Source organism: Cynocephalus volans, chromosome 5 (genome assembly GCF_027409185.1).
Source record: "Cynocephalus volans isolate mCynVol1 chromosome 5, mCynVol1.pri, whole genome shotgun sequence".
Lineage (NCBI taxonomy): Eukaryota > Metazoa > Chordata > Mammalia > Dermoptera > Cynocephalidae > Cynocephalus > Cynocephalus volans.
In genome coordinates, this window is record NC_084464.1 from 53012039 (window position 1) to 53082237 (window position 70199).

The 70199-nt window shown below is 52.9% G+C and overlaps 2 protein-coding genes across 5 annotated transcripts; both read right to left on the minus strand.

The window, feature by feature from the left end:
* Positions 1-6691: 6691 nt before the first annotated feature.
* Positions 6692-51851, minus strand: TFEB (transcription factor EB). Of its 4 annotated transcripts, none has more exons than XM_063096863.1 (9): positions 51608-51851; positions 13127-13385; positions 12797-13051; positions 12210-12290; positions 10397-10517; positions 10249-10305; positions 9558-9633; positions 8819-8966; positions 6692-7825 (listed from the first exon to the last, which is right to left on the minus strand). In XM_063096863.1, the coding sequence occupies exons 2-9, from the start codon at positions 13361-13363 to the stop codon at positions 7346-7348; spliced, it is 1455 nt and encodes a 484-aa protein (XP_062952933.1). In that variant the 5' UTR covers positions 13364-13385; positions 51608-51851; the 3' UTR covers positions 6692-7345. The 4 variants fall into 4 exon arrangements, with proteins under 4 accessions (XP_062952933.1, XP_062952930.1, XP_062952929.1 ...); XM_063096860.1 differs by lacking the exon at positions 51608-51851 and adding an exon at positions 51517-51565; XM_063096859.1 differs by lacking the exon at positions 51608-51851 and adding an exon at positions 48422-48467.
* A 1654-nt stretch (positions 51852-53505) lies between these two features.
* PGC (progastricsin) lies at positions 53506-61324 on the minus strand. The gene is made up of 9 exons (XM_063097813.1): positions 61266-61324; positions 59617-59767; positions 59092-59209; positions 58181-58299; positions 57580-57779; positions 56157-56279; positions 55436-55583; positions 54548-54646; positions 53506-53658 (listed from the first exon to the last, which is right to left on the minus strand). Exons 1-9 carry the CDS (start codon positions 61322-61324, stop codon positions 53506-53508), a joined length of 1170 nt encoding a protein of 389 aa, XP_062953883.1.
* Positions 61325-70199: the final 8875 nt, after the last annotated feature.

The following is a 70199-nucleotide window of genomic DNA, read 5'->3' on the forward strand; positions in this document are numbered from 1 at the left end:
AGCAGCTACAGTTCTTCTAGGCCCAGCCCAAATCCCTCTCCCTCCAGAAGGCCCTCCCTGACCACCCCAGCCTTAGGTGAGCACTCCGTCTTCTGCCTTTCTCTGCTCATCATACCCTGAGGTGCATCCCTTGTCAGAGATGTACACCTTGCCCCCACATTTATTGGGGCTTACTGTGTGCCAGTTACTAAGTGTTAACTCACTTAACTCTCACAACATCCCTGTGGAGCGGGCACACTGTTATTATCTGCATTTTACATAGGAGAAAAATGAGGCACAGAGAGGTTAAGTGACTTGCCAAAGATTATACAGCAAATAAAATATTATACCCAGGCAGTCGAACTGCAAAGTCCATGCTTTTAGCCTCTGCAGAAATCATAGCATTGATAAAATTTGAGGCAGGGGGCAGGACAAGTACCCCTGAGCTTTGTGGAGTTTCCAGTTTCACTTGGGGTTCTACACCAGTGCTGTGACATAGTATGTTCATGGCATGTGTACAGTGTGTGTGCAGAGATGTGTCTAAAGTCTGCACGTTGCATGTATGGAGAACTTAGGCACCACGTGGACAGTGCGGGCACGTGTGTACAGTATGTGTATGTGCACCCAGTGTGTGATTCTGCAGGGGGTTTGTAGGGTGGCACATCACGTTCCTTTTTGTGGCTGTCATTCTGCCTTAACAACAGTGAAATGCTGGGGAGGGAAACAGAGCAGGATTTATTTCCCCTTCTTACAAATTGAGAGACCACAGCCTAGAGAGGCTACACAAGTAGTTCCCTGTGCCGCCCAGGGCTTCTTTCTCCATGACAGGCACTGTGTGTGCATGGAGTGTGAACACCGTGTGACCTGAGCACGGGTGCACAATGCACATGTGCGTGCATTTGAAGTACACTTCGCCTATGTGTGTCAACAGCGTGTGGGTATTTACACAGTGCAATCATATGTGTCTTTGTGTGCACAAAGGATATATGTGACCTGTGTGTAATAAATATGTGTGTATGTGCATGCATGCATCCGTGCTTGTACATTGAGAGGTATATGTGCATGCATACATAAGAGGAAGTGGGGGTGGAGAGACTGCAAAGTCAAACAGACCTCAATTCCAGTCTTGCCTCTGCCTCTTCCCAGCTATGTGATCTTGGATAAGTTGCTGAGTCTCCCTAGGCTCAGTTTCTGCATCACAAAATGAGAATAATAATACCTATCTCAGAAGAGAGTCAGGAGGAGTAGAGCTCGTGGACGTGAAGCACAGTAAGCGCCCAATGCGTGCATACTATTTGAGAATGTATTTGTGTGCACATGTAAGCCATGCAGGGTGTGCACGTGGAGCTGTGTGTATTTGCAAGGTGTGGAGGTGTATGGGGGGAGCATAATGGGGGCATGTGTGTGAGTGTGTCTGTGCATGTGCTGCATGCACACTTGGGGTGTGCCCAGGCTGTGGAGGTGAATATGTGTGGGGTGGGGTGTGCACGATAGTGTGACTGTGGCATGTGTGACTATGTGTGTTGCACACTGTGTGTGCGTAGCATGGGGGGCTGTGCCCCAGACCCCTTATTCTAGGTGGGGCTGGAGTTCAGGGGCCTGGTTGGGCCAAGGGGGTTATCTCTGGCTGTCATTCCCGTGGTGGGTGGGGGGCACCCCCTCCAGCGGTGATTGAGCCCCTGCTCTCCCACCAGGCCTGCCAAAATATAGTGAGACAGGGTGTAATTACCAGCACTTACCGCGACCATTACCCCCTTCGCTGCCGCGTGTGTGACACACGACCCGTCAGCTCGGCATTCGCGCCATTAAGGGGCCTCATTAGCATTCCGGCTCAGAAGCAAAATTACCCTCACTGCTCATTTCAAGATGTCATCAATTTTAATTTAGGGCCCAAAGATAGTACAATGGGAAGGCCCTCCCCAGCCCGCCGCACATGGGGAGAGAGGAGAGAGTGGAGGAGGGGGCTGTTGGAGGGAGAATGAGGGGGGCATTGAGGGAGAAGACGGACAGAGGCAGGGATGGGGGAAAGATGGGGCTGAATGAGGAGGCAAGGGAAATGGTGATCTCCCCACCCCCAGACAGGTCCCCAGGCTAGGGCCTCCGCTGGCACCCCCTTGGGAGGGAAAAGGAATTGAAGGCTTGACTGGGGCAGGGCCCTGACCCCCTGCCCCTGCAGGCCCTCTGAAAGCTAAGGTGTCTGGAGCCACATCATGAGCGAAATGCAGAGCCCAGCTCTTCCCTTCAGATGTTCCTTCAATTCCCACAACATCTTCGGGAGGTATATAATGCAATCCCCCATTACAGATGGGGAAACTGAGGCACAGAGTGTCTCCATCACACAGCGAGCCATGGCAGAGCCCACATTTAAATGCAGGCCTGTTTGGCTCTGCTGCTCCCTGCTTTCCTGGACCCAGAACCCATGGCCTTGTAGAATAGTCTTCCAGTTAACATGCCTGCGCCCGTGGGCGGGGACGGAGGTGACCACCCACCCAATCTTATCTCCCACCAATCCCTCTCATCGGCAAGTGCTCCCATCCATCAGGCCTTTGCACACTCTGTGTCCTGTGCCTGGAATGCCATCCCCCTCCCTCCACGTGACTTCCCTTTCTCCTTGTCAGCCTGGTCCCTCATGACCCAGCTTAATGTCACCTCTGCCCTTTCTCTAAGCCCACACTGAATCATCACTGCAGTTTCACGTGTCCATCTCCCCTGCACCCACCCTGCCCCCCTGGGACTAGCTCACAGAGAGATGGACTGGCCCTTGTCCATTTGAGTATCCCAGTACCCAGCACGGTGCCAGCTCAAAGGGGATGCTCGGGGATTGCTGAGAGAATGACCCCTACATCCCAGCCAGCTTTCCTGCCCAGGCGGAGCTAAGGACCATTGTCTGGGTGGAAAGGGACCAGGGCACCCCCCCCCCCCATTGTTCAGATGAGCAGCTGGGGCTCAAGATGAGGTGGGCAAGGGCTCAAGAAGGGCTGTTTCAGTCCATCTCTGGGTGTACTGCAAACGTTGAATGAACGCTTGACTTAGTGCATGATTGAATGAACAAATGGGTGAAAAGCACTTCTCTCTGGCCACTTTCAGGTCCCTCTAGGGACAGAAATCTCAACTATTCCCTCACCAGGCATTGCAACAATTTGACATATCAACACTCCTGGGCATTTTCATCTCACAAGCAGATCCTGTGCACATTCCATGCCTCTTTCTGAGAAGGAGAAACTTCACAGGCAGCTCGATGGACCTCTGGCTGGTGGAGATCTTCCGGAAGGCCTGGTTTGGGAGGTGGAAGGTGGGGGTTCTTCTCAGTATATCTAGCCAGCTCTGCCATCCCACTCTGTCCTAACTCACAGTGGGGCTCAGGCAACTCCCTTAAGCCCGTAGGCCTCAGTTTCTCCAAGTGTAAAGGAGGAGGTCATAACCCACATCTCAGCTGTTCAGGCCACCATGGCATGAGGCTCAGTGACATGGCAGCAGGAGGAGGGCTGGGCCTGAGGGGGCACAGGCTGAGGGGAAAGGGCACTGCAAATCAGCACACCTGTCCTTAGCCCCGACCAGGTCCTGCCACCTTCTCTCCTGCTCGACAGCCCCTCCAGCTCCCTGGCCACCGCAGGGGTGAGAGAAGCAGGGAAGGCCTCCATCCTGAGCCCTGCGACAGTGCCCTCACTGGCGGCAGGCGCTGCTCCCCGGCCTCACAGAAGACAGATTGCTCCTTTAATCACTCTGGAAAAGAACCCCAAGCCGATATAATATTATAATTAATTAATTCACTAAAAAGGTATTAAATTTCTCTCCCCCCTGTGGATATTATCTGAATTCATTGACCTTTAGAAAAATCACCCTCTAATTGTAACCAGGTCCAAAAGCATTTGCAGACCGTCCTTTTTACATTAATAATATCTTCCCGGACTTGGCTCTGGCTGCTTAAATATTGTATAAATTCCACTGCCCCCCTCGGAAAAGAGTGAGCAAAGAGAAAAGATGAGGCTGGAGGAGCCTGAGAGGGGGATGGGGGCTGGATCCTGAGAGGTGGAGGTTCTAGGAGGTGAGGGGCAGGTGCTACATTGAAGGGACTCTCTCTAGCAGCTTGGAGGGGCAGGGGAGGGGAACAGGCTTTGAGATGGGGCATGGGGGGATAGGTTGGGAGCAGGAATGTTAAACTTAGGGTTAGTTTTTAGGAGACTGTGTGTGTGTGTCTGGGGAGAAGATCCAGAGTGCATAGAAGACTCTTATTCAAGTGCATGGCCCCAAATAGTAAAGGAAGAATCTCTGATTTAAAAGAACCATGAGTGATGGAAACTCTGGAATTCCAAGCAGGACAGTGGGGTCCTCCTCCCCTCCTGGGCTGCCACTCCAGTCCTGGCCTCCTGGACAGCCCTGCCCCACAAATGGTGGAGGAGGCCTCCAAGCAGATGCGGTTGGACATGCAGAACTTCCTAACGCTGCTGCTGAGGAGGTAGGTACTTAGGCAGGGAGAGCAGCTGTGAGGACACACAGACACAGGAACTGGAGCTGAGAAGAGTAGGCTCGTGGCTGGGCACTCTCTGCATCCTCCACCCTCACCACTCCCCCTGCCCCAGCACCCTGGCTCCTGCTTTGGGGACCCGTGTGGGACCCGAGAGAGCCACAGCTGCTCGTCCTCTGCTTTCCCAGACCCCACTCCCATTTGCACATTTGTTCTCACTAAAATGAAGGAGCTGGATGGGCTCATCTCTGCTTTCACACCAGCCCACTTCCCCACTCTGCCTTTTTAAAAAGAGTTTTCCCTGTGGACCAAATAAAGAGCATGAATGAAGAACGCATTCCCTTTTTAAAATTGAATCAGAGGCGTTCATAACCACCAATGGGAAGCTGACAGCCCCACTCCATTCCAGCCTCAGACACACGAATACTTTCTGGTGGTTTGTTGAAATGCTGGGGGTAGCATCTGGGCCACCTTAATCAAACCGGTAGGACTGCAGGACTCCCAGTCAGGGTGGAAGCCACCCAGGTGGGCACTTTGGAATGTACATTTAGTTAAGCTGAGACTCCCTCACCCCCACCAGCCAGGACAGGCAGCTCATCCTGGCCCAGTGGCGCTCTCTTGTGGACAGAACCCCACTCACATCCTCAGTCCTGCCCAATGTGCGCCCAGACCCCACCCCTCAAGCTTCTGTTGTAGCCAGGCTGAAGGAGCCCTGGGGCAGGAAGCCAGCAGGCAGGTGGAGGGGGAATACCGGTGGTCTTGAAGAAGCAGGAGGGCAGCTCTCCACTCCACTGAGAAAATCCCCAGGGTGAAAGGGAAGATTAAGTGGGACAGAGATTTCTCAACTGCCTGAAGGACTGGCCGTGGGAGCTCCCAGACCCCTACCCCCTCCAGTGCCAAGGCAGCCCAAACCTGGATCACCAAGTTTCTCCCAGCCAGAGTCCAGGGCTTGCCCCAGGAGGGGCTTGGAGGGAGGTTCCCAGGCCATGGGCAAGTCCCAGGCAGTGGGGTGATACCTGGAACTGGAAAGAGCCGCCAGCGCCCAAACTGGCTCAGGCTCTACAAGGTCATCCACGGCTTCATCTAACCTTGAGATTAATCCTGCAGCCTCTGCCAGCCCAGCCGCCATCAGTGCCCAGGCCGCCCTGGCCCCCTTTCCTGCTCTCCCTTTACATGTTAATTGCTCCTACGTTGATTTGATCTTCCACTCTACACAGAGGAAATTGCCCTCTTAGCCATTTTCATCTTGGGATTTTTTTTTTTTTTTTTTTTTAATTAGGCCCTTTCTTCCTATCAGGGTCCAGTGAGGAGGAAGCCATTTTGGTCTCTGCCTGAAGAGACCATGGAAAGTCCAGACAGGACTGGAGGAAGTCTAAGAACTCTTTCCTCCCTCCCCCAGACTTCTGGGGCTCAAGCAGCTGCCACTCAACCCCTCACTGCCCCAAGCCCATGTCCCCGTCCCAGGGAAGCAGAGGCCCTCGGGAACTGTTGTGTGGCAGGCAACTGCAGCCCAGAGAGAGGAAAGGATTTGCCAGGCCTCACTGCCAGACAGGGCCAGAGCACAGCAGGAAGTAGAACCCGCATCCCTGACTCCCACCCAGCGTCCTGTGCTCCTGTCTCCTTCCAAACTAGTTCACGTGCATCCCTTTCCCCAAACCCACAGAAGTCGCAGCCCCTCAGTTACTAGGAAGACTGTCCTGCTACAGACACTAAGACAGAGAGAGGAGGGGCCAGTCTGGCCTCCAGAGCACCCAGCCAGGCCTTCTCTAGCTGGGGCTCAGCCCACCTACACAGCAGGGAGAATCTGGAGAGGTCACCACCGGAACTGGGGGTGGAGAACAGGAAAACCATGCCCCCAACCTGGGCCAGGGGTAGCCTGGTCCAAAGCTGACCCAAAGAAGCAGCTAAGGACGATGGACTTGGTATATGGGCAACCTGGACTCTGCGGCTCAGGCCACACTGGAGGCATGGGACCAGCATGGCTGCATCGCCATCTTGTGGCCATAAGAGGTACTACGCCCACAACAGTGCCCAAACTCCTTAAACAAGGCTGCATCTCCAGCTTCCCTGGGACAGGGCTGAGACTGGGGGGATCCATGTGACCGACTGGTTCCCTCCTCTCCGTAACCCCCATCCTGACCCTCACCAGGGGCATCTGAACTCGGAATCCAGAAAGGGGCCAGCTGGGTTGAATCCTCCCGTTTTCTGTCAGCCCCAGGCCCGCTCCAAAGACACAGGACAAGCATGTACAAAGCACAGTGTTTACTAAAGGCACAAAGTGGGAAGTCTGGAGGGGAGCTGCTCTTCCAGCAGTGATCCCACAGCTAACCAGAACCCAGCCCCGCCCTCTCTTCTGCCCACCCCGCCCTCACACCACCTGGTGGAGAGCTGTTAGCACCATAGGGGGGTGGGTGCCCCACCTGCAGGAGGGCAGGGGGAGTGCCAGGCTGAGGGACCTGCTTGTCACCATCTGAGTCCCAGAAAGGCAGGCCTGGGCACCCCCTGGGCCAGTTGCTGCCTCAGAGAAGGAGCTTGCTGAACCACCTGCTCCAACCTGTCCTTCATTGGCAATGGGGGGATCAGGCTCAGAAGATAGGACCCCTATCTCTCTACCCCCCGACTAAGACCTCTTCTTACCTCTAGTCCACCCTGTCCCCTCCCTGCCCCCTCATGATTGCAGCTCCGGGAGCCGGATGAAGGCTTATTCCCACCCAGCCCCATCAGAAGGGCTGCCCCCGGGGGGGCACTGAGCCAGGTGGGGGGCTTCTGCTGACCCCACAGGCTGCCGGACAGGCACTAAGTCCAAACAGGGCCAACAGGGAGGAGTGAGGCAGGGCAGGTGGCTACTTCACACACAAGTGCAGCCTGATGTGGGGGAGGGAGGCACAGGGGCAGCCAGGGTCACAGCACGTCGCCCTCCTCCATGCTGAAGCTGCTCCGACGGCTGCTGGCCTTGGAGGCCTCGGGGGACATGGTGGATAAGAGGGGGTCTGAGGCCAGTGGTAGCAGTGAGTCGTCCAGGAGCATAAGGTCCAGATCCTTCTTGGACAGGTTGGGGAATGGGGAACCATGCTCTGGCCCCAGGGGGTCATGGTAGCCTGGGGGCCCCTCTTCATCCCCTCCCCCAAAGCTCAGGCTGTGGCTGAAGTCCAGGTGATGGAATGGGGAGGGGGGATGGGTGGGCGGGGGCAGCGGGGCCTGGGGGGGCAGAGCCGGCAGTGGCTCAGGGTCCGGGACCTCGGCCCCCAGCATCAGGGCCTCCCCTGGGCCCTCTTCGCTGGGCAGCTCCTGCTTCACCACCTGCTGGGCCAGCTCAGCCATGTTCATGCCAGACGGGGAGGTGGTGGGGAGACCATGCACTCGCGCCTGCATCTCCAGCTCCTGCAGAGGCAGACAGGAGGCTGGGGGCACACACCCATGGCCCCAGCTGCCAAGCAACCCCTTCCCAGACCCCCACCACAGAGCTTGCCTCTCCCCTTATAGCACCCAAGACCACAACATGTCTCCACTGGAAGAAAATATAGGGCGGCTCTAGAGTCTAGACCAGTGTCTTTTCAAACCACAAGTTGTAACTCATTCGTGGGTTGTGAAACCACACTAGTGAGTCTTGACCAGCTCTCTCTCCATGTTTTTTAAATTGAAATAGACTTGTCTAGGCTAGCCTGGCATAGAAATAAGCAGAATGCACTGCACCTATTAAGGATGAGTATTCTTTCATGAAACTTAGATTTTTTACTTTAAATGTGTCTGTGTGCACTGGATTTTAATGTAAATTGTATTACTTACCATGAGAAATAGAAAAGTTTAAAAGCTGCAGTCCAGTCAGCCTTTGTATAGAGCACCACCTCAGATACAAAGAGGATCAGAGGCCCTCAGTACAGAGCCAGGACTAGAACTTGCAGCTCCAGCTGGTAGGGCTGATTCTCCCAGCCCTTGTTCTTTAGTTTGCCCTGTGGTGATTCCTAGCACCATCCACCAGGTGGTCCCAGCTTTCTCCCTCCCAGGCACACTTCCCTGCCCCCTTTAAGTTAGGTGTACAGTTTACTTGCATTGGCCAAACACATGCGAGCAGAAGTGACATGTGGCACCTTAAGGGTGACACATGGCTTTAAAAGCCAGCTCTAGATGTTCCTATCCATCAGCCTGGGTCTCAGAATGAGGGTCTCACAGAACAGAACCCCCAGCTGATATTTGTTGTTAAAGGTGCTGGGGATTGTTGGTTACCAAAGTATACCATCTTGACTGATACTCCTCCCTCATTGGCATCATTCCTGTGTCTCCAATTTCAGAAGTATAAGCACTGGCCCTGGAGTCAGAAGCCAAAGCAGGGTCAGGGGTCAGAGGTACCCAAGAAGTCTAAGTTCAGGGCCAGACCTGGATGCGGAGCCAGAGCTGCTTGTTGGTCATCTCCAGGCGTCGAGAGTGGTTCTCAAGCTCCCTGGACTTCTGCAGGTCTTTCTGCATCCTCCGGATGTAATCAACAGAGGCCTTGAGGATGGTGCCCTTGTTCCAGCGCACGTCCCTGCGGTGGCAGGCCAGGTGAAGTCAGGGTGCATGCTCAGAGAGGGGCCAAGTCCTGTTACTGCTTTGGTTTCAGAGCCTATGTCGCCTGTCTCAGCCTTGCCCACCAACCCCAGACCTGGCCACCGCCTATTTGTGGAAGAGGCTGATCTCAGTCTGCATAGAACAGGCCCTCCCAGGTGACCTCTGTTGCCACCACCCACCTCACTTATCCCATGGAACTAAGCAATTGGAACCAGGGAGCAGCCTCCTTCCTTTCCTGTCACCAAAACCCAAGCCTATCCTAGGTTCTTAACTACTACCCCTCTCTCCACCAGTCCAACGCCCTTGAGAAAACTTTCCCAGCAGGACTCCTCCTCCAGGAAGCCTCCCTTAACCCCAGCCTCACTTCTAGGACAGGAGCTCATCTGCCTTGAGTTTTCCTGATTTGGGAGAAGGAGAGCTCTTCTTTTCTCAAACAGAAGATGAGCTCCTAGAAGGGATTCTCTTCCCATCGCTTCCCCTTCGTAACCGGCATGGGGCTGGGGCAGACAGTACTCATCAGCTGCCGTCCACTCCCAGGCCTCTCCCTCCCCACCAGAAACCTGCTCACAGGTCATTGGCCTTGGGGATCAACATTCCCAACTCCTTGATGCGGTCATTGATGTTGAACCTCCGTCTCCTTTCAACTGAAATACAGATTCCAGAGGGAGCAATCAGAGGGACAGGGACCGCACATGTGGAGAGGCACCCAGCCAGGGAGGGGCACCGCAGGGGCAACCTACAGCTTAGACTTAGCCTTTATGGTAAGTAAGGGGTGACCAACAGACTGGGATTTCTGCAGGGGTCGGGGGGTGCCAGGGCGCAGGCCAGACACAATTAAGGGGCACCTCAAGGCCAAATTGGCCCTGGTCAGATTATTAGCACAGCAAAACCATCTGGGGTAGGACTCCTCCCCACTGCTTGGAAGCCCTTCAGTGGCCCCAGGTGCCACACCCTAAAGAGAACAATCTGATAAGAAAGCAATCTGATAAAGTGGGGACTTCATGAATGTCCCTTACCAGGAGCCCCTCTCCCACCTCCATAAAGAGGACTAGTGTGAGGAGGGTGATAACGGCCTCACCCACCACCGAATGGCGATACCATTGAGTCACACCAGTGGGAGGGTTTAAGGCAGATGCAAGGGAGTTGACCTTGGACAGGGAAGCCTTTCTAGAATGTGTGCAGCTCGGGGAGTGGCTTTTCAGCCAGCCGAGGTGAGATCAGGGAAGGAGGAGGCAGGGAGGGGGCTGGGCAGGACTCACTGAGGTTGTGATTGTCTTTCTTCTGCCGCTCCTTGGCCAGGGCCCGGCTCTCAGCATCTGGAAGCCAGGGGAGGAGAGAGGAGCTGAGGGGAGGGAGCACAGCAGTGGGGGCAGGGGGTCCAGGGGCGCAGGGAGAGGGAGGCAGTACCTGTGAGCTCTCGCTTCTGGGTCAGGTCCGCAGGGCAGGAGCTGCTGGTGACGCCCACCAGGGAGGCTGTGACCTGGGGGTCACTGCTGTACACGTTCAGGTGGCTGCTGGACAGGGGTAGCTGTGGGGTAAGGCAGGGAGGGGGACCTAGTGAGCAGCCCCCTCTCCTTGGGGAGCGCCCTTCAGAGACCATTGTCCCAGGAACAGCCATTCCTAGGGACACCAGGGGCATCAGAGTTCACCCCGGGCCCTTCACTCAGCAATTCAACCTGAAAGTCTGCAGAGTCCAGAGCCAAACAAGATGCAGCCCCTGTCCTCAAGGAGCAGCCAGCCTAGAGTGACTGAGAGTGACGAAACCAGCTAAGGGATAGGATTAGGCCCTAGGCATTATTTAGCGCTAGGGAGGGGCACCTAATCAATTCTAGAGTTTCTGGGAGGTTTCCTGGAGGGCGTGCAACTCAAGGAGTCCTGAGCAGACATGTGAGGAAAGGATCTACTGGCAGGGGGTACACAATCAAAGGCGAGGCTGGCCAGAGTGCAGCCATTTCAAGATGCTCGAGCAGCAGGAGTGTGATGGGGACAGGGACAGGAGACACAGCTGGATCATGGAGTGCTATGTTTGACCCACAGAGACACTGGGAGTTTGGAATGGGCAGCCAGTGGAGGTTTAAGCAGGGGTCTGACAGGGACAGGTTTGAGCTTTGGAAAGCTCCTGCCACAGAAACACACAGAGCAAATCACAGGCCCAGACACCTCACAGTGTACACAGGAACTACCAAAGGTACCAGACGCTGGCACCCACCCTCCCCCCCCCTGCCCTCACTGCCCCTGCTAGCTGCAGGTTTGGACCCAACTGGTCCCAGCCAGCTCCTGTGAAGCCACTCAGCAATGTCACCAGGGCAATGACATTCACTCCTTGACTCCCCACCGCAGGAATTGGGGACTTTCCCTTGGTGGTATGGACTAGGGTCAGCATCAGGGTAACACGCTCAGGTCCAAGGAGCAGGAATAAGCAGTTGAGGATCAGGACCTCCAAAAAAGGAGGGGGGCACCAGCAATTCCCCCTTCTCAGTGTGAACACTTGTCACCTTTCCACAGAGCTTGCTCTCCATTTCTTGCTTCATCTAATCTTCCCACAATCCTGTGGGTAGACGGCATCATCCCAATTTTGCAGCTGAGAAAACTGGGGGTCAGAATGGTTGAGAGACTTCCCAAGGTCACAACACAAGCCAGAAGCCAGGCCTCTGGATCCCAAGCCCAGCTCCTTCCCACCTGCCACTTCACCTCTGCCCAGGAGACCCAGAGAGTGGTTGTGCTGCCAGAAGCTGCCAGAGGGAGGGGTCCTGTGGTGGCGACCCCTTGTCAGGCCAGCTCCATATCATTTGCCCCATGGAGTGAGGGACACAGGCCTGTGCCCACTGGGCTTGGTAGAGGATCGGAACCCCAGATCCCCAAAGGAACACAGCAGCTCCAGGCCTTCCTGTGGACTCACTGCTCCCCTCCCATGCTGTCCCAGCCCACTCTGCACCCCTCCCCTCCTCCCAGGAAGCCTTCCCGACTGCCCCAGCCATCCCTCTCCCCTCTGAGGCCATATCATGCACACAGGCTGAGGCACATCCTTCTTGATTCATAATTCTGCTTGTTCCTGGGCCCTCATCACATTTTCTGATGGAGGCAACTCTTGTTTCTACAGAAAGATGCCAGCTCTGCCTGGTGAGGCCCTGGCTCTGGCTCTCTCCAGGCTCAGAGCTAGTGTGGGTCTTCTGCCACCTCAAACACACTTACACACCCATCCCGCCCTGACCAGGAGTACCGTGTTGGGCATCTGCATTTCAGGATTGATGTAGCCCAGGACATCATCCAGACGCATAATGTTGTCAATGACGTCATCCAACTGGAAGAGAGAAAAGTCCATCTGGGGACGGCCCATGGGGGCAAAGGGGCACTGGGGCAGCCACTGATATGAAGGGACCTTGGGACCCACCTCACCCAAACTGCTCATTTAGGGGAGGAGGAAACAAGCCCAGAGAAGGGATGAGCTATCTGAGTCCCACAAACCCCAAGGCTGGGCCTGGGCTCTTCCCAAGGAGCCTGCCTGCCCTGTTATGGCTTTGCGGGTATGTTGGGCTTTCCCGTATGAGTCCTCTGTTTCTCCCTAGCAGAGCTTTCAAAAGTAGGGATGGTATTTCACCTGTGACACTGGGGCTCCCTGAGGAAGGGGCTGTGTCTCCCCTCAGACTGGGGTCCCCTGAGGATGGGGCTGTGTCTCCCATTAGACTGGGGCTCCCTGAGGACAGAGCTGTGTCTCCCCTCACCCTGGGGCTCCCTGAAAGCAGCACTCCTGCCTCAGTCACAGCACCAGGCAGAGGAGGCAGCAGCGTGGGCCAGCCTCTCACTCACCTCCCTCTCGGGGTTAGAGCCGATGTGCAGCATGGCCATGGGGCTGTTGGGGGCACTGTTACCAGTGGAGGAGGACAGCATATGTCCGGCCCGGACCCCTGGGGAGGCGGCTGGTGGGGGTTTCGGGGAGCCCTGGGCAGGGCTGATGTGGGCGGCAAACTTGTTCCCGTAGGTCTCGGACAGGTACTCCCGCACCTTCTGGTGCTGGGACTGCTGCAAGTGGTAAGAGGTGGGATTCTCCAGGTAGGACTGCACCTGGCAGGGGAGAAGGCAAGGGCTCCAGGGGGTGCTGAGACCAGTGGGGTGGGGGGCAGGCTGGAGCAGGCCTACCTTCAGCACCTCCCCAGGCACAGGTGGTGGTGACTGGAAGTGGACAGGGGTGTTGATGGCCGGGGTGGGCGGCCCCCCCAGCTGCTGTTGCTGCTGTTGCTGCTGCTGCTGCTGCTGCTGCTGCTGCTGCTGCTGCATGTAATGCATGACAGCCTGCTGCTGCATGCGTTCCCGCTGCTCCTCCTGCTGTGCCTGTTCCCGCATGAGCTGCATGCGCAGCCCGATGCGTGATGCCATGGCGGCTGCTGGCGCTGCCTCCCTGTGGACAACGGGGGCAGGTCTGTGAGGCCCTTTCCTCCACAAAGCACTGGGGCTTGGGGAGGGGCCAGGACAAGTGGGATGGCACCCACAGTGCAGGAGAAGACACTGAGCCCCAAGAAGGGAAAGGATTTGCCCAAAGTTACTGAGCAAGCTGGTGACAGAGCTGAGACGTGCATCCCAGCTTCCCCATTCCTGGACCAGAACTGCAGATTCTCTCTTCTCTTTCTGCAGTTGGTCAGCCCCCAAAACTCAGAGTCAAGCCCACCTCCCCTGTGTCTCAGGCCCACATCCTGATCCTATTAGATCCAACCTCAGATACACACCCCTTTACTACCACCTCCGCTGCCACTAATGTAGGCCCAGCCTGCACCATGTCTTATCTGGATTCCTGAAGGCACCCCCTAGTGTTCAGACTCCCTCCTTCTGTCTTGCCCCACAATTCTTGTGACTCAGTAATTAGATGGACCCACTGAGACCTAAGTCAGATCCTGTCCGTCCCCCTGCTCAGAACTCTCCGAAGCTCCCACTTCATTCAGAATAAAATCCAAAATCCTCACCATGGCCTAAGAGGCCCTCTATGATCTGCTCCTACCTCATGTTCCCCTCTGACCCCATCTCTTCCTTTTGTCCCCCTTGTTCCATCTGCTCCAGCCACACTCACCAGTCCCTGCAGTCCCTCAAACACCGCAGGCCTGCTCCTGCCTCAGGGCCTTTGCTCTTGCTGCTCCCTCTACCTAGAATGTTCTTTTCCCTGACACTGTTATGGCTCCTTCACCTCCTCCAAGGCTCAAATATCACCTTCTAGAGACCTTCCAAAACCAACCTATTAAAATTGCAAAACCCCTGCCCACCACGCACACTCCCTACGCCCCTTCCCTCTTATTTTTCTCCATATCACTTACTGCCACCTTAAATACTATGCATTTTTGCTTATTTATTTTATTTACTGTCTGTCTTTTTCTTGCTAGGAATGCAAACTCCCCAAAGGCAGGATTTCTTTCTGTCTTGTTCACTGCTGTACTTTTAGCCTCTAGCCCAGAGCCAGGGACATGGTGGAAGCTGCATGAACGTGTGAAGGGAATGAGTACTACTTATGACCAGGCACTGGGGATACAACTGTAGTCCCTGAATTCATGGAGTCTGCATTCTAATCAATGAGAAAGGCAAGTCCACAGACAATTATAACCTTGTGCAGGGTGGGCCACTTCAGGGTGCTGAGAGGACTTTCCACTACACAGCACATCAGCCCTGATCTTCTATGGGTCTCAGTGGGACAGGTGTTGACTTAGGCCCCCAGGCCTAGTCTGGAAGGTTGAAGACTGGACAGAATGAGTCCTGCAGCTGGGCCCACTCTGTCCTTGGCTCACTGAATGACCCTGGGCAAGTCCCTTCTCCATCTCCCCATGAACAAAATGAAAAGATTGGACCCCGTTATTTCTAAGGTCCCTCCCAGCTGGATGGGCTGAGATTCTCAGAGGTGCAAGGCCCCTGGGGTGCTCCAGACTCCCCGAGGGTCCTGGCAGGGGCTGGAGGGTCCTCATCTTTGGGATATTGCAAGAGGCAGTATGACTTTGTGGTTGAATAAGGGTTTTCAACTAGGGCAGATGTGGGCTTGAATCCCAGTTCTGCCACTTCTTTGCTGTGTGACCTTGGGCAAGTCACTTAACTTCTCTGAGCCTGTTCCCTGATCTCTAAGCAGTTTCTACTTCAGAAGACTGGTGAGAGCGTTAAATGAAAACAATGTGTCTGGCACAGTGCATAGCACCCGGTGGGGCTGAGAAGTGAGACATGGATAAGCACAAGACTTCCAGGGTGAGCTGACCAATGTGAGCCAGAGGTCAGAGCTGTGCCCCAAGGTCCTAAGAATCATCCCCAGACCTCTGGGGGTAGCAAAGAAAAGTAGCACAGGCTGATATGTTCTGGCTAATGCCAGGTAACACGCTAAGTCAGCATTAGTGGAAAGTACTGGCAAATATTCAGTGAAAATCACCAGATCATAGAAATGATAATAACTAGCATTTATTTGAGCATTTACAGTGTCAGGCACTATTCTAAGCACTTTCACCTCAAAGAGCCCTGTGAGGTGGTTTTAGTTATTATTATCCTTTTATAGATCAGGAGAGACAGATGCACAGGGAGGTTAAGTGTCTTGCCGCGGGGACAGAGCTGGGATCCGATCCCAGGCAGTCTGGCCCCTGAGCCCATGCTGGGGAGGGGAGAGTCTCCATACAGAGCCCAGAAGGAGCTTGTCTGAGGTTGCAGAGCTGGTTGATCCAGGGCCAGGAATGGAGTCCAAGCCATCTGACCCCCAACCAGGGCTCCTTCCACCACTCTGAGTGGCTTCCCTATAAAGTGGGAAGGGGCTGCCTCAGCCTCAGGGGTCTCTCTGCCCAGCTCCCAAGAGGGCAGTCCTCAGGAAGAAAGGAGCAGAGGCGCCACTCACCACCTCATCTGTCCTGCAGCAGAGGCACAGCCACAGCCTCCACCCATGCCTCCGCCTACCCCTTCTCTGTACTCCCACAGAGGGGTGTCCCTGTCTTTGCACCCCACTGACTACCACACGCACTATCCCAGCCTACCTCCTCACAGCTGCACACCCATCCATACAGCACCGGACAGCCCCCCCACCCACACACACACCCAGAGACAATCTGACTTCAGTTGGCCCTGGTGCAGGGGGTGGGGGCCAGCGGACCTGGCAGTACCAGCCAGCACGGCGAGGGCTGGGGGAGAACAAGCCCCTTGTTTCTCTGACAGAGGGCTGGGCGTCTGGCCTGGCCTAGACTGGAGCAGGCTTTGCCATCAGGAGAACTTGTGCTAAGCCCTGCTCAGCCTCCCACTGGCTGGGCCAGCCTCAGTTCCCTCATCTGTAAAATGGACACAGGAATCCCTGCCCCACTGGAATCTGTTTGAGCCTCCTGGAAGAGGGTGTCGAGAACTATGAACTGCGAGGAGTCTGCATCAGACAGTGTTGGCAGCCTTAGCTTGTCCCTGGTCCCCTGACAGAGTGAGGCTTGTCCCCTCCGTGCCCCCTCTTTGTCAGAGCACACACCCTCACAGCACTGCTTCTTCTAGCCAAGTTCCAGCCTCCTCCTACTGCCCTGGCTCCCAGCCTGGGTTGCTGTGAGTGTGGTCTGGGTGGGATGGGTGTGGAGCTAGGGGAGGGTCTTTGGGGGATTCTAGGGCAGATGGGTCCAGGAAAGAACCCAGACACGCCAATCCCCCCACCCTCAGCTCCCAGCTCTCAAAGCCTGAGGGGCCACTCACAGCCTCCCCCAGCACAGAGTATAGCCAGGAAGAACTGAGAGGAGGGACATGGGAGAACCAAAATGCCCCAGGGCACCACCCCACCACCTGTACCTCCTAGAGGTGCCCACTGTGCACACATTTAGTAATACTGGGGTCTGGAGCACCTACTTCTGCAGATAACAGGCACAGGGTGTTTCCCTGGATGGAGAACCTTCTCCCCTGCCCCCCTCCCAGGTAACATCCTCTTCCTGAGGGGAGGAGGTCTGACGCCCCAGAGAATTCCTGCCCCTCCTCAGTTGCATGGACACCCCCATCCACACCCTCAGGACCCACTAGCTGCCTCCCGCTGCTGCTCACCCAGAACCTCTCAGCTGACTCTGCCTCAGCCTGAAGCTGAGTGTGGGTTCCAGCTTAGCCAAATGAGCTTCACAGCCCAGCAGACTCACTGTCCGTCCTGGCTGGAAGACTCTGGAAAGCCACTTAACTTCTCTGCACCTCCCTTTCCTCCTCTGTAAAATGAAGCCTATAACGGTACCTGCCTCATGGGGCTGTGGTGGGGATTCAGGGAGACACAGTTAGTGTGTGGAATTCCCCTTCCCAGGCCCTTAGGTATTCAATAACAGGGGATCCTGGTCTCCTCTGGTCAGGGCCAGAGCTGGTTTCACCCAGCCTGTTATTGGTCCCCTTCCCCCTCCTCAGTCATTTACACCTTAGTATGAACCAGTTCTTAAACCTTAGTAAGAACCTTTCCTGAGGGAAGATGTGGACAGAGGGAGGAGAGAGACAGGTAGAAATCACTAAACTCCATGAGGAAGAGGCAAGGAGAAAGTGGACCCCAGAACAGAAAAGTCTCAGATATAAGAAAGAAGATACTGTATCAAAGATATAGCTTTGAGTGGAAGAAGCAAACTGCAGAATAAAACGTACAGCCCGAGCCCATTTAGGTAGTAAATGGGTATATGTGTAAGAAAGATTAGAAGGATCGTAATACTGATAGCTAAAGTTTACTGAATGTTTGCCATGGGTCAGGACTGGTCAACGTGCTTTTCAAATATCAATTCCTTTAACTTTCACAACCACCAAATGAAGTGAGTTCTCATTTTTCAGGGAGGAAATAAAGGCACAGAGAGGTGAAGTAACTTGCCCAAGGTTACATAGCTGATAAGTAGCAGAACGGAGATTTGATCCAGGCAGCCTGGCTCACAGCTCCCACTCTCTGGGCGCCCCCAGACCCCCAAACTGTTCAGAGTGGTTACCAGAGGGGAGAGATTTTTATAGTTTCTCATTCCACTTATGAAGCCCTTAACTCTTACGACGTGAGTATGTGCTACTTGGAAGATTCTTTTAATACAGGGGAAAAGAAGTAGGGCAGATTCCAGGGGTTTGTGAGGGACCCAACCTGCCTTCAATAATGTCGAAAGGTGGGTCACCAAGGGAAAAATGCTTATGTGGTCTGAACTGCCCTGGGGATTTTTCTGCCTTTCAGGTGATCCTTTAAAAATTGGAGCAGGAAGCTGAAAACACATATACCCCATGACCCAGCGACTCTACTCCTACATATATACCCAAAAGAAAATCCATGCATTTGCCAAAGGACATATATGAGACTACTTCAAAAAGTTCATGGAAAAATAGAATTAAAAAATAATACAGATCTTTCCATGAATTTTTTGAAGGACCCTCATATAGGAACCCCAAACTGGAAACCACCCAAACGTCCATCAAAGAAAAATGGATAAAGAAGCTGTGGTGCGTCCATACAACAGAGTGCCACTCAGCAACGAGAGCAAACGAGCTACTGTCACATGCAACACAGATGACTCACACAGACATAACACTGAACAAAAGAAGCCAGACACAGAAATGCATAAGCGTGATCGACGTATATATATTAAGTGCAAAAATAGTCTAGACAAATCTACTGTGTTAGAAGTCAGGATCCTAATCACCCCTGGGGAAGTGCCTGGGAGGGGACACAGGACAGCTTGGTGGGTGGGGGACTAGGAATGTTCTGTAATTTGTTGCGGGTGTTGGTGACATGAGAGTGTCTTATTTATGATCACTCATTCAGCTGCTCACTTAGTTTGTATTTTTCTGTATGTGTGTTATTCTTTCATAAAAAAAAAAAAATCACGCAGGGCTGGTCAGTTAGCTCACTTAGTTGGAGCATGGTGCTGATAACACCAAGGTCAAGGGTTCAGATCCCCATACAGGCCAGCCACCAAAAAGAAAGAAAAATCACAGAAGAATAAGGGCAGACCTTAAATAGTTTAAAAGAAGGGTTAAGCAAATTACCTTCACCAATACTCCTCCTCCTCCAAGTGCTTTAAAATGCCTTTGGTACCAGGCACCTTCAACACAACTGCCAGAGCGTAGCTGGTACAACCTTTCTGGAAAAGCAATTTGGCAATATGTGTCAAAGACTTAAAAAATATTCGCTAGCTTGCAGAAGTAATCCTAAATTCAGAAAAGGCTCTTACGCATAAAGATGCACTTCACATTATATAGAGAAAAATGAAAAATAATCTCAATGTCCAGCAATAATATAGTTAAGCAAATCATGGTGTGTCCCTCCTGATGGAATGTTTACAATGAATAACATGGGCATATGTCAAGTGACAAAAAGTAAGATGCAAAATTATATGTAAAATCTGATCATCACCATGGAAAAATATGTACAGAAAAACCTCTTGGGAGGAAAAATTTTACTGACTTCTCTGGATGATGCAATCATGAGTGTTTTGTGTGGTTTTTTAAAAAATCTTTAAGCATGTTGTTCTTTTTCTGTAATGAACATGTATATCTTTCTAATCAGGAAAAATATTTCAAGCTAACAGCTAATGCTTATGGAGAGTCCTTACTGTGTTTGAACATGTACTATTCGAAGGACCTTATTTAATTATCACAGTTACTTCATGGCATGAGAATCATTACTATTCCCGCTCTACAGATGAGAAAACATGGGCAAAGAAGGCTGTCACTTGCTAAAGGCCGCACAGCTAATGAGTGGCAAGGCTGGACCCTGGCAGTCTGGCTACCACTAAAGCCCTGGGACTGGGAATTTGGCCTTGGCCTATACTTGGGGTGAGGGTTGCCACATTTTATTTTAGAGATGTCCACTGAAGAAGTCCCCCTGCAATCTAAGGGTTTCAGCAGCTGATCCCTTTCAACCAGCCCAGGGGCCAGAGGGTGCCCAGGACAATGGAAGGGTCTGCAATCCTCAAGCACAGGCAGAAGAAACTCTACCCTTCCTCAAACGGCAGAGATAATTTCCTGTATTCCCAGAAAAACACATGTCTGGTGGCTGAAACAACAAAGTGTTTGAGCCCAGCAGCTGGGATGCCTGTTTAAGCCATTTACTATGTTCTGTGGCTCTATGGTGGAAAGAAGTTTTCATCTGATCCAGCCTATTACAAACTACCAGTTGTGTGAGAGCTGCCCTATCAGTCCTGGGAAAATAAACCGACCACTAAAGGAAAGCCTCCTGAACAGGTGCTAAGACTTCTAAGGTGCTAGAAGTGGGACCCCATGACCCGCTGGGAACCTCTCAGCCTTGGGAAGGGAAGAGAGGGAAACATTTAGGATTTGAGGTTTGTTTTGTCTTTTATTGAGCCCTCTTTGGCAGAGGAGGTGGCAGAGGGAGGCCTGACGAACTAGGAAACAGAACAAGAACATTCACATGATCCCTATACCTTAGAACAAGGCCATTCCAAATCACCCAGGCAGACATGAGGTCCTGCAGGGCCTGGTAGATCGGGGCAGGGGGGAACCCAACAGAGCTAGGAGTGGGCAGGTGTCACAGACTCCCAGGAGCCAGCGGTCTTGTACACAAGAATGCCTGAATTCAAGTCCCAACCTTGGGCGTGACTCAATATCTGGGCCTGGCCTCAGTCTCCCCATCAGTCAAGAGGGGCTCGCTCGCCAGCTGGGTCCAACTCCCCCACAGAGAAGTTGTGCCCTAAGTAGAGATGCTGGGTATGGAGGCCCTCTTCAAGGGTGAAAATGTGGGCAGAGGGAAGGTGTCACCATTACAGTCTCTGTTTATTGTCGTTCTGTCCAGGCCTACTGGGGGCATCTCTGCACAAGTCCCCTCTTTCTGTTCCTCTTAAGATCCTTTGGGGAAAAGGGTCCCATCCATTCCCCCATCCATTCACACATACCACCCTTCTGAAGGCTCCAGGCTGGGGCAGAGCAGCCTCGTGGTCACCTCAGCCTCTGTCTCTCCTTACTGGACAGGGGCAGAAAGGACTTCCAGTTTTTCCCATTAACAGGCACCCTCTTTGCTTCCTCTACAAAAGCCTTGGGTTTTTAAAGATTTTCTTCTCTAAAGCTTGTACAGTATATCATGTAATTTACTGCAGTGGGTCTGGGAGAGGCAGGTGACAGATAATAATTCCCACCTTTTTGGGTTCTAAAGAGGTGATGAACAGGCAGAGTACTTAGCACAGTGCCCACACATTGGAGCTACATAATAACGTAGATTATTATTATATTATCTGGCCCAGTGGTTCCCTAGAGGTTATGAAGGGTAACAGTAGGTCCTCCAGACAGTCCCATACTGGAAAAATAGCAAACCAGAGTCACCTGGTAAGTATGCACTGTTTGATTGGAAGGTCCTTTGTACTAAAAACAGAAATGAGGTAAGTGGTCCATGCTTTTAATATTTTTAATTCATTGTTTTGTTTTGTTTTGTTTTCCTTTTTGTTGAGGTATTATTTATCCCAACAAAATGCATAGATCTGACAGGTATAACTTGATGAATTTTCACAGGTGTAGACACCTTTGTAATCACCATCTAGATCAAGATGGAGAACTCTGCCCCAGAGGGAGCCTCCTGTTGGCCTCCATCACCACAGCAGAGTGTCCCATAGCACGTAAAGGCTGTCCTGCAGGATGTGGTCCTCTGTATCCTTCATGCAACATAATCACTCTGCCAAGTGAGAGCACTTAGGACTGGCTGACCAAACTCCTGTTTGTGATGCATAAAAATTGGCAAACAATTTCATGAATTGCATGAAAAAGCCAAGCATCCAAAAGAAGGACCTGCACAATGCCCATCGGTGGCAGCAGAAGCTGGGCGGAAGAGGCAGTCACGGGCTTGTTTTTAAATCTCCAGCAGGAGGTGGGGAAGAGGGAAAGGAAGGGGATGGGAGGGGAAGGAGAGCCACATGAGCTCCTGGCCTACTTAGTGGCCTCCAGTCCCCACAACTAAGGCCCATTAGCCCCAAGTCCCAGCTCACATCCCACAGGAAAGGGTGAGAGCTGGCGCCTCTCGGCTGGCCAGCCTGTTGGCCTGGGGCACCGGAGAGAGCAGCTTCAAAGGCCCAGACCAGAGAGGCGCCCATTCTGTCCCACAGGGACCAGCTGGTCTGTGGCATGAGGCCTGCCCCAGGAGGGCTGCCCTGGGTGTGACAGGAGAGGGGGCATGCAGCTGAGGGAAGCATAGGGAAGAGAAAGCAGAAAGGTAGAGGGGGCATTCCACCCTTGTGATATGCACAGATACAGCCGATCCACCCATGCAGATCCTCTGTCCCTCTGTGTCTCTCTCTGTCTGTGACACACACACACACACACACACACACACACATTGCTGAATCCCTCACCTAAGGTTCACCTTAGCAGGCAGCCGCCTTTCCCCTGGGTCAGGTGGGGTGAAAAGACAGACATACCCTCTGCCTTGCTCCCCTGCGCCCCCTCCTGGCACTCTGTCCCCTCAAGCGTCCTGCCTGGGTACACTCTGCTTGTTCTCCAGCTGTTTGCTGGCCACCTGCCAGTCTCCCCAGCCATAAGGAAGCTTGCAGAGAAATCACCTTTCTCCTTTGGAATGATCACCCCATCCCACCCATTAGACTTCCAGGAGACGCAGGGCCCTCGGGTGCTGCTCATCCAGTGACGAGGACACACGCAGTGCTCACCTGCTCACTCACTCCACAAACACTCCCTGAGTCCCTGCTATGTACCAGGCATCGCACTCAGTGTGTGACCTATGTTAGATCTCATTCCCCCCACAGACACCTCATGGGACAGTGAGCAACACTGGCAGAGGAGGAAACCAAGACTCAGAAAGATTAAGTGACTTGTCCAAAGCCATACTGCAAGAACATAGTGAAGTAGGGATTCAAGCCCAGGTCTCTCTCAGGTGTGACTACCACCACCTCTGGCACAGGTGGGAAACTGGGGCCCCCAGGAAAGATCCCCCCATGTAGACTGATTATTGCTCCCTGCACTCTCAGCCCTGCCCTATTCCCCCCACACCATGTCACCCCCAGTGAATCCTGCTGAGGCTCCCCAGAGAGGCCTGTACACCCTTCGGCCCTCCCAGACACCTCAGGATGCAGGCCAGACCCCACGCCACTCAGAGACACTCTTTTCTGCTTAAAAAGCCAACATGATCCACGCCCAGGAGGCTTGAGGGATGATACATCTGGATGTCACTGAGGCAGTTAATGTGGGCCAAGAGAGTGCCTGGGGGGGCAATTACATCAAGCTGGTCAGACCCATATGCAATTACATGGATGGATCTAGCACTGGACGAAAGCCAGTGTGTGGTGGGGTCTAGCCCATAGAGGGCTCCTCAGGAAAGGGGCCTGAGGGCAAGACAGGAGGATCAAAGACTGGGACCCAAGTGATCCAAGCCCCATTGGACCCACCCCATCTAACCTGCTCCCTTCCCCTGCAAGGGAGGAACAGCTAAGTTTTCATGGGTGATAGGTCAGCCCACATAGTCACTGAGGCCTCTTCCCAGGGAAGACAAGGCCCAAGAGTCTTCCTAACCAGTTATTTCCTGCCACTGTGGATTTGGGGCCCCACTGATTGACCCCGTGGAATGAGTTTGTGCCACAAGGACTCCCTCAGCCCCCCAGGCCCAGCACAAAAGCCTGCCCAAGGCTAGGGTGGGATTGGAAGGCCTACATTTGGCTGTAACACCACCCAGCTGTGTGACCTCAGGCAAGTGCTGTCTCCTCTCTGGGCCTCAGGCCCCTCACTGATAATGTGCAGGGGCTGGATGGGACCTGTCCCAGGCTCCTTCTGGTTCTGTCCAGGTATGCCAAGGGTTCTGGCAGTACAGATTTGTCCCTGTGGAGTTAGCCTACAGGGCCGAGGGGGAGGGCCAGGCGCTGCTTTTCACTGTCACCTCTGCTGCTATCCCGGCACTCAGAATTGCCCTCTCCAGAGCTACGGCAGCCTTAGGGAACCAGCCTTTGCTTCCCCATCTCCTCAGGAGAGAGGAATCCGCATTCCAGCCTCTTCTCCAGGCTGCACAGGGCAGGGAAGACCATCTGGGCACAAAGGGGCAGGGAAGAGTGCACAGAACAGTACACAGAGCAGTTTCTGGCTCCTGGTCCCCAGACCTTGCTCCAAACCCAGCCCCAGGGCCAGGCCTCCCTGTATCTGTCCTCCTCAGTTGGCTAATAATGGCCCTCAGGGCACCAGAACCTAAGCCACCCCTGACCCAAGCCCAGGGCCCCCAGGGTACTCCGGGCCCCACCAGTGCCTGGCTCCTGCCCCCTGCTCCTGGGGGGTTTCCTCTCCCTTATCACCTGCTGCCCCCACCCTCACCCCAGTCTCTCCAGTCCCGGTGGTTTGTCCGCTGCAAAGAACTACTACTTGGCTTTGTTTTTAAGAATCTAATCTGCCTCTGAGTACTTTGGAAACAACCACTTTAAAGCTGAAGTATCTAGGCTTTGCTAAATTAAAGAAGACACAGCTGGGGGCAGGGCAAGGAGGAAAGAAGGCAACACTTATGGCATGGACAACTGCATTAAGTTCACACAGGTGGCCTCCTGTCTCTGGGTCCAAACCCACAGGCATTCATTATTACCCAGTCTGAGAGCTCACTCCGCACTAGGCATTGTACTGAGTGGATATGCATAGTGACTTAATCCTCCACACAACCCCACCCACCCATGAGAGAGGGACTGATATATTCTTCATTTTACAGATGGGGCAACTGAGGCGCAGAGAGGCTGAAAACTTGCCCAAGGCCACACAGCTGGCAGGTAGTGGAACTGGGGCTCCTGGCCTCTGAGTCCACACACCCAACCACTGCCCAAACATACCTATGAGTGCATGGGGCACCACGTGGAGCACCGGGGTGTGCTGAGCACCCCTGGGGGGATCTCTGAGGAAAGCACCTGATGAGGCAGGCAGGGGGTCTTAAGCCTACCAGGGGAGGGGCTCTTGGCTAGGCAGGTGGGGGCAGGATACCAGCCCCACTCAGCCCCTCCCTTCTCCAGTACTCTTCCCCATTCAGTCCCTCCTGCCCCTGGAGACATCCCTTCCACCAGGAGCCACCCAGGACTACCCCTGCTGTTCCCTGTGACAGTTGCGTCTGGTCTCCATCCCAGGCAGCATCACTGTTCTAGGCTGCCCTCTGCAAGACAGTTGGGTTTAGTGGAACACGCATATGTTCTGGACCTGACCAACCAGAGTTCAAATGTGACTTTGCCACTTACTCACTGTGTGACTGGGGCAGGTGCTTAACCTCTCACAGCCTCAGTTTCCTCATGTATAAAACAGGATGGCAGTAATGCCACCTTCCTCAGAATAGGAGAGAAGGTAAAAGGAGGTGAAGTGTGTGATATGCCTGGCACCTAGGGGGTGGTCTGTGAGTGCTAGTCTTCTGCCTGGGTGACCACTACCTAGCTGGTGAGAGATTAGATGGAAGAGGGCCTTTTAAGTCCTTGCCACTTAAACTGTGATCACAAGCATCACATCCCCTGGTTGCTGGTTAGAAACGCAGACTCTTGGGCCCCTGCCCAGACCAACTGAGTCAGAACCTGCATTTAACACACCACCCCAGGAGATTCCTGGGTACATTAAAGAAACTTTACTTGTTGCCTTCTGGGGACTTGGTCACCTGGTTTCAAGCATGAAAATTGGTGACAGGTAGGAGGAGACAGCAGGGAGGTTCAGGCCCCTGGTGGAAAGAGATACTTTAAAGGACAGGCAGGGCCTTTCTGACCCCACACTGAACTTGAGCAAACAGCCCTGACTCTCGGGCCCAGGAGCTAAGGGAGAGGTCACAACGCAGGGCTGCAGGCGGCTCTGCACTGGGGGCACACTTGGTGCTGGGGCTCTAGCCCATGCAGATGGGGAAACATTCAAGGTCTGTGGGAAACAGCCTGGAAGCTGATGTTACCAGTGGAAAACTAACCCAGACAGACAATGTGAGATGCCCCCACTCACACACACACCATCTCCTGCACACAAATACACACACCATCACATGCACACCACCCAAACAACAGCTCCAGCTGAGAGCAGACAACCTTGGGACAGTGTGTGCCTGGGCCCATGTGCCCGTGTGTTCCACAGGAGGCCTGGGGGTGCTGAAGCCCCCTGCAACAGTCCCAGGAACCCACTCTTCCCTCCACACTGCTTTACTCCTCCCTCTCACCTGCCTCAACCCCAATTTCATCTGAGCAGGAACCCAAGTCCTGCTCCCCTGAGGTTCGAAAGGACCAAAATTTTAATTAGTCACCCCCCTTCCCCAGTGCTAGAGCATCCACCACACCAGGTTGCCAGAGGGTAAACAGCAGAGTGGAGCTTTGACCTCACAGTCCCCGACAGGCAGCCACACGCACGCACTTACACAGGACACGGCAAAGCACACCCTCTCCCCAACTGCAAGAACCTTGTCCACCCTGTCCATGGAAGGTGACAGCCCTCACCTCCACACTCCCATCTTCAGCTGAGAAACACACTCCACTGACCTCTTTCACCACTGCAGGCCAGACTGCCAGGTACCCCAGGCTCACATGGGCTTCAAAGAAGCCCTGAAGTGGGAGCCAGAACCCCAGACAGACCTAGGAGGCCCAAGAAAGAACCATCAACTAGGGGGGGTCAGTTGCGGCAGGTGCAGAGTGTGTGATTTCATGGGTTCTGGAAAGGCCCTCGGCCCCAAAATATCTCCCCTCCTGGGTCTGGAAATCCCTCCCAACCCTCTGAGATTCACTGCCAGGAGAGGCTCCCAGCTGAAGCTCCCATTGGCTCATCCTTGGGAAAGGTAATGACAGCTGACCTGGGAGCGGTGAAAGATGGGCAGGCAAGGGTGGGTGCTGGGCCAGAGGCAGTGCTGAAAGCCAGGGACCAGCATCTGAGCAGGCCACCCTGCCGTGAGCTCCCACCGGGAGGGGGCGCTCTGCCTTCCCAACACCCCAAGAAGCCAGCTCCTCTTGGCCAGGGAAGGGGGTCTGGTAAGGGGAGGAGAATTTAGCATCCCCTCCACATACATGCCAGAGGAAATCAAGTCCTGTCCCAACTGTCCCATTGAGGAAGCCAAAGCACCAGAGACTAGGAGGGGGTGGGAGCCCTGAGAAGGGAGGTGGGGAGGTTGGAGGGGGAATTAACCAGGTTCCAAAATAGCACAGTTGGTTCTGCCTCACTTCACCCTGCACATTGTCTGGCAGCTTCTGCTTTCAATCTGACTCACGCCTGGTGGGGGCAGGATGGGGCAGCCAGCGCAGGCAGAGGCCACCGGACAACCACAGGCAGTGGCCCAGGAACTCACAGCCGAGTGGCTGTTCTCTTCACTACATGCGCCTACCCCACAGGGCCTTCTCCCCTGCCCACCCAAGAGTTGGGCGAGTCAGCGGGGGCACAAAATCCTTGCCTGGGTCCCATCCCAGCCCTAGCCCACCTCAGGACTCCCCAATGATGTCAGCTGCCCCAGCCCCAGAACTCAGCTTTGCTCCTGCCCTGCCCACTCCATACACGAGTGTACTCCTGCGCACTCCAGCTGGCATCTCCACCACATCTCAGCTGGGGAAGCCAGAGGAGACCTGCCCCAAAAGCAACCTTTCTCCCAGCAGAGGAGAAATAACCTCTTCCAGCTGCATTCCAGTGGTCCACCCGGCCAACGGACTGAGTGACCTGCCCTCTACCTGCCCCCTCCCCAGATATGAGAGGAACCCAAAGGCCTTTTCACCATCTGTAAACACCACAAGAAGCACTGTGCCCTCACCAGGAAAGAGAGAAGAATCAAGCCCGGGATCTTGTGTGTTGGGGGCGGGGTAGTGGTGTCAGTAATGCTGCTCTCCTCGTTAATTATTTTCCACCCATCATATCTCCGCACCGTCTGCTCCCAGCTCCAAGGCTCAGAGCTGCTCCACTTCCCCCACAGCTGTGACACTCGGCAGCAGCTGTCCTACATCTCCTCCCTGGATCAAATATGCTTAAGCTTGAACATGAGACCTGAACAGAAAGCCACACCATCAACCCCACCTTTCTTTTTTTTATCTTATTTTTTTAAATTTTGACACTTACTTGTACATGTTATTTGTGGGGTACCGTGTGTTGTTTCAATACTTGCATATGCTGAGCAATGGTTCACTTAAGGTAGCGAGCATAGTGCTGTGCCTGTTAGTCCATCACGTCTCCTCCCCCCACCCTCCTTCCTCCGGGCTTCTGGAAACCATCAGTCTACTCTTTACTTCTATGAGAACCACATTTTTTTAGATTCCACCTATGAGTGAGACCATGCAAGGTTTGTCTTTCTGTGCCTGACTTACATCACTTAACATGATGGTTTCCAGTTCCATCCACGTTGCTGTAAATGACAGGATATCATTTCTTTTTATGGCCGAATAGTATTCCATTGTGTATATATACCACAATATTTTTATCCATTTATCCATTGATGGGCATTTAGGTTGATTCCATTTCTTGGCTATTATGAATAGCATTGCAATGAACACAGGAGTGCAGGTGTCTTCTTGATATACTGATTTCATTTCCTCTGGGTATACACCCAGTAGTGGGATAGCTGGGTGGTAGGTAGATCTATTTTTAGTTCTCTGAGGAACCTCCAAACTGTTTTCCACAATGGCTGTACCAATCAACCCCACCTTTCAACTTCTATACAAACCCTCCCCGTTCTCCTCCCTACCCTCACACTAATACAGCTGGCTGGAATAAGTGTGTGTGTGTGTGTGTGTGTGTGTGTGTGTGTGTGTGTGTTGGGGGGCGGGGTTCTGCCATTGCCAGCCCTGCCCACTGGGCAGGGAATGGACGCTCCTAGTAGGGGGAGAAAGTCCAAGGTGCTGAGGTTGCTGACACAGGCAGACACACTCCTGCCACCCCGGCACACACACCCTGACCACACCTGTTTGGAAGTGAAAACATCAAGGGAAAGGCTGTGGGCAGCAGCTGGAGGGACAAGTCAAAGGGACCACTATGTGGCATGCCTGCCCATGGCCCAACACAGCATTTCCAGTGGGAATACATGGGCCAGGGCCAGCCCCTGACTCCTGCCTCCTGCCCTTTTCCCCAGCCCCCACATCAGAGGCCTTACCTACACATCCCTTCCCTCTTTTAACTTCTCCCATTTCCTCAGCCCCATATGGCATGAGACCCCTAGCATGAGGCTGGGAGATCTGGGGGAGCGGGTGGAGTCCAGAGGGATGGGGCCCCTCTTCAGGAAGTAGGCACTGGCAGAGCCTTCCCCAGGCACTAAAGGGGGTGCCCTTGCATAAACTGACTCCCCCATTGCCCAGTGAATGGCATCTTGTTCCTGATGGAGACAGAGTGAGGGCATGAGAAGGCTCAGTTCCCCACTGACTAACAGGCAGCCACGTGGCACCCATGGGGCTAGGGGAAGAGGCAGGGGCAATGAGAGAAAGGAAAAGGAAGTCAGAAAAACCACTACAATCACAGTTTCAGAATGCTAGAGTTGGGAGGGGACTGGATGATAGCTCTGGGTTCTGTGCCACCTGGCACATCTGTACCTCCATCTGGGCGAGGATGTAGCACAGAGATGTCATTTGCCTCGCATGAGGGTTGGAAAGGGCGAGCCAGCATCTGGCATGTTGTGAGCACCTCATTTGTGTGGAGTCCCTTCCCTCTGCTGTGAGCACCTAGAGGGATCCTGACAGATTCCTCTTTTTGTCCACAGCACCTAGTATACGCTCCCTAAGTATCTGCTGAACACAATGAATGTGACGCTGGTGACTGGTCCCAGTGGGAAGGGTCTACCTGGGGAAGCCTCTTGGATATAGACAGAAAGGGGGCTGTGGGCTTGGTGAGCATAGCAGAAGCTGTCAGGGCCCCAGCTACATCTCCTGGGCACTCATGGTCTTGAGCCTGCCCACCTGAGCACTTCCAGCTGCCAGCACCTACACCTACACCAGAGTCAGTGGAGTTAGCACTCTGCCCTCCCCCAGCCCCTCCTAGCCAAATACCCCAATCTCTCTGGTGAGTAACTCTAAAGCACGTTCTGCGAGGCCCCCAGTGGGATCGAGCCTTCAATGCCCACAGAAGTCCTTAACACACATTTTATCAGCTTCCTTCCCTTCCCTGTCTCACAAATCCTACTCTACACTAGTGCTCCCTAGAGTAACCTCCCAAATAAACTATTTGTGCTCACATCCTTGTCTCAGCCAATGGGGCCTGAGGAGAGAGTTTTGACCTGAGTTTGAGCAGCTAACTCTAAAGCTTAGAAAGGAAGACCAATAAAAAAGGCCAGAGTAATGGGAGCTGGCCCACCCTGTGGGGAAGCTGAGAGGTGGGCATGTAAGACCCAATCACTGGGGAGACTGGTTGAGCTGCATGCAATGGCCACATGTGTACCTAGAAATTTCCCACCTGTGGGAAGATAAGACTGCCCTCAGAAGCAGAGTTGGGAATGCGGAGAGGAGAAACAAGTGCTTGCCAGAGCTGCAGATTGAGTGGAGAAGCCTCCATACCAGGGGTGGTGATGGCAACATTAGGTTACTGGTGGCAAACACCAGTAGGGTTAGAAGCCCAACACTGCCTTCTACCCACAGGCTGCTCCTAGGACAAAACTATAGAACTTAAGCATTCTAGGACCTTGGCATGCCCATTCATTCAATAACACAGCTGTTGGTTTCCACATTCATAACTAAGCACTGGGGACACCAAGGGAGGCCATTTGATTCAACACTAACAGCATGTGTTTGTTTTTTTGTTTGTTTGTTTGTTTGTTTGTTTTGTCTTTTCCGTGACTGGCACTCAGCCAGTGAGCACCGGCCATTCCTATATAGGATCCGAACCCGCTGGCGGGAGCGTCGCGCGCTCCCAGCACCACACTCTCCCGAGTGTGCCACAGGCTCGGCCCAACAGCATGTGTTTTGAAGAGCTCAATCCCAAATCTGTCACTTAGCTTTGTGACCTCCATCAACTTACTTAACTTCACAGGGACTCAGTATCCTCATGTGTAAAATGAGGATAATGTCCATCTTAGAGAGTTTCTGTAAGGATTAAATGTAAAATATCTAATGTAGTACCTGGCACAGGATAGGTGCTCAATAAATATTTGATGGGTGCATAAATATAATGGGTGGATGGATGGGTGAATGGATGGATAGATGGATGGATATAATGGATAGACAGATGGATATAATGGATGGATGGATGGATTCAATGGATGGATACAGGCATGGATAGATGGATGCACGTTTGAAAGGAGACAAGAGAAACACAGTAGTTATCTGATGTCTGGTTCCCATCTGGTTCAATATCCCTTTCCACTAAATTTCAAACAACAAAACAAGATCCTATCACCCCGTAATTTATCTGTTACAGGAATCTGTATTTTCATTTATCAGGATGACAAATGCAAAGTAAGATCCTTCTAGTGAGCCTTAGCCACATTATTGGGGGAGGGTTTTTCCCTGAAGGATGTGCAGGGCAACGTCAGAACAGAGCGTATACCTGGTTCAGTCACCATAGTGCCACTTCCCACCATGTGGTCACACCATGCCAGTGTCCCTCTCCCCTCAAACCCAACTCCACCCAACTCTTACCCCCAGGGAAGGTGGGTCAGTGGCCAGGGAGAGGAAGGGGAAGCCAGACAAAAGCAGGGCAGGGAAAACAGGCCAGGATGGCTGAGGAGAGGAACCAAGAACAGAATATGGGTATTCAGGATGGGGGTGAGCAGTTATCACAGAGAAGAGGCTGACGAGCAGAGAGAAGGATTTCCTGTCTTTAGAGAAATGGAGAAAGAAAATAGCCCTGAAAGAACAAAGGAGCAGAAACAAAATGGACTGAGCAACAAAGAAAGTCATTCCCCTGCTCCATCACCCCCAATGGCTCCCCATTACCCAACAGATAAAGTCCAAACCCTCTAGTTGGGCCTTCAAGGCATACAGGATCCCCTCCCCTAAATAAGCCCTGGGCACAGGCAAGGGGGCCTTCTCATTCTCTCACCGCAACCCAATGTGGGCCTCCAGATGCTCCCACCAGTTCCTCTCCCACAGATTGCCCATCCTTTTTTCCTCTCTAGAAGCCCTGCTCCAGGGCCTCCTCCTCCAGGCAGCCCACCCTGACTTCACCTTCCTCTGTTAGTATTCGGCAACAATTACTTAATCTGCTCAAAGCCAGGTTCTGTGCCTGACACGGGAATATAGGGATAAATAAGACAGCCCCTGTCCTACGGTACTCACAATCTAGTTTGGGAAAAACATCATTACCTGATATATATTGTACTGCTCCTACTACTATGACTACTACCACTATTACTACTAATAATAAAACCTGTATTGAGCACTTAAACGTCTGTCAGGAACGGTTTCTAAGGTTGTTATCACTCTTTAATTCATTTGACCTTCCCAATAACACTGGGAAGTAGGAATTATTAGCGTACCAAATAAGAAACTGAGGCACAGAGAAGTTACTCTGGTTTTATCAGCTAGAGTGTGAGCTCCCTGAGGGCTGTCTCAGGTTTTCTCTTTCGTAGCATCTCCCACACGGCCTCCAGGTAAAGGACAGCCAGGTTTCTCACATTCTGGGCTCCAGATGCCCACTCCTGTGGCCCTGGATGGAGATGTGTTGACTGGCTGGTGGGAATAGTATAAACAGAAGATGAGCTCAAGCAGAGTGGAGAAGGAGACATGGCTCCAGGGTGAGATATGTAGGCAGCCAGCCTTAATGTTCCTTCCTAGCTTCTCTTTTGCCCACCTGGCCCCATGGCCCAGCCCTGGCATTTCACAATCTTGTGGTCACTGCAGAATGCCTTTGCTAAAAAGGCTGAGGTGACACTGAAGGAAGGTCCCAGGGCTCATGACCAGGATGGATGGGGGACGAGGAGGGTGAGCTAGGGGAGAAGAGAAGAGCCCTTCAGCTCCACCCAGCTCCGGGGGGCTGGGGCCCTTGGAGTGAATAAGTTGAGCCTGGAAAGTGAAAAACGGGGCCAACCTCACAGGGTCATGTCTAAGCACACTCACCTTGGCCTTGGTGTCATGGGAACCGGGTAGAGGCGGGACCCTCACAGCTTAGAGCTGGGATGCTCCTGTGGCAGGCTCACCTGGCCTCAGAGGCCCCTTCAGGCTGGGAAACTTGAGGAGGTGGGGCAGATCAGGCTAAACTCTCAGAATAGAAGCATCAAGAGGCTTTTCAGGGATATCTGGGCTCCTGAAGGGGGCTTCCTGGCCAGCCTGTGGAGCTCAGGAGTAGGGGTCCAGGCCCCAGCCCTGGCCATACCTCACCTCTACATTCCTATCCCCTCCCAGAAGGCACAGGGGACATACAGGGCAGGTAGAGCAGGGAAACAGAGGCACAAAGCCTGCCCTCCAGCTCTGGAGACCTGTTCTGCCTGCCCAGCCATGAGCACTGTCCTTGAAAACTAACCACCATGTTTCGCACAGGTACATGGAGACTACAGGCCCTACCGTTCCAGGGTTCCCTTCCATGCTGGGGGTACACGCTTTCCAGAAAGAGGTCTGCCTCGCTCCAAAGTTGGGCTGTGGATAGAAGGAGCCCCCCCTTTTCCTGAACCCTGGCCTGGAAGCTGGACAAGCAGCACAGGAGGTGCTCAGAGCACAGGCTCTGGGCCCAAGGCTGCCTGGGTTTCCACCCCAGCTCTGCTACTTAATAGCTGTGAGGCTTGGGCCAATTACAGAAGCCTCTCGATGCCTCAGTTTCCTTATCCGTGAATGGGGTAAGTCTTCCCACTCTTGTCACTCACAGTTGATGGTTTCTCAAGTATCCAAATGGCCCTGGCCCCTTACCCAGGACTCTCGCCCCTAATCACCAGTCCTCCTTCTTCCTCCTCACTAGAGGCCCAAGGGCTCAGGCCCTGACTGAGGGTGCTAAGGAGCTGACAGAACCACTGATGTTGATAGAGCCGGTGCCAGGCCCGCGGCAGGCATGGGGCCCAGGCGCACAATGGGGCTGTGTGTGCACCCAGTGTTACCCTGGAGCGGAGCTGGGCAGGCAGGCATCTGGGGTCAGGCCAAGAATTCATTTCCCTGGAGAGAGCTCCCCACCCCCTCCCAGGCAGCACAGGCTTGTCCTGGGGTAGGCAAGCACCACCCACTCCCCCACTGAGCCCAGGGAGGGCAATGAGAATGTGCCCCCATGGCAAGCACTGGGGAATGGGGACTCCAGATTCTAGCCGCTGGCTGGGCTGCTCACTTGTGAGGCATTTTGGACCCATTATGTAATCTGGGGTTGCAGCCTCCCCTTTGGCCAGAGGGAGGGCGAAGTCTGCAGGGGCCAGGAGAAAGTGCAAGAGAAGTTTGACTGCGACCCCTGCCCCATTCAAAGGGTCTCACTCCTCTCTCCCAGTCTGCTGGGACCCTAGGCTCAGCAGATTGTCTGAGGCACCCAGGACTTCTGGCCGCCTGACCTGTTCTGGGGCCCTAGTGTGCCCCAGGAGAGGAGCCGGCTCACTCTGCAGGGGGATGAGTCACCAGCCAGCTGCAGCCAAGATGGTAGGGCAGACAGTGGGCAGGTGGAGCTCGTCTTCTGTTCCCTGGCAGGTCTTCTCAAGCTGGAAAACCACTCAGCTGGTACCTGGGCCTCAGTGGACCACTTCCTCTGGTTTGGAGATTGTCTGGTCCCAGGATTTGGGAGGCTTGATGCCCTCCTGGTCCCTACACTGACTCCTACAGCTGCAGGTGTGGGTAGCCCACCCCTCTGAAATGTCCCTGAGAGGGATGTCAGATTGCAGGTAAAGGCAGCCACTCATCCTCGAGTGAGAAATAGGGTCTGAGACAGGAGGAAGAGAGAACATGGCACCTGGTGCGTAGCAGGGAAAGGGAGAGGAGGAAGCCAGGCTGCCTCACACCTCAGGCTGTGGCTGAAATGGGGAGGGCCCCTTTGCACACATCACTTTCCATTCTGCTCAAAGCCAGGGAGCACCTGCGACAGGAGCTAACTGCCCTCGCTCCCTTGCTGGCTCCACGAGCGTTTACACGCTCCCTCACGCCAGTCATAATGACACAAATATGGGCCCCTACAGACCGCCCACACTCCCCAAAGGTCACACACAAAAGTCACAGTGGCAGCCCCAGCCCAATGGACACAGCTGAATGGCCACCCATACCCTAACACCCACAGGCCCTACCTCCCCAGCCCCAGCTACAGTGAGTTACACTGCACTCTAGGCCCCAAACAGTGCCCCTCTCAGAGCACCCCGGCTCTGGGTGCTTCTGCCTAGATTGGGGGGAGAACTTTCCCTGGCCAGGACCACTTCTGCAAGCCCTTCCTGTGTGTGTGTGTGTGTGTGTGTGTGTGTGTGTGTGTGTGTGTGTGTGTGTGTGTGTGTGTGTGTGTGTGTGTGTGTGTGTGTGTGTGTGTGTGTGTGTGTGTGTGTGTGTGTGTGTGTGTGTGTGTGTGTGTGTGTGTGTGTGTGTGTGTGTGTGTGTGTGTGTGTGTGTGTGTGTGTGTAAGGAGCCTTCTGAAGCTTAGCCCACACCCTCATCTTACAGATGAACAAACTGACACTCAGTCTGTAAGGGGAAGTGTCTTTGTTCAAGGTTATGAACAAAGCTGAATCTGGAGCCTAGGTCTGGGATAGCTTAAGGCCGGTTAAACTAAGCAGGGGATTGGGTAGGGGGCATACAAGAAAGAAAAGGATGGAGGTAGAGATGGAGAAGATCAGCCACCACATCAGAGGTACTGCTTTTCTAGGATGCCATGCTGGTACCATTTCATCCATTCATTTCAAATACTTCTTGAGCACCACCTACATACCAGCACTGTGGCAGGGGCCTTTCTGTCCAACATCACCCCTCCCTCCTGTGAGATCTGGCTTCTGGGGGTGACAATGTCTTCAGGGTACCCCTGTCCCCAGGGTGTCACGAGGCCAGGGGCAGCACTCAAAGCTGCACCCAAGAGCAGCAGCCCAGCCTCTACCCTGAGAAGCCCTGGAGGAAGCCCCTACATGCCCCACACGAGAGGGACCCCACACTCTGGACACCCAGTGCCACAGCACAAAAGAGCCCCATGCACAAGGCAGCATCAGACGACAAGGGGACTGGGAAGTCACCCACCAGAGTCCCAGGCTGATTCTAGCAGCAGAACCAGGTTTTCAGACAAAATTTATGTGGAAACTTGACATGTAAAACAAGAATGAAGCAGCCCCACAGGGAGCAGGAATGGCCAGACCACCTGGCCACCAGCTGGGGGCCTTTCCCACACTCCCAGATAGTCCCCAAGGCATCTTCTGGGGTTCTGAGGAAGAGTCTGAAAACCTCAGTTTTCTCTGGCCTCTTTGTGTTACAGAATCCCAGAGGAAGCAGGTAAGGCTGCAGATCATATAGCTCAGGGAGAGCCAGGACCACAGCCCTGGGTCCTCCCAACCTCTAGGCCAAACTGTTCCCCATGACTTCCAAGGCAATGAGACCCCATCCCTCACATGGAAAACACAGCAACACGCCTCCCAAAAAGGTCTTATGGATTCAGGTCCTGTCATGCACCCAGCATTGGGCAAAATGCTCCACATACATTGTGCCCTATGGCTGAATTATAATTTCTGTATTGTACGTAAAGAAATGGATATTCAGAAAGGTGAAGTGATCTAGCCAAGGAAACTCAACTTGCAAATGACAAGGCCCAGATCCCAACCATCCTGTGTACTCCTGACCCCTCACTGCAGCCTTGCAGAAATTGCCACCGTTGTGATGCCTGGGTATCAGTGCTACCTCTGAGCCCCATCCCAAGCTTCACCTCACTCAATGAAAAGCTGAGAAGCCTCCTACCCAACTTCCCCCAACATGACGGCACACACAGAGCTTCTCGTTAATAACAATATTACTACCACTAATACCATCACCCCTATTATATAGCACTTTCTATTTAGGCACTTCGTACATTCTTATCCTACTTAATCCTCACAACACTACACTCCCATCCCCACCTCACAGATGAGGAAACTAAGGCAAGGAGAGCAGTTGCCCAGGGTCACACAGCTAGGAAGTAGCAAAGCCAGGACTTGACCCCAGGCAGTCTGGCTGCAGAGCCTGCACACCTAACCACTGTGCTACACTCCCTCCCTCTAATGTCTGCTGGCTCCTCCTTTGGTAGTGACTGTCACAAGTGCCCTACCTTGGGGCTTGCCTCCCTCCTCGGAGGCCCCTCTCTGCAGGGTCAGAGGCCGACTGGACCTCCTGATGGCTGGACGTGGGAAAGCCCACCTGATGAGCACCTTCAGCCCATGTTCTCCAGCTGGATGGTAACACCCATACCACCCAGCCATCACAGGAGCTGGAGCCGGAAGGGTGAAATCATGGCAGAGCCATCAGTGCACAAGCATGAATAGGAGACCTATGGCATGCCCAGTTTCAAGTTGTGGCAGGTGCAAGAAGTAGAAGACTCTGTCCTTGCTCTCCTGCCAGAGGCTCCAGTCCCCAGAAATACCCAAAGGGGTCGCCCCTGCCATCCCCATCCCCTTCAGTACTGGCTGCACCAGATGTTGGCAACACTTAGAAACGGGGCTAAAAATAGACTCTATAATGACTCAGTGCTAAGAATAGCTTGGGCAAACAGCCCTCCAGGAGAGGACACTCTCTGCCAGGATGGCACCACCTCCTCCCACTTCCCAACCCAGCCTGGCCCACCTCCTGGCCTTTCACCAGAAGCCCCCTGCAGTCAGCAGCAAGCCTAGAGCATTTCTACCCCAACCGCTGTGCTGACAGGGATCGGCACTCCCACCAAAGCAAGGTGGCCAGCCACCCTACGTGAAGGTCAGGGATGTCAAAGGAGTGGCAGAAGCTGGAGCAGATCTCCCTGCTCAAGGCAGAGCTGTACTGAGGCACCAAGCCACTTGAGTTTCTTTCCCAATTCTAACACCAACTCCCAGCAGGATACTGGGAGGAAAATTGTGCTTTACCTCATGTCTCCCCTGTGAAGTGGGTCCCTAGAGTCAGCCAAACTGGCCCATTTCAGACATGATCAGGGGAACTGGGTCTCATTCTCTGAGCCCCATACTAGGCCAACTCTGCTCAGATCCCAGGACATCCCCATCTTGCCATTGGTTGCAGGCCTCACCCTACCACTGCTACCACTGCCCTAAGTCATGGGGTGGGGAGGCAGGGGGCTCTAGCCAGGCAGCTGATGTCCTCATGACCTTCCCCAGCCCTCCCAGTCTTAAAGACAAAAATACTAATCCACTCAGAGCTCTCCACACTTCCTACAGCCAGTCATCTACATTAGGTCACAAGACCGGCATCACCACCCAGGATGCTGGCTGCTCAGGAGTTAGTATGCCTGCTTTACAGATGAAGAAACTGAGGCCCCAAATGGGCCAAGCACTTGCCAGGGCAGGGATCTAAGTAGCAGCAAGACTCTGGCTCCTGGACTAGGGCTCAGGGCTGAAAGCCAGGTCACAGGCCAGGCCTACCAGAGCCAGCTAAGGCAGGAGAGGGGAGGGAAAAGCTCAGGAGGCTTTCAGGGGCCAAGGCAAGAGGAGGAAATCGCTGAGCCATGGGCCCTGGGTGTCACTCACAGTTACCGCAGATCCTGCAAACTGGGCGGAGAGGACCATCAGCAAGCCTGAGTCCTCCTCTATCCTATCCCACCCTAGCCAGGGGAGACTGGCACAGCCCTCACCCAGTGTCCTCAGACAACTCACACCCAGCCCTCTGCTCCAGCTAGTGTGGACACCTCCTACCAGGCCTGGCCCTGCAGCCCTCCACTCCTGAGGTGGCTCTCTAGCCTCCCAACCACAAGCCAACCATGCATCCTGGGCACTGTCTCCTCTCAGCATCCCCACCAGCAGAGTGTCCTGGCCACCCCCATCCTCTGCCTCAGCTGACCCACAGACTTGGCAGCCACCTGGCTAAGAACTGGGCCCTGACTCTGCAGCCAGACTGTTAGGTTTACCGAGGACAGACATTCTGCCCCAGCATATGGCGCTGGGTCTTGGACTCCATAGGTACTCCATAAACATGGCCCAGGAAGGAGAAAATCCATAAGGCAGTGGCCCCAAAGGTATGGATGACAACTCAGAAAAATATATTTTATGTGATCCTGGATACACACACACACAACAAAAAAAAATCCCAAAGTTTTCTACAAAGCAACACTTAACAATATTGTGCAATACGCTTGGATATTTTCTATCCTATTCTTTTTCATTAAAAAAAAAAAAGTCATGGCAACCCACTAAACTGATTTCATGGCCAGATTAGGTTCCAGTTAATGGCCCTGATCCAGTTTGAAAAATACTCCTCCAAGGTTATCTGAGTACCCAACTCCCTGCCTGGCACATGACTCTCTACACCAGGTGCTTAATAATGGCATCCATTTGTCAGACAATTACTCTGGGACAGGCCTGTGCCAAGCATTTTACTATAGTACCTCATTTCATACTCACCATCACCCTAGGAGGTAGGAACTGTTATTACCCCCATTTTAAATATGAGGAAACTGAGGCCCAAGGTCACACAATAAGTGGCTCAGACAGAACTCAAAGCCAGGTCCGTCTGAATCCAGACCCATATTCATAACCACTGCACCATACTATCCTCCAAGTCTACACACTGACAGGAAGCTCACCCCCCAAGGAAATCCACTCCAATTCCAGCGACTAATAAGCTATGTCCTCTGTTAACTTAACTCTTTATATCTGTTGATTACTTGACTGCAGATGGAACAAAGAAAAGAGAGGGTTCCCCTGGCCAGAGCCCATGGGCTGCAGGGCTACTCTTCACACCCCTCACAGCAGGCCTGCTGAGCCCAGAGAAGGGGCAGGGGTATGGGTGGGGGTCCACCTGAGGGCAGAGCAGACCATTCTGCCACCCCTCCTCACTGACATCACTGCCCTGGGGCAAGTCACTTGACCCCTCTATGTTTTGATGTCCCCATCTATAAAATGAGGATGATAGTCTCTACCTCATAGGGTGACTATGAGGGTTCCAGGAGCTGACGCAGATAAAGCATTTGGCACAGCACCTGACATGGAGTAAGGCCTAGTAAATGTGGGTTCTTACTATTATTCCCAGTTCCAACTCAGATCCCCACCATCAAAACTAATCCCCATGAGCCGTGGGCAGATTTTTGCCATCTGCACACAAACATACTGTGAGCAGGTAAAATGTCAACCTGTACAGAGGGCTTACTTATGGGTGCCAGACTCTGTTCTGAGCCCTTCACATGAGTTAAGTCCTTTAATCCTCAGAATGAACCCACGAGGTGGGAACTATAATTGTCATCTCCATTTTACAGAAGAGGAAACCGAGGCATGCGGAGGATAAGTACCTTGCCAGGATCACATAATTGCAAAGTGGCAGGGCTGGGATTCAAACCAGGTGGACACAGAGTGCATGCTCCCAAACCTGATGTAAATGGGTGTTTGCTGTGGCCTGGCTGCCACCGTGTTAAGCACATCATGCCCATGGCCTTCTCACCAGATCCTTGCACAAGGCTGGGGAAATGAGGAAATGAAGGCACAGCTCTGGCCAACTCCTGATTTCCCCCACTTTCCACCAACCCGTGCTCCTCCTTGAGTGTGGGCAGGGGACCCTCCCTTGGGCCACCTGCTTTCCCATTCTCCCCCTACCTGCTCCCAGCCCTGGTTCTGCTCAGAGCCTTCCCTTCCACCTCCTCAGATATCCCAATGCCAATGCAGCCAGAGGGGCCTCATCCCCACTCACCCACCTCCCCCAAAGATACCCCACACACGTGCACATACACACACACACACACACACACACACACACACACACACACACACGCCCTCATACCTGGGAGAGGGCAGTCCCTTGGAAGGGGCCCCCTGGAATGCTTAGCTCCTCTGGGGTCAGCTGGAGCCCAGGGCTGTACCCCCACCCCAGCACCAGCCCCAGTTTCCTCATTTTCCCCAGCGCTGTTTCTCACCCAGCCCTGCACCTCAGCTTGAGAGGAAGTTGCACAATCCCCTGGGAGCTCAAATGTGGTGGAGGATTGCTCACAGTGCAGAAGGAACTGCTTGCCCCAAAGGCCTCTCACATGTACCCATGAGTCTGCCCTACACAGGCAAACTCCAATCTCACCAGCCCGAGTCTCCAGGCCACCTACAGTGCCCCTCCCTCCTTCCAGATTGAGCCTCTCACAGCCACCCTCCAACACACACACATGACCTGGCTTCAGAGGGCCCCAGGCACCAAGATGGAGCGACACAGAGGGGCAAGAATCCCACCAGGTCCAGTGAGGGCCCAACCCTAACCCATGCCTCCTCCTGTCCCCTCCCAGAGACACACGCCCTTTTAGCCAGAAGCTCCACAGCTCACCACCTTCCTGACTGACCACACACCTACCACCTAGGCCTTGGGCCTTCCTAGGGCCTGCAGACACTCAGTTCACAGTCTTACTACAGCCCACCTTGAAATGGACCCTGAGGCCAAGTGTAATCCAGTGAAGCTCTGGGAAGATCTGAGCCACACACATTTTTTATTTGTGGTAAACTTTTCTCACTACACATGGGATTTCAGTGGTTTCCCAGCCCCCAAAGTACTTTTCTAACAGCCTGTCAAAGAGATTTGACAGAGATTTCATTTAGTGCTTCTTTCTGGCAGCTAAGAGATTCCCATCTGTGATAGGGAAATGCCCCTTGTCAAGAAAGGTGGGCAGTCATTAAGCTGTCATCAGTCATCTCCATCTCAAGATGGGTGAGTGTCCTGGGCCCTTTCGTGAGAGCAAGCAAAAGGAAGGAAGAGTGCAGTGAGGGAAGGCTAGGCAGGCCATGGCCCCCACAGAAGGCAAAAGATGCCAAAAAGGAGAGGCAAGCCTCAGAACAGGGAAGTCAGAGAGGCACAGGGAGGACCGACCCAGACTCTGCCCAACCCTGGCCCTCCCTGGGATAGTGAACTCTGGAAGGACACAAAAGTGAGCAGAAGCCTGGCCTGGGTGCGCAGAGCCCCCAAGGATGACCTGTGGCTCCCACCTCTTGCTGGCCTGGACCTGCATGGGGCCTCAGATAAGGAACATGATAAGCACCCCTTATCACCCCCACAACCTTGGACTCCCATCCAGCTAAGGACAAAGTCAGAAATGGTTTTGCCCAGGCCCCAGGGCTCCCAGAGAGCCCCTCATTTCTGCAGCACTTATCAAAAGGCTGGGGCCTTCAGGGTGGTTTCCCCACAGCCCCGGGAGCAGCAGGAGCCAGGGCCGAGGCTCATGCCAGTCACCTGATGCCTCCAGCTCATTGGACAGGGAACACAGTCAAGGAAGAAGGTCCAGTGCTGGAAAGCTCTGCCCCTGGAACACAGTGGCCACAGAGCCATTTTACAGGAATGTTTCCCCAAATGCCTATGCACCCACCATCTCTTGCATCCTGACAGCAGCCCCATGAAGGCGAGTGGCAGCAACCCTTGCTACCTCCATTTTTCAGATGAGGAGACTGAGGCTCAAAAACATTTAAGTGACTTCTCTTAGGCCATGTAGCAAGTTTACGGCAAATCTGTTTCCTGGCTCTTTTCCTAGACCAGAGTTTCTCAACTTCAACACCACTGACATTCAGGGCCAGATAATTCTTTGTTGTGGGGCTGTCCTGTGCATTTTAGGATGGTTAGTGGTAGCCCTGACCAATGTCATCAGACATTGCCAAATGTCCCCTGAGAGGGGCAAAATCATCCCCAGTTGAGAACTACTGCCCAAGAAGCACCTCAAGTGACCTCAAGTCACCTGCTGAGGGTTCTAGCCCTGGATTCTCCCCTTCTTCCCTGCCAGATGTGCCAGGCAGAAGGGCCTGAAGGCAAGTGGGTAGTCTGTGGGCTCAGTATCCTCTGGGAAGAGGCTGCCCACTGACAGGCACTGCCACTTGGGGTCTCCTCCTAAGACCAAATATCACCCTCCAACTCCCAAGCTACTCACCAGCCCCCTCCCTTGCATTCAATATTACAATGGTCTTTCAACTCTTTTGATCATACTTTCCCATCAGTAAAAAACTTTGAGCACCCCCAATATATGCTTCTTTCCTCATAAATTGCTTACACATACCAATGCATGAATATATTCAGCATGTCAGCAAACATATACAAAAATAGATCTACTAAAAAGATGAGAATGGAGGGGCCGGCCCATGGCTCACTCAGGAGAGTGTGGTGCTGATAACACCAAGGCCACAGGTTCGGATCCCATAAAGGGATGGCCGGTTCACTCAATGGGTGAGTGTGGTGCTGACAACACCAAGTCAACGGTTAAGATCCCCGTTCATCTTTTATTAAAAAAAAAAAAAAGATGAGAATGGAAACATAAATTACACCTATGATGAGATACAGTCATGGTCTCCCCAGGATAGCAGAAATTGAATAGTCTAACAAGACCAAGTGTTGACAAGGATATGGAGCAACAGGAACTCCGTGCCACTAGTGAGGAGTAAGTTGGTACAACCACTTAACAAAATATTTACTAAAGTTGAAATATGCATTACATGCCCTGTCCTCTAGCAATTCCACTCAGGGTTATATATCCTCTGGAGATATTTACGCACCTATGTGCTAGGATGCACATGTAAGGATATTCTTACAGCATTATTCGTAGTAGCCAGAAAAGGAAAGAAACCCAAATGTCCATGAGCAGCAGGATGCACACTACACAGTAACAAAAATGAAAATGAACATACTATAGCTACACACGACATAAATGAATTTCACAAATATACTGCTGTGTGAGAAAAACACGACACAAAAGAACATGTCCAATATCATTCCACCCGTATTAAATTCAAAGCCAGTCACAACTAAACTCTACTGCTAAGGAATGCAGACATAGATGGTTACATGATAAAGAGAAGCAAGGGGTTGATTATCATAAGGGTCAGGCTGGTGGTTACTTCTGGGGGTGAGGGGACACACAATTTGATTTTGGAGTGCAAGTTATATTCTGTTTCTTCATTTGAGTGGTGGTTACCTGTGGGTTCACTCTTATAATTATTTACTACATTTTATATGTGTATGTTTATGCTCTTTTCAGCAACTATGCTATATTTCACAATATAAGAGGGAGAAAAGGATGAAATATAAATAAATGAAAATAGTTCTAGAATTTTCTTCTCACACCTGGCTTTGAAAAACACTATAGTTAAGCCAAAGGGGGGGAAAAAAAAGATGAGAACGTACAGTAAGTCACAGGTCTAGACTGTCTGATGATGGAGGCCCCCTCCCCAGCTGGCTCACACTGCTGGCTGCCCCTCAGCCCATAGGGACTGGCCACCATAGCCCCCTTCACATCCCACCCCACCCAGGATGTCCCAGCCACCACATTCCCCATCTTGGCCAAGGACACATGGATGGCTCAGGCACCTCCCCTTGCACTCAGCAGCCTCTGGTCCTCCTGGAAGGAAGGACTGTCCAGAAAGGAAGTCTCCTGGGCCTGCAGAGGTGACCCCTAGGTAAGAAGACCCAGGGAGCAGAAGAGCTGCCTTTTCTGGGGCCCAGATGGTGGGAAGGGCTGAGGGCCTAAACCACACTGAGTCTCTGTGGGGGCAAGAGGCCCAGGGAAGAATGCTCTTCCGAGCAAACGGCTAGTGTCACCAGGTTTGAGTTCATTTACTACGTTATTCTATAGTACCTTCTCTCGTTCTGCCTTTATGGTTATTGAGATTCCCTGGCTAGGCCATCAGCTCCTTGAGGGAAGAGCCGTGTCCTTGTTCCCATCTACCCTGTTTGGCCAATATAGTGCTAGGTACCCACAAGGTGCTCATTACATAGCTGTTGACCTGAATGGTACTGAAGACCATGGGTTGCTGGGTCCCTGTGCCTTGATCCCCTCCTCTCAACAACGTAGGGGCATCACCAGCTGGCCTCTGAGGCCTCCAGATCCACAGCCTCAATCAGCCCTGAAGCGAAGCCAACCAGCATCATCCTGGCAGGGCAGCTGAGAGCACACCTGGCTAGAGCTGGGAGGGGACGAGAGGCGGCAGGGGGTGGACAGTATAGTGTGTCATCTCCTGGCCACTCTGCACCCCTCAGGGACTGCAGGGGGTTGGGACAGGTGCTGTCCCCAAACCAATTATAAACAAGGCAGAGGACAGGCTGTGACTTCCCTTGGCAAACAAGAGAAAACAAACTGGAGCCCCACCCCACAGACCCAGTGCTGGGGGTGGGGGGGCTGCTGGCAAACTCTCTGTGAGGAAGAACAGAATATGAGCCCCAAACCAGAGAGAGGCTGGGCCTGGATCACTGCAGGCAGGCGGGGGACAGGGGGAGCTGGGAGGGGACAGGGCAGAGACAAAGAGCTCAAGACCTTGTCGAGCTGTGTACAATTAGCCTGTAAAGCACCTGCAGGGCAGAGACCAGGCATAAAGCATTTTGTGTCATTTCTGGGCACATGATGGGGGCTCAATGCACATTCACTCATTCATTCCATAAAGATTCACTGAGTATCCATTATGCGAGGCTCTCTTCTAGGTACTGGCATACAGCATGAAACAAAAAAGACCAAACCCCTGTCCTCAGGGTGCTGACACTGGAGCATTCCATTCATCTGTTGATTGACTGGCTCTGGCCCCAAGCTTATCCCCCGCAAAACCTCTGTAGGGCTGAAGGACCTGCCACCACCTCTCCTCACCTCCTACCTGGCTTCACCCCAACTCCCTCCAGTTTCCAAGGACCACTCTGCCCCCAAAACCCCAGGGTCGAGCCCCCAGGCTCTCCCAACTACCTGCTACAGTCAAGGCCCAGAACAACCTGCTACAGTCAAGGCCCAGAACATCCTAGAAGATGATGGAGATGACCACACTTCCAACAGGGACGCTCCACCCCCCGCCCCAACATCTCCAGCCTGGGCAAGGAAAGGAGAAAGAAACAGTTCTTTTTGTGTGTGTTTTATCATTTTTACTTTTTTTTGTTTTGCAGCTGGCTGGTATGGGGACCCAAACCCGTGACCTTGGTGTTATAAGGCTGCACTCTAACGAACTCAGTTAACTGGCCAGCCCCTACTATTTTTACTATTAACAAGAAATACAATTCAAACAGTGATCAAATATTTGCCCTCCATGAGGTGGGAAAGTAAAAGAACATGATGGGTCCTTCAATAGCCTCACTTCAACAAAGTGAGGGGCCTCTTTGGACACCTCCGCCCCTATTCCAACAATGACATTTTCGCTCCGAGTTCCTTTGCAGCAGCTTCAGCTCCTGCCACGTGGTTCTGATGATTCTCTGGCTAGTGCTGTTCTTTGCCCACCTCATCCTGTCTTAATCAAGCAATACACATTTCTTAAGCACTTGTCCCAGAGAGTGGGACCAAGAGCCACAAGGCTGAACAGAGCTCAGTTTAATGGAAGGTGAGGGCAGAAGGTGGGGGGAGAGGAGAGGACTGACTTGAGGGACACCAAATGGTCTCTGAAGTGGTCTCTGCCCTTCGGGAGCTGCCTTTGAAAAGGAAACAGGACTAACAGGCCCAAAGCAGAGGCACTACACCCAGGAGATAGAAAGCTCTTGCCTGGGTAGCTGCAAAGCAGTAGGCCACTAAGGTAGTGGTTCTCAAAGTATGCTCTGGGTCCATCAGTATTAGCAGTACCTGAGAACTTGTCAGAAATTCAAATTCCAGACCTTGTGGAATTTGCAGACCTATTAAATCAGAAATCCTGGGAGTGGGGCCCAGAAATCTGTGTTTTAACAATCCCTCCAGGAAATTCTGATGCACACTCAAATTTAAGAACCACTGTCCTAGAGAAAGGACATTGTAATCATCTGGGGAACTTTTTTTTTTTTAATGCTGATGGCTAGGCCCCTCCCCCAGAGATTCAGATGCAACACTATGTTTTAAGAGCTCTCAGTATGTTTTAAGGTGATCATAATATCCAACCAGGGTGGCAGTAAGATGGGACAGCCCCCTGGTCTCCTGGAAAGGTATGCTTTGATGGAGAGAAGGATTTGGCCATAGGAAGGGAGCAGGGGACAGGTGCCACGAGAAGGCACCAGCATGAACAAGGGCTGGGAGAAGGGAATAGCAATCATGGGTGTCTGGATGGAGAATCTGCTGGAATTCCTGGATTCATCCCTATGGCATCACATCTACTTTGGAACCTCTGCTGTATGCATAAGAGCCAAGAAGGTGGCCTGCCCCCAAGAAAACTGGACAGGGGATGGAGATAGCCAGACCTCATTTCTCCCCCTCATTATGCCCACACTTAAGAGCCAGGAAGGAAAGCTGGTGATGACCCTGCCAGTTGCTTCTGCCCCTCATGGCTGCCCTCTGTGCTCACCCATTGCTCCACCACCCCACAGCAAAGCATTTCCTGTAGGCACTATAAGTCCCAGATCCTACCCTACTGCTGCAATTTTATCTCTGCCCTCGGTAACATCACAGCCAAGGGGCAGGCAGCAGAGGGGCGGGGGAGAGCCACAAGCTAGGAGTGGCCAGTCCAGATGCTAACCAAGGAGACCCAAGGGGCAGAGCATTTGGAGATGCTGCCATCCCCTACGCTATCATGTTAAATGAGGAGATGCCATCTTGTTAAATGTGGTGCAACAGGGAGTGGTGGGGACTGTGGCTACTGCATCTGCAAAGCTTGAAAGGCATTACATTTGAGGATGTTAGAAACATGGGAAGGCCTCTTTGCAAACCACAGGTCTTTATTTCCTTCCTGGAGCTCTCTATGCCTCTATTTCCTCACTTGAAAATAATAAATAAAGAAATAACTGAGTTACAAGAGTTACCTGTGTACTATTCTAAGTGCCGTATGTCCATTGTGCAGCAACACACTTAAGCCCTTTCAGTCAGGTGTTACTATAATCCTCTTTTAGGTCTGGAAACTGAGGCACACTGGAGTAAAGCAGCTTGCCTGGAGCCCCACAGTATTAAGTGGAAGAGCTGGGATTCCAAGCCAGGCAGTGGGCCCCAGAACCCATGCTCTCAACAGTCCTCTGATTAGGTTGATCACTTGGTCCTGTGCTCAGTACATGTTGGCTATGGCTATGTCCCAACAAAAATTGCGTGATTGCTCTGCCAGGGCCATCTTCTAGCTAAAGCTTGATTCTGTGGACTCCAGAAGTTCCCCAAACACCCTCCACAACCCACATGCCTCCCTTTATGAAGACTTTCTTATCCTTGTGCCTTTGGCAAAGATGTGTGAAAGGTTCTCACTGGAGAGGACCCTACAGACGATCTAGCTTCACAGAGATGAAAAATGAGACTGAGCAGAACAGGAACCTGCCCCAGCCACATGGCTTGTCAAAGGCAAAGTAGGGTCTCTTGATTCCCAGTCCAGCGCTCCTGTGACTCACTGTTGTCCCATTCTCAACCTATGGTCACCACAGCCTTTTTTCCACATCTGATTAAACAAGTGCCTGTTGAGGTCTTCACTATAAGATAATGGATGTGAAGTCCATGGCACAAAGCTGGGCACCCAGAAGGCTATCAGTAAGGGATGCTCCCTTCCCTTCCTGGGGAATGTGAGGTTTCCAAAGAGGCCCAGGAAGCCTCATCTGAACATTTCTCCCCTGGCCAGTCAAGACAGGTTCTCGCCAGGGGTCCTTTGGTCACCACTGTCAGCAGCTCAGAAGAGAGGCCAGGAGACAGGTGTGGTCCTGGGGCAGAGGCCTCAGCAAGTTCCCACCCTCCTTAGAGCAGGAAGCCATGGATAGGGAAAAAAAGGTCCCCAGACCACCACACCCCTACCTTTTAGGAGAGAACTCCCAGGAAACCCTGAAGTTGTCTTCTTTAGAGATTGAGAACATGGACTTTGGAGTCTGTTGGACCTGGGTTAGAATCCCAGTCCTGCCACTTCCAGGCTGCTTGACTTTAAGCAATTTGCTTAACTTCTTGAATCAGTATAATGAAAACAGTAATTCCTACCTCACTGTAAAGAGTAAACACACAATAATGTTGGCAACTATTGTTTGTAACTAAATTTTATTATAACATTTTTCTAGTATAGCATAAAGAGAAGAGACGAATGGTCAATTAATATAATATTTTGTTATTGTTACACTCTAATAGACGTATACACAATTCTCCATATGCACAGACCTAGATACCTATAATCTTATAACCACATACACAAATTTACATCCTTTACACAAACCCCACAGTACCCAAAGAGCAACATCATGTACTCACCATGAAGCAGGCACTGCTGCACCCTTAATCCTCACAACAGCCTGTGAGGTGAGCGCATTTTTATCTTCCTCCTTATGCATACACGCTCACTGCATCCTGGGATGTGGACATTTCTGGCAGCTCTGGGAACCCTGAACTTTTCCCTCCGATCAGAGGAGGCCAATTCAATTTCCACAGTCATCTCCAGGGCAGCCCCAACCCGGGCCCCAAGTGCTGAATGCCCTCCATCCCTAGGACAAAGGCCCAACCTGGCTTTCATGACAGCTGCGGTTGGGGAAACCCCTGCTGCCCGGCAGAAACTGAGCTGACTTCGAAAAGGAAGAGACAGAAGCCAGGGGGTGGCTGGGCCACTCCCTGTGGGGGCAGGTGCTAAGTAACTCTATAAACTCTGGCTAATGATGCAATTATAGCCATAAACAGCACCCCAGGAGGGATCCGGGCCAGAAGCCAGACCCTCAAAGGGCAGCCAGAACGGAGGGGTGGGAGTTCCCTCTCACCTACTTCCCAGCTTCCCAAAAACAGGTTGAGAGGAAGGCCTGATCGGCAGTGGGCACTGAGCACTCCACTGTCCAGGTACCCTCGATGGGCTCCTGCCTGCCCTGGCCCACACTCTGCCCACCTCTGACTGTGAGTCACCAGACCATTAGCCCTCAGAAGCCCAGCTGCTCTCCCTGTATTCAGTGCTCACCTGAAGAGATATATCCTGCCTTATCCCCTGTAACCCTATCATGGGACCTGGAAACAAGAGACCTAGGTCCCCATTTGGTTCCATCTCACAGAGCTGAGCTGAGGACAAAATAGCACTGCAGCTGTAACAGGCCGTGTAAACTGTAAGCAACACTGGCTCCCCTCCAGGAGAAGCAGAGCATGGAGTCACCCCAAACAGCCCTGCCCTTCATTTACACTCTCTGGTTCCCAGCTCTTCAGTCCCAGCAGACAGGAGGCAGGCAGAAAGAAGGGGGCCAAACGAGTTGCTATTTTTCCCTGGGCTGGGGAAACTGAGGCATGGTAAAAGCATACCGTCAGACTACCAGGCAGGGCTCCCAAAGCAGCTGACCCTTCCCCTGTCCCCTTTAACTACCTCTCACTGCCGGCCAGTAACTATTGCTGGCCGTCTCTTCCCCAGACTGTGAGCTCCGTGAGGGCAGGGCCTGGAGGCTGTCTCCCAGGAGGGACACTGAGCGGACCTCAGAGGGAACAGGCCAAGGAGCTGACCTGAGCGCTTCCGCATCCAGCCGCCCCAGAGGAAACCAGAGACAAGCCCCCCACCTCACCTCCCCCCCCCCCCCCCCCCCCCCCCCCCCCCGCTGCCCAAGAGCGCCAGGTCTGAGCCAGTGGAATCTCGGCCAGGGAGAGTGCAGGGGCCTAAGGCAACATCCAGGGGTGCCGCTGGAGGCCTACACCGGCCTTGTCCCCTTCCCTGTTCAATTAAACACCCCCTCACTTGGGGCTGGGGAGGTGGCAGCTGGGCAGTCATTAACCTACACTTCCCCAGTGAGCTCTAAGCCAAAGAACTGCGCTCAAGTTCAGTCCAGAAACTCTGCGCTGAACCGTCCCCAGAACGGACGAGAGACGAGAGGACGACGGCTGGAGCTGACGAGAGCTTGGGGAAGGGCGGCCGGGTGAGGGGCTGGCGGAGAATGGAGGGCGGGGGCCCGGGCAGAGCAGGCGCTCGCTCAGACGGGCCCCGCCCCGGACGCCCTCCCTTCCTCCCCCGGGGCGCGGGGCTGGGGCTCGCCGGGCGGCTGCGGCGCGAACCTGCTCGCGCAGCCGGTAGCAGCTCGGGGCAGCCGTGCGTGAAGCCAGAACTCCGCGCCGGGAGGGGGCCGAGGGGCGTGGGCCGAGCTGGCATCCGCCGGCTCCCTTCGAGGAGGCAATCGCACGCGCTGCCCCGAATAGCTGCTCGGGGTACGGGGAGGGGGGAGAAGCGGCACGGACTCCAGGGATGGGGGAAGGCGGCGTGTTTTCCGGGATTCGGGACCGAGACAGGAGGAGGTGGACCCGAGTCGCGGGCGGACAGCTGGGAGCTCTCGGGAAAGCAGAAAGCGGAGCGCGCGGAGGGTGTGCTTCGGGGTGGGGTTCCCTAGGGTCGTGGAATAACGCGAGGGGAGAAAACGACTGCTTCTTCACGAGACGGAGCGGGAGGAAGGGACGGGAAGAGAGGGAGGGATGGTCCTTCCACCCGCCCCCCACCTCCAGCAGCCCAGCCCCCGGGGCGTGGCGCCGCTCCGGCCCTCCCCTCCCCCCGGGCCATCCTGGCTGGGCCCGACTCGGCCCCCGCTCACCTCCCCTACCTCCGGCCCCCTCCCCCGCAACACCCGCCCCAGCCGCGTCCGGGGGAGCGGGAGTGGGCGCACGGCCCACGCGTCCCTCAAACTTCTTGTAAGTTCATTCCCATGCCTCCCGCCCCTTCGACTTCCAGCTCCCCGGCCGGGAAGGCCCGTGCCCGCCCCGGCCCCTCCCGCCCGGTTACATAAGGTCGCAGAGAAGCCGCCCCCGGCCCGGGCCTGAAGGGAGGGGCCGGAGGGGCTCTCCGGCTCGGCGGGCAGCGCCTCCCGGGCCACGCGCCGGAGCTGGACGGACAGAGGGACGGGTGGCGGCGCGGCGCACATAGTCCCGCTCCCCTCTCCAGCTCGCATCCCCCAGCCACCCACCTGTCTCCGGGACCCACGGGATGGGGGCGGTGGAGGCTGGGGTGAGGATCTCGGGCCCTCCGCGCAGTCCTTACCCCCTGGCCACGCTCACCTCGCTCTGAAGGTCAATCTGTCCGCCGCCCGCGCCCCGCGGCTCAGGCAACTTGTCCCAAGTTCGGGTGCCTGGCCCGCAAGCTGCGCCCGCCGCCCGCTCCCGGGCTCCTCCGGCTCCGCGCCACCCGGAGGCCCGCTCTCGTCTGCCCTTCCCGCCTCCGTCGGCACCGCCACAGCTCCCTGCGTCCCGCCCGCGGCCACTGCCTCCGCTGTCACCGAGCCCCGCTCCTGGCACCCGAGCTCCGGCTGTCACTCCGCGCCCCACTTCCCGCCGCGCCCGACAGAGGGCAGCACCTGCCCCGCGGCCCGCCCCCCCCCCCACCGCCGTGGGCCTGCCGCGGCCCCCGCTGGGAAGCGTAGTCCTCGCTGCGCCCCGCGAGGCACGACGGGATTTGTAGTCCCGTTCTACTGGCCAACGCCTACAGGCACCTGGAGATTGACTTGGCATCTTTGTTCAATTTTTGTCCCTTTACAAGTTTTCTTTTTCCTCTCAGTTTCAATATCCCGAACCAGGGCTCGCTATGATACATTCTGTGGCCTGTCTGACCCCAAGGAGGGACCTCTAGCAGGCTGTCTTTTTGGGAGTCTAGGAAAGATGTAGGGTCTCAGATGGTGTGCTGTTTTCATAGAAACTACCCTGTGGCAGACCTCAGTTTCCCTCCCGGTTTGTAGTGGGGTGCAGGACTTGAATCCTGAGCTTTTATCCCTGCACCTGAGCATAATGGGCAAGTTTGGGGTCAGCTTGGTTCACAGGTGAAGGACAGAATAAAATACGACTGTAGAATGGAGCTCGCCCTCCTGCTCCCCTTATGGGTTCTCCATTTACACCCCCTCATCAGCCCAAGCTTGCTGGTACCCCACTATCACCATGTTGCCAGGCAGAATTTTTCTGATCTCCTTTCATGTCACCTTCCCCTGTTGGAAGTTAACAGGGTGCTGAGCCATCCTTCTCTGCTTTCTCTCTCTCCTTCTTCCCACACCAGGTTGCCTCACGTTTCTGGGTCTTTTGCTAGGAGGCTTTTAAGGAGGATAGGGATGAAATCCATAGAGATAAAACCTCTTGCTGAGTTGGTCAGAGCAAGTGGGTTTCATTTCCATGTGACTCAAGTAAGTATCCCTCTTGTCTGCAGTTGAGGACTGCCCCCCTTCAAATACAGGTCCTGGGACATAGGGGTCTGGATAAAAATACAATCAGCCTAACTCAGCCCCGGCCTTCTGAAGCCCTTCTGGAAAGTTTCTGACAGCATCACCCTCTTTCCTAAGGGACCCCATGACTGTTACAAGTGCACACATGCATCCAGCATTCCTGAGAAACTTCTAGTCCAAACCTGATCAACAGATGAGGAGAAGGATACCTAGATTTGGGATGCGTCAGACCCCTAGTCACAATGCTAGTAGACATGCATGTGGGTCCCAAGGTCACTGGGGTGGTTCTGGGAGTGATTTGGTAGACTGGGTCAGCAGAGCATTCCAGGCGGTTAGAGTAAGGCTCCTTTGCCTTCCCACTTGATGTCACTACCACTGTCTTCCCTCTCCAGAGGGAAGCTGTGAACAGACTAAGCTCTGCAGGGTACAGGGCCCATCCCCAAGCCCTGCCCTTGGCCCCATTTCTCTTAGAATCTCAGGACCCACCAGAAAACCTCATTTCCACTCAGGAGGATGTGGTGTCTCAGAGTCCAGTTTGCCCTGACTTTTTCTCCCCGTTCCCTGAGACCAGGAACACATTGTAGGTCACAACTCGGCTCCAGAAACAACAGGCTGGCCAACATGGAGACTGTTTATTATCAGAGAAAGTCCAGAAAAGAAGGCTTAATCCAGAGGGGAAGTACAGAAAGAACCCCGCACAGAGTGGGGTGCCGAGAGGAAGAAGTGAGCCCAGGTGTCCAGGCAGCAAGTCTAGGCCACAGTGGCAAAGCCCACCCTGTTGTTGCCCATGTCAAAGACGGAATAGTAGGATCTGAGGAAGATGTCCCCGAGGATCCACAGGGGCTGGCTGCTCTGGGAGGACAGGTAGGTGGGCTCAACTCCCACGGTGCAGTAGCCATTGTTCTGCTCAACACAGAAAGGCAGCACTCATTCATTTGCTCACACGTGGACAGGGCACTGCTCAGCCCTGAGTCCTGGGCCAGGGGAACAAATGAGCCAGGGTCTCTGCCCTTGAGGGTTCACAGGTCAGCTGAGCCCCCAGAGCAGGGGCTGAGGGGAGGGGTTTCTGGAATAGGTGAAATCCAGCTGCAGTGGTCCTCTGCAGGGTCTCTTTTCTCCATGGTGGGAAGTTTCTCTTCCCACGGGCCTCCCTCTCACCCCCAGTTTGGAGCAGGTCAGCCTAGTGGTTAAGCCTTGGAGCCAGATCAACTTGGATTCAAACCTTAGCTTCACCCTGACTAGCTATGTAGCCTTGGGTCAGTTACTTTACCTCTCTGAACCTCCAAGTTTTCATTTGTAAAACAGAAATGAATATCTGCCTCATCGAATGTTGTGACAATTAAGCGGGATTGCATAGGCAAAGTGCTTGGCACAGTGGGGCCGAGCCCGTGGCGCACTCGGGAGAGTGCGGCGCTGGGAGCGCAGCGACGCTCCCGCCGCGGGTTCGGATCCTATATAGGACTGGCCGGTGCACTCACTGGCTGAGTGCTGGTCACAAAAAAGAAAAAAAAAAAAAAAAAAGTGCTTGGCACAGTGGCTGGCTCTAGTAAGTGCTCAACCAAGAGCCCAGAACATGTCCTTGCTAATTAATAATAATAATTGAAAACAGATGACACTCTTCTATTTCATAGCCTTATTCCAGAGAAGGGGGTTTAGAATCAATGAGTAGGGGAAATAAATCTGCATGGGGTCAGAAAATGGCACAAGGTAAGGAAGCTGAGCATTTCTCACTCCCCACCCCATCAACCCACCCCCAACCATGGTGGCTCAGCCAGCAGGGACCAGTACTTACGCTGAGGATGTAGGCAGAGGGTGGCAGAGGGAACTGCACACCATTGATGATGAAAGTGAAGGTGGGCAGGTTCTGTATGTTGTTACAGTTCACAAGAAACTGCAGAGAGGAACAGGTCCCAGCTTGCCTCATCTCCTACTGAGAGTCCTCACCAGCCCTGCCATCTCAGCCCCCAGCTGCCAAGCCTGAGCCCCAAGCCTGCTTTTGGACTGGATGATGCTGCTTCAAGGGAAAGTCCTATGTAGTTACCATCGGCATTACACATGGGGATTCATATAGGGTGGGTGGGATTTGGGGAGACCCGAAAATCTCCCCAACCCAAAAACATTCCTCTTGCCTGAATTCCCCCTATGAGATTGAATCTCTGCCCTTTCTTTGCAAGCATCCTTTTAAATCACACAGATATATAGAAAGTGCGCCCCTTTGGTCCCCCAAAGTTAGTGGGAATGGGTTAATTAGGCAAGCCCTTCGCTGGACTTAGGACAGAGGGGCAGGGGTGCATGGCCCTGTGGAGGTGAGAGAGGTGTAAATAAAGGGTTAACCCTTGTCACTCACTTGCTTAGCCCAACATTCCAGTTATTTTGCTCTTACCCCAAAGCCCAGCAATTGTTTAATCTGTTTCCTCGGAGTGACTGCAGCTCAGAAGAAATTCTTGCCTAATAATAACCTCCCATATCCCCTCAGCACAAGCATCTTAGCCCCAGTTGAAACAGCTTCCAGGCTCCCATTCTGCCCCCAGCCCTAGTTGTCCCAGGTTCCCCACCTCTGGTTCCTTGGGCAGCAAGAGGCAAGGAGGCCATGATTAGGCTATTCTTGTGTTCCCAGGAGAAGCCATAAATGCATGTAGGCTGGCCTCTCCTGGGGAAGGGGATACCCCACCAGACGCACCTCTCCATACTCCGCCTCCTGGGCACCTGTGGCATGCAGGAGGGCACTCATGTACTGCTGGGGCACGGTGAGCAAAGAGGTGCCTGTATCCACAATGGCCTGGCAGCCCTCAGAGCACCAGCCAGAGGCCTCGTCACCAATGAGGAACCTGAATGATGAGAGGGGCAGCTTCAGCACCCTACCAACCCAGGGCAGCCAGGGGTGGGCTTTCCCCACTGATGAGGGAGAAACAGCTATAGCCACTAAATCAAGGTGTAGTTAGGGAACGTAAGGACTCTGCAGAGGTCAAACCAGCTATTCCCCTGTGTCACACCATACCAAAGTCTATGCAAGGCCACATAAATGGGCATGGGATCTAGTTCTAAAAAGTTTCAAGAAAGCTTCTAGAAACACTCAAAGGGTCACTGATTCACCGTAAGGACTTCAAGCAAATTAGTACCTATGCTCACCCCAGTTTCTAATCTGTAAACCAGTGGGGTTGGACTCTAGGGTCTCTTATGTTTGGGATTCCAAGTCCCACTCCTCCGTGTTTTCTCCACCCCACCCCTCTTTTATAGACTGAGCAGGGTTTTGACACTGTACCTTTGTGGGGGCCTCACGGATCCTCTGCATCCCCCCCGGCACCCCTGTCCAAGCAGTGCCTGAGTATGTGTGACATGGGGTGCCTCGAGGCCTGCTCCAAGGAAGTGCCACATCCCCAGGCCCCCCCCCACAGACTCACTCCTCAATGGCAATCTGCCAGTAGAGCTCCTGGGTGACAGGGGCCCAGTAGATCTGCCCCGTGAACAGACTGTTGTCTACACCCCCGAAAATGACCGCTCCCCCATCCTGAGAGCCCTGCTGCCTGCAAGAGACAAAGGGAGGATAAGTTAGGGAGTGTCCGTAGAAAAGGGAGTTGTCACCTTCAGAAGGAAACACCTCCTTCTCTGGCTCCAGACTGGGGCTCCCCGAGGACAGGGCTGTGTCTCCCCCTCAGACTGGGGCTCCCCGAGGACAGGGCTGTGTCTCCCCCTCAGACTGGGGCTCCCCGAGGACAGGGCTGTGTCTCCCCCTCAGACCGGGGCTCCCTGAGGACGGGGCTGTGTCTCCCCTCAGACTGGGGCTCCCTGAGGACGGGGCTGTGTCTCCACCTTAGACTGGGGCTTCCTGGATGGGCCTCTGAGAATTCCCAGTGCCTCCGGCTCCGGAATGCCATTTCCCCATGGTGTCCTGCCTCTGGAGGAGCCGCTAGTTGCTGGTCCTCCCACCCTGCCCCACTCCACTGTCTTCTGTCTTCCCCTTCATACCAGTGGTGGAAGTGTCACCAGGAGCCCCAGCCAGGCCCACCTGGTTCCTTTTCTTCTGGGGATTGGAAAGAGGTGGGGCCTTGGTGGAGGGGAAGGAAGGACATTACGCGTTTGTTCCAGGGCCTCCCCTGGTAGCTGGAGAGTGGGACTGGGTGCCCCAAAGCTGACATGCAGAGTAATTGTAAACAGAGGCAGAGAGTAAGTCAGCAACATTAGTACGGGGTGATATTGTTGAAAGTTGGGCTCAAGTGATTAAGCCACAGAGAGTAGATGCTAACTGTCTCTAGAAGGTGGTTGGCTAATTCTGAAAAGGAAAAAGAAAAAGTCAGTCCCAGGCCACTCACTCCCACCCACCACTAGGATTGGAGCCCATTTGCACTAAATGACTGTTTGCTCATGTTTGTTGGTAAGACTAACAACTTGTTAGGAGTCAGTGGTGCATCTAGACCAGAAGACTCCAGGACCAAGCCAGAACAATAGATCAAAGGAGATGAAGCAATAGGTTGCTATACAAAAGAGGTGTACAGGTAAAAAAACATTTGCAGGAAGTGAGCTGGGGCCCTGGCAGGAGGCAATTCCAGGAGGTGGGGAGAATCAGAGCAGCAGCACTCAAAGCCAAGTCCACCTGGAAGTGGGAGCGATTCTGTCTTCTCAAGGAATGCAAAGTCAGAGTGGCCTGGGGATAGACACAGGAGTGGGAATTGGGGAGGATTCATAAGCCCAGGAAGGAAGGGCCCAGAACAGGCTAGAGCCAGATGCCTGCTGGGAGACCCCCAAACCCGAGAGCATTGTGCCTCAGTTGTCCAGGGCTGCAGGGGGAGTGGGACAGGAGCCACGGACCCGCGGGTGGTTCCTCACTTGCTGAGGTAGAAGCTGAAGACCTCGCTGGTGAGGGCGCCCTCCCGCAGCATGCCGTGCAAGGCTGTGGTGGCCCCACCCATGGACAGGTCAGAGTAGGCCATGCCCATGATGCCATCAAACTGTGTGTAGAAAAAATTGGTACCCGGCTCATTCTCACTCAGGCCAAACTCCTGGTCAGGGACCTGGATGCTCTGGACCTGGAGGGTGGACACAAAGGAGGAGAGGTGACAAGACTGATTCCACCTACCTCCCTCAGGTCCCCGCAGAGACCCCTCAATTAGCCTTCCCTGACTACCGCAGCATGCCTCCCCGACCTCATCTCTCTCTTCTGGAATTACCAGGCTCCAGGCTCCTTAAGAAAAGGACCATGTCTTGTTCATCATGGTGTCCCCAGTGCCTGGCACATGCATGCCCTCAGCAAATGCTTGAGGAGTGAATGAACGAGCCCCTCCTGCACCGACTTCCTGTCCTGTACACCAGGGCACTGGCATCTCCATCGTGTTTCAGGGTCTCCATCTACTTCTCCCCATCCAGCTCAGAGTCCTGGCTTGCATTCCCCACATCCTGGGCTGGGGAGCAGCACGCAGCAGCTACTCACAGTCAGAGTGTCATAGCCGAAGAAGCCAGTCAGGCTGCCGCTGCCATACTGCAGGGAGAAGGTCTGCCCGTTGGTGGAGTAGGTGGAGGACTGGCTGGGGTTGAAGCGGGAGTGGCTGTCTGCAGGGAGGGTGGAGGCAGGAAGGCAGGCTGTTGAGGGGAGGCTGCCCGGCTCTCAGGCCTGCGGGGCTCCCACCTCAGCCCCTCACTCAGCCTGTGCTCACATCCTAGGGCCTCAGCATCCCCCAGCCACCGAGTCAGGAGGTGGCCAGCCTTGGCCCCCAAACCCTTTCTGACAGATGGAGGAGCAAATGGGCCTCAGGGTAGCCCAGCATTCCCCCAACCCTCCAGGATCCTGAGATAGCATAAGGTGGGGCCAACGAGAGACCCCTTGGGCCATGGGTGTCACGACCCAAACCCCAAGGCTTCAGTAGGGACCAGGGAAATGCTTAGAAAGTGAACAAACCACTGCAGGATGGGGACCCCATCCTATATTGTTCTGTCATGTCCCTTAGAGACACTCAGTGAGAACTTAGTAAATAGTGGAGTGGAGTAGAATAGAATGTTGTGGAAAGATTGGGATGGAATGGAATGGAGATTTTTCACGTGGAATGAAATGGCATTGCCCAGAGTGAACAGAATGGGGTAGAGTGGAATAAAATGGGGTGGGGTGAGATGGGCTGGCATAAACGATGGGATATGTACTGGCCAGCAGGGACAACAAAGGAGCCACCCTGCTGCACAGCCAGCCTCTTCTCTGTGGCTTGGACATGCTCTGTGACCCTGCACAAGTGCCTGGTCCTGCCCAGGACTGAGCTCCCCTCAGCAATCCCTCCTGAGGCCTGGCCCTACCCGGAGGGCATCAGTGCCCTGTCCCACCCACTGCCCCTCCCTGCCCAGTCCAGCACTCACTGCAGGCCTGGCTTTGGCAGTAGATAGAGGGCACCCACAAGTTGGAGGAGCCGGTGTCAAAAAGGACCAGGAAATTCTGGGGTGGAGTCCCGATGCTAATCTCACCAAAGTAGGCAGCCTGGGGGGCCATGGGGAAGGCTGTTAGCTCTGGAGGAATCCAGGGACCCAGGTTTCTCCAGGGCCAGAGCAGAAAGGGACCAGTCCCTGCCCTACAGCCTACACTAGAAGCAGGGGCCCGAGTCTTCTCTCCATACCTGCCCAGAACCCACAGACCCTCAGTCCATTCCTGCCCAGGGCAGCCACAAAGGTCTCTGTGAGCTTGACTGCCAGGTCAGCAAGGACATCCCCCCACGCTCTGGCCAGTCACGCACAGGCAGTGAGGTCCAGGCTGTCAGGACTGAAAGAAGGGAGCAGGCCACAGGGGCAGAGTAAGGGTCAGGGAAGAGGGGTGCAGCCCACGCCCCGCCTGGCCCTCAGCCTTTGGCATCAGGGAGAGAGATACTCCTGGGGCGGGTCTGGACTCACATCCATGTAGGCCATAGGCTCATAGGCCACGCTGAAGTCGCTGAAGTGGTACTTCTGAGCAGGGTCATACTTGTGGGTCCTCAGGAACTCCCCCAGTAAGCCCTTCTCCTTCATGGTCTCACGAACAGACTTCAGCTTCATCAGGGGGACTCTACAGAAGGGCTGTGTGTCAGGGCAGGGCCCGCCCCTTCCTCTCTTCTAGTCTTCTCTCTCCATATCTTTAACTGTGTGCATCAATCTCCCTGTCACTCTGTCGCCCTGTGTCTGTTGCTGTGTGTGTCTTTCTCTGTCTCCCCAGTCCCTGTCTCAGTCTGTTTCTGTCTCTGTGCCTCTCACTCTCTCTCTAGCCCTCTTCTTCTCTTTCTTTCAGAACTCTTCTCAGCACTTGCTCCAAGATTCAGAAAACAACTTCACCCAAGCGTGCCTTCACCCCATCTCAAGGGTCCTCCTACTGCCTCGCTCATTGGCTCGCAAATATCCACAAATACCTTCCCAGGAAGGGGACAGGGACTTTTCAAGCATGTGTACATTTTTTAAAAAGATTTCAAAGTTTGTCCCAAAGAGAGTCCTTTCCTATGATGGCCCTCAGATGCCTGGCACCAGCTGGACTTGATGGAGCATGGAGTAAGGGGAACAGCACTAGGTGGGACTCAAGAGACAGGGTCCTAGTTCTGTCCCCACTGCTAATTGTGTGGCCTGGGGCCTATCCCTGCTCTTGCGGGACACCAGGACCACCGGGAAGTTGGCCTGGATGGTCTGGAGCCCAGATCAGCTCTGGAGCTGGAATTTAAGGACCATGGTTTCTGTCCTGGTCTCCATGGGCAGAGTCACCCACCTGGGTGTCTTCTTCCTAGATTTGCTTGCCACCATTGCTTAAGGGGTCTCTGCAGGTCCACCTGGCCTTGCTCTGGGTTCCAGAATTCCTGCTTCTTTCAGTTCTTTCCTCATCTTAATCTCCGTTCCCTCTGGACCCTGTGTTCTCCAGAAATTCTCCACTAAACCCCTTCACACTGAGCTGTGAAGCATGATAGCTGCTTCATGCTGACCACCTCTACCGAATTTGCATATCAGAATAAGTTTCTGAAAAGAGCCAGCTCTTCACCTACGGATACCCTTTAATGGTGGACTAGTAGGCAGTGTGGCAGCGTGGGAGCCCTCCTGATGCCCTGAGAGCTATGCCACCCACTCTGTAGGTTTTCTCCTGACACCTCAGGGTGCAGAGATTTACACTGACTGGTATCTCTGCTTAGATGATTTTGGCATCTGCCAGTAAATTTGGGGCCTTAAGGAAATTTTTAGGAAGGATTATTTTATCCCTTCTCCAGAAAAGATGGTTCCTTTCTGTGGGAAGAAACCATACCCACCATTCGGGGGCTGCTTGGACAGTAGTCCTCCCTACTCTCTTGGTTTTAGGTTAATTTTTTCAGGTCAGTTGGAGGAAAGGACTGTGCTTTTTCTTTTGACTGGAAGTTTCCTGAAGGCATGACCTATGTCTTCTCCCGCCCCTGAGTCCTGTCCAACACCAGCAAAGGGAGACTTTCTACAGGTAAGAGAGGGACAGGTGGCGTGTTCCCAGGCCAGGCTGCCCCTTGCAGGGCTCCAGGCTCCCACCTAGGTGCCCTGCACCAGCAGCCAGGCCCCAGACTCACTTGACCACTGATGCCTCCAAGAGCTGGAGGCAGACCAAGGCCACTGCCATCCACTTCATGATGCCGGTTCCCAGCTGGCCACAGAGGAAAAGCCACTCCAAGTTCTGCAGTCACAGTGGAGTGAAGACCTAAGTGCGCCTCCTTCCTTTATACCCCCGGGATCTAGCCCATGTCCTGCCTTCCTGCCCTGGGCAAACATGACCCCAACCCAGGGTGTACCCTGTGTTCCACGTATCAGTTGTTTCCGTGTGTTTTTCCTTCTTCAGGGTGACCACAACAGACTTTTCATCTTATTGACTTTTAGATACAAGCAGTGGAGGCCAGGAGATGTGAGCGAGAAGGAGAACAAAGTGACCGTAAGATGGTGTGGCAAAGATGACTTCTCGTCTGGGAACCGGAGGCACGATGTGGGCATTTTGAGGTGAGGGATGGAAAAAGGTAGAGCCAGAGTGAGGGCATAGGATCTATAGGCAGGGGTTCTCAACCTCGGCACTACTGACATTTTGGAACAAATAATTCTTTGTCATGGGCGCTGTCCTGTGCACTGTAGAATGCTTAGCAGCAATCCTGGCCTCTACCTATTAGATGCCAGGAGCAATCAATCCCCCAGTTGTGACAATCAAAAATGTCTCCAGGCATTGCCAAATGTCCTCGGTCGGGGAGCAGGGGGCAAAATCACTGAGAACTGCTGATCTGTAGGTGATGCACTTGGAGGTCTGACTCAAGTCCTGGTTCCCAGCACCCCCAAACCCTTGTGTCTGGGGGATTAAGAGTTCAGTAGCCGGGGTGATGATGGTTATGATACTGGTGGTGGTGAGGGCGGTGCTGACAGTGGTTCAGTAGTGCTGATGCTGGTGGTGGCGCTGGGATGCCCAGGGCTCAAGTCAGAGCTATTTAGTGCAGCTTCAGAGGCTTTCAAGGTCAAACAGGGCATTTGGAGAAATTCTCATCATAATTCAGCAAGTGCTCAGGTCACAATCACAGAATAAGCTCTGCTGGCTTCTGGCTGTGCCCCTCATACTAGACTAGAAGGGAGGCTTGGAGCAGGGGCATGAGAGCAGGGGACACGTCTGCCATCTGCCCCTTGTTTCTGTTCTGCATCGTCTCTTTCCTCCCATCCCGTTGCACTTCTGCCCATCTTGAGTTCTCCTTGTGCTCACCATTACCCTCTCCCAAGCCCTTTTTCTGCCACCCAAATCTAATTTATACTGTCCCTCATCCCCACACTCCATCGCTACCCCTCGCCACCACCCACCCCCACCCCACTTCCCAGCTACAAGCTTCTCATTGCCTGAAGTGACCTGGAGCTGGCCCAATGCCCACTAACCTGGCCCAGAAAAGCTCTCCATTGGGGGTGAGTGAAAGCAGTCCCCCTGCCAGCATCCTCTCTGCTACCTTGTAACCCGAACTCAGGGCTCCAGGCAGGTTTGTTACGTCCTCAGGCCCCAGGTAGAAGGCCAAGACCAGACCTACCAAACACTGATATCATCCAGCCAGTGAGGGATTTTCCGCTCTGGCCACTGTCACCCACTGCCCAGCCAGAGCCCTGGAACTTCCCAGGGCCCTGTAATGGAGGAAGGCAGGGAGGGACCCGGCACAGCGAGGGAGGTCCCTTCCTGATTGTGTCCCAAGGCCAACTCTGCCCATTTTTCCCTACAGTCCTGAGATACACTAGACTCTAAGGTAGAAGGCAAGGTAGAGATGCCTTCCCTGGGGTAGGGGATCCCCAGATTTGGAAAAACAAGCAAAAGAAAGTTGTACAGCCCTTGAAATTTTCCCAAATTTTATGAAGGTAGCAGACTCCGTGGATTACCCTAGGTCTTGAGGCCTACCAGACTCCCCTCATGTGCCTCCAGGGACCCTGTCCTTATCTGGTAGGACCTCAGGAGTCTGGCAGCTGCCAGGCTAACCTTTCCCAACCCTGGTCACACCACATCCCTTCTGACATCCCTGGCCTACTGCACCAAGCCAGGGCATCCCTGCTTGGTTGTCAGGCCCTGGGGTTGCAGCCCCTGCCTACCCAACCTGATCTTCTGACAACTCAGCCAGTCTCGTCGGGGTGCCCAGGCATCCCAAGTCCTCTCTTGCCCCTGTCCTGCCCCACCCCCCATATCTGGAAAGCCCACTTTCTCCTTTCTGTGTGTCAAACTCCTCCCTCTATCAAGGCCTCTCTTCCAGGAGTCAGGGATCTGCGTAGCCTGAGGTCACATCAGACGTCATCCAGGGCCACCTGCTGCCAAGTATGGAGGCTTCTGATCAAGTTCGGAGGAAGCCTGACCTGCTGGCTCCCATCTGAGTTCGTCTTCTAACCCTAAACACTGCACACTCAGCTGTGTGCTCCCCTTGGTGCTGGATCTCACACTGTCTGGGGTCAGTCTCTAGTTGTTTCCCAGGGGTATGTTTCTTCTCTCCATAGCCTAGAAGCTCCTAGACAGCAGAGATTGAGGCTTCTGCATCCCTGAGCCTGGCCCAGAGCTCAGGAACTTCTGAATAGAGTAGATGGAGCCCATGGGATTGTTCTCGATGGGGCTTCTCAGATTTCCACCCCACATCCCAAAGGAATCTTCTCAAAATCCAGTACCTGAGACCCCCCTCATGGTGGTCGTCTCCCAGGAAGGAGGCATTTTCTCATCACCCTTGAGTCTCATTTCCTCTAAGCATCACCTGCCTCAATACTCATCAATCCCCACCCCCACTGGCTAACTAAAATAAAATCCAAACTTGTCACCTTGGCCTTCAGGACACATTGAGTCTGGTCCCATCCTACATTTCCAAGCTCATCTTGTACTACTAACCTATGCACACTCCTTGCTTTCTCCCAAGGAAGTCTGTTATTTTCCAACCTCCGTGCCTTTATCCATGCTGTGCCCTCCATCTGAAATACCCTTCCCAAGTATATCCACCTGCAAAATCTCATCCTTCAAGACCCAGTACAAATGTCACAAAGTCCCCCCTGTTGTGCCCACCTCCTCTCAAACTGACCCCTATTGTGGAGAGCTTTGCTTTTCTTCCCCTTATGGTACTTACTTCATACCATCTTATGTCCCAGTGACTTGTCCCAAATCCTACAGCTTTTAACTCAAAGAAGAGGTCTCTTCCTGTGCTCCTTAAACAGCACAAACCCATCTTTCAGAAGGTCTATTAAAGTGACACTAGGAGCTGGGAGTGTCTCCAGAAGAAGTGGCAATTACATAGCATGCACACTGCCACTGCTAATCCTTCACCCATGGAAGACATCACTAATCAATTTTTCCCACATTCTAAGGGAAGGCCTTAGAATCTTTCCCAATCTAGTGCTCCATGCAGCCATTCTTAATCAATCATAAAATAATAATCCCCAAGCCCTTTAGTGGAGGGCATTTTTAAAAATTGTGGATACTGAAATCCATTTAAAATTCTATACATATATCAGTTTTTTTTAAATCAAGGCAACTTGAAACTATAACCATTTATACCTTTCTAAATTAACTTCCAGCTCTTAACATATTCATTCAGGTTTTAACGTAGCTGTGATCAGTTTGCAAATGTAACTTCTGTTCTGCTCTTGACACTTAGAGTTAGTTACTGCATGAACACATTTTCCTGCATTAGAATGGGCCACATTCTTATCACTTTCGGTGGCTGTGCGGTGCTTTATCTTCGTGGTAGCTGGGATTACTTGGCCCTATTCAGAGTCCAATTCCTCATTGCTATCAATAGCACTTGGGCTCACAAACCAAAAATCATCCAGAGGAGTAGAGTAGTCAGCTCCCCATTATCAGAGTCATTCAAGCAGAGGCTAAAGGAGCACCTCTTGGGAAATACTGGTAGGGGGAGTCTCTTGCGGTGGCTGTGAGATTGGGCCAGGGATCTGAGTTTTCCCCATGTGTTCTAACCCCTGAGCTTGTCGCCTCAGCTTTGGGGACAAGTATTCTATAAACCTTAAGTCTTTGGCAGCTGTCTACATGAATTTGTAGTTAAAGTTTCAGCTATTGTCTTGGTTTCTTTAAATTTTGTATATGTGTTTTATACTTACACCATTAGTTCAACCAAACCTATTGGGTACATACTGGACCTGAGATTTTTTTTTCAAGTTCATGGATTTATGCTTTTTCATTTTTATTTTGACATAGTTCTAGATTTACGGAAAAGTTGCAAACATAGTACAGAAAGTTCCCGTATACCTTTTATCCAGCAACCCCTAATGTTAACATTTTACATAATAATCACAGCACAATTATCAAACCCAGGAAATTAACCCTGACATAATACTATTAAGAAATCTACAGACCTAATTTTAAATTTCATCAGTTTTTCCACTAATGTCCTTTTTCTGGTCCAGGATTCAATCTAGTTTTCCACATTAAATATAATTTTCATGTCTTTTTAGTCTCCTCCAAACTGTGACAGTTCCTCAGTTTTTCTTTGTCTCTCATGACCTTGCTACTTTTAAAGAGTACTGATCAGTTATTTTGTAGAATGCCCCTCAATTTAGGTTATTCTGATGTTTTCTCATGATTAGATTGAGGGCATGCATTTGGGGGAAGAACGCCACAGAGGTGATGTACCCTTCTCATTGCACCATTATCAGGATATACACGATGCTGATTTGTCTTATTACTGCTAATTTTTTTTGTGATGCTTTTTGGTGGCTGGCCAGTTTCAGGATCCGAACTTGTGACCCAAACCCATGACCTTGGTGTTATAAAGCTGTGCTCTAACCAACTGAGCTAGCCAGCCAGCGCATTACTGGTAATTTAACCTTGATTGCTTGGTTGGGTTGAGGTTCTACCAGGTTTCTCTATTGTACAGTTTCTATTTTTTCCCTTGGTAAATAATAAATATCATCTGGGGAGATAATTTCAGACTATGCAAGTATCCTGTTTCTCATCATTCTTCTGCCCACTAATTTTAACATCCGCGAATGGTTCTTGCCTGCAGCAGTTATTACAGTGGTATTTGCCTAATGGTGATTTTTCTTTTTCTTTTCTTTTTTTTTTTTTTTTTGGTGGCTGGCCAGTAAGGGGATGTGGACCCTTGACTTCGGTGTTCTCAGCACCACTCTCTCCCAAGTGAGCTATCCAGCCTGCCTAATGGTGATTTTGTATTTCTACCATTCCTTCCACGTTTATTAGGAGTCTACTGTAAGGAAGAACTAAACTCAAGGTTTCAAAATGCACTCTTCCTCCCCTGCCAAAATATTCCATCACTGAGGGTGTGCTGGGCAGAGTGCTCTACATCTGTTTAATCATGCATCCCTCACAACAATCTGACAAGATAGGCTGCCTTATCCCCATTCTACTGAGGAGTCCATTTTATCTGTCTGTATCTCAGACATCTGGGAGTAGATCTCTGTGTGTATGAGTGGATAAACAGACTGATTGTTTTTTCTCTGGTCTGTTGACTAGCTTACCTTTACTTGCAGACAACTGCTTGCTTGTCTGACTTTGGTGGAAAGGGGGATGTATTGGGTGGACAGAGAGTCATTGTCAGGGTCAAAGAATGAAAAAAAATCAAAGTCACAGAGCAACCCAGCTGCAGGAAGGGGAGGGATACAGTGAAGCCTCAGGATCAACTAGGATTTGGATCCAAACACTCCTAGGAGACCCATACACTGTTTCTTATTCTTGCTTCCTGTCTGTCTCACTTTCCCCCTGTAGGTTGGCTTTCTCCATGTAACTGACCAACAGCAGCTGAGTTTTATCTCCATAAAGAGTGAAAACAAAATTCCCAGGAAAGTTCTCTGATTGGCCCATCTCAGGTCAGGTGCCCACTCCTGGACCAGGCAACTGTGGCAGCAGGTAGGATCAGGTAAGGACCTGCCGCTCCCTCAGGAGAGTATGGACTGGAGAGTGTGACCTGGAGTAGTCCCCAGAAGAAGTAAGAGGTGTTTCTGGGCAAATAGCCTCGAGTGGTGTCCTTGCAGATTTATTTTTGATGACGTATGGACCCTGCTTCCCATTCTTCACTCACCCCTCTTTGCACATACCAGATGTGACGCAACGTGCGATTAACTTGTCTCTAGAAGACCAATCTTCACCACTTATTGATTCTTTGACCCTGATAATTCACTTGCCCTTTTTTTTTTTTTCAATTGTTTTGTTTTTGGTGGCTGGCCAGTACGGGGATCCAAACCCACTCGCCCTTCCCGAGCCTGAGTTTTCTTGACTGTAAATGAGATAATAGTATCTGCCCTGTTGCAACAATTCAGTAAGTCCACGAAAATGAAAGTGCCAGCACAGAGCCAGCCCCCACTATCAACTGGGTCTGAATCTTTTTTTTTCCCCCCACTGGCTGGCACAGGGATGGAGCCCAAGCTTTCTGTGTTATCAGCACCACTGTCTAACATTCTAACCAACTGAGCTAACCAGCCAGCACTGAATCTTTTTCATTGAATTGGGCAGGTGGCTGGAGGCAGGGGGTGAAAAGGAAAAAGACCCTTTGGGGAGTGCTGTTAGTATTCTGTTTCTTGATCTGCTTACCAGTTATGTGGGTATGTTCAATCCGTGAGAAGTCAGAGAGCTGTATTCCTGACAGGCACACCTTTCTGTAGGTGTAGTAGACTTCAATAAAATGTTTTGCAAAACCACATTTTTAAAAGAAGAATAAGAAGAGAGAGGAGAAGGAGGAGAAGGGAGAGAAGGAGACAGAACACTTGTCCTCAGAGAACCCTAAAGGCACAGGAGGAGGCAGGGCCCACTCTCAGGAATCTCAGGCTGCTGGGAAGACCACACATTCGCCAGCCATGGTGTTGCTCACAATGGCAGAGAAGCAGAGGAGACTTTAGGTGAAATGAGGATGAATGTTCTTCTTTGAGTAGGCACTTATTTATTATAATACGTTTTAGCACAAATATAGAACAGATGCATCACACCATGATTTCATAGACACAGCAGGTTAAAACAAGGCCAAAGAAGGGCTCCGAACCGAGGAACATCAGGAAGCAGCAGAATTGCAGCCTGAAATCCTTGCTTCCTTGAGCTTTTCTCCTAGGCTAGGCACCATGGGGACGGGGAGAGCCTGCAGTGACCCAAGTGTCCCTGATGTCTGTAGGTGTTAGATTTCTCCTCCTGCCTCCTCCCCAGCCCTGGACCCCAGGGTGAGGGGCAGTCTCCTAGATCATGAAGTCCAGCCAGGAACAGCCAGTCTGTCCCCCTGCCAAGGCACAGTCCAGGGCTGGCCATCTCCATTTGACAGGCAGGACAACTGTGAGCACAGGTCAGTTGTTGTCGTGTCATGTCCATGGCTCTGTCCACACTGCCGGCCCAGTCAGTGCCTCTCAACGTCCCTCCTAGCTACTGCCCCCGTCTCCAGAAATGGTACCTTGCAGAAGCTAGAGAGCTGGCAGTGACACTTGGCACACCCTCTCCTGCCACTCCCCACATCAGTGGATTCCTAGTGGCTATGCACAGTTAACATAAAGATCATAAGGTAGTGTTTGAATGACTTAAATTTGGGACCCACTGACCTATACTGAGTGGATATGAATGTCAGACTGACCTGACCCCTTATTCAACTACCTGGCCACTGTTTTGTCCCCCAAGCCAAAGCCTACAGAGCTACTGTATTTGGTTTCTTACAGATCTCAGCAATAAGAAGGAGGATTTGGCTGAAAGAGTGAAAGATTTGGTCTCCCCAACTTCTGTGAGACCCAGAGACCTAGAGAGGCAGGGGTCCCCTCAGACCAGGAAGAGAGGCAGACCCAGTGTACATAGCAGTGGCCAGGCCCACCCTGTTGATGCCCATGTCACAGATGTAGTAAGAGACCCTCAGGAAGATTTCACCAAGGAGCTACATGGGCCGGTTGCTCTCCAAGGGCAGGTACACACGCTGAAACCCCATGAAGCGGTTACCCAACACTGACCTGGAGGAAAAGGACTACGGCTGTCAGCAGACAAGTCTCACTGGGTTAAGGAAAGAACCTTAGCTCTGAAGTCAGAGGAGCCTGGGTTCAAATTCCAGCCCAACTCTGGCTAGCTGTGTGACACTGGGCAAGTCATTTGACCTCTCTGAGTTTCAGTTTTCTCATCAGTTGGGGGAGGAGAATAATGTGACCCATTGCTGAGTTCTGCATGATGAATACAAGTCAGGCAGATGGAGAGACTGAGAAAAGAACATTTTTTGGCAGATGGACCAGCACATGCAAAGAGCCTGAGGTGTGGAAGATGAAATGGTGAGGCCAGAGAGGCTACAGCATAGGAGTGAGAGGGCCCACAGGGTGATGCAGAGGCCACCAGCCCGAGCCGAGGCCTTGAGGCTTTTGTGATCACAACCCATGGTTAGAAATATATTTTACACAATAACTCTATACATACAGAATAGAATATATAATTAACAAAGCCTCCCCCCCCCCAAAAAAAAATTCTCATGCATAGAACATAATATTTTCTATTCTATTTCATTGTTTCTAAACTGCTGGTTCCAATCTACTAAAGTGATTTTCTTTTTTTTTTAAGATGACCGGTAAGGGGATTTTAACCATTGACTTGGTGGTGTCAGCACCATGCTCTCCGAAGTGATCTAACTGGCCATCCCTATATAGGGATCCGAACCCGTGGCCTTGGTGTGTTATCAGCACAAACTCTCCCAAGTGAGCCATGGGTCAGCCCTTACTAAAGTGATTTTTACTGTCTGTGTTGCAAACTGCAATTTGAAAAGCACTGATCTGTGTGGTATTTAGCACATGCGCACATGCACGTGTGCGCACACATGCACAATCTTGCACTCCTAGCTGTCATGTCACATGTAAGCAATTGATCACAAATACTTTGAGAGCAGTGTGGTGCCTCTTTCTTCCTCCGTGTCCCCTGGTGAGCGCACAAGGATGCTCCGTGCATGTTTGTTAATAAGAGGCAGGATCAAAGTCTGGGAGAGAAGAAGGGGTGGCCCACCAACTTTGGAGGTTTGAATAACCTGAAGGGGACATACTGACTATCATACCTCTTGCTTTGGCTT

What these genes read in the sequence shown, in the direction of transcription:
- TFEB (XM_063096863.1), bottom strand. Translation starts at nt 13,363, where the DNA reads ATGGCATCACGCATCGGGCTGCGCATGCAGCTCATGCGGGAACAGGCA. An exon ending in GCTCTAACCCCGAGAGGGAG is followed by an intron (nt 12,291 to 12,796) that starts GTGAGTGAGAGG and finishes TCTCTCTTCCAG; the next exon opens with TTGGATGACGTCATTGACAA. An exon ending in GAAAGACAATCACAACCTCA is followed by an intron (nt 9,634 to 10,248) that starts GTGAGTCCTGCC and finishes TCTGTATTTCAG; the next exon opens with TTGAAAGGAGACGGAGGTTC.
- PGC (XM_063097813.1), bottom strand. Translation starts at nt 61,324, where the DNA reads ATGAAGTGGATGGCAGTGGCCTTGGTCTGCCTCCAGCTCTTGGAGGCA. An exon ending in AGGAGGCGGAGTATGGAGAG is followed by an intron (nt 54,647 to 55,435) that starts GTGCGTCTGGTG and finishes TCCTCTCTGCAG; the next exon opens with TTTCTTGTGAACTGTAACAA. An exon ending in CCTCTGCCTACATCCTCAGC is followed by an intron (nt 53,659 to 54,547) that starts GTAAGTACTGGT and finishes TGTGTTGAGCAG; the next exon opens with AACAATGGCTACTGCACCGT.